Below are 60,948 nucleotides of genomic sequence, written 5' to 3' on the forward strand. Positions count from 1 at the left end.
CAAAATTATTAAGATTGGAAGGGACCTTTGGTCATCTGTTCCAACCTCGCTGCTCAAGTAAGGACACCTACAGCAGGTGCCCAGGACCATCTCCCAATGGCTTTTGAAGAAAGGAAACTCCACAACCTCCCCAGGCAACCAGTGCCAGTGCTCTATCACCTGCACAGTAAAGAAGTGCTTCGTGATGTTTAGATGGATATTAAAGAAACTTGGACAATCAAATGACAACACCTTCCACAGGCTTTCCAAGGAGAAAGGATACGCCCAGGACAAGTGCCAATGTGTCAGTGCAAGATCATTAGGATTTCAATCATATAGTTTTATAACCATACAAAGACATGAGTTCCAACTACTAATTTAAATGCACACACTACTGTGTGAAATATACCTTACCAAAATTTCTGCAGTGATCTACTGCTATTATTTTCTTCAAGAGCAAAAACACTTTGTTTTTGAGACCTCAGGTCTCAAGATCTCCAGTTTATGTCATATATTAAATTCTGGGCAAATCACAGAAGTTTAACTAACAGAACAATCCTTTGGTTATTAACAAGAATCTGGCATAGAACATGATGAAAATTGCATAAAGAAGGAGTGATGCAAGGCAGGGTCTGGACATTGCAGTGGTTAGCAACGCTTCACTTGTGTCGTAGCACCTCATGTGTGTCACAGCTGTGTGAGGCAGCCACCTATAAAAACATGAATCAATACTGGGTGGTCAAACAGATTGTGTTTACAAGAGCAAAGCAAAGATTCACCTCAAAAAAAAAAAAAAAAAAAAAAAAAAAAAAAAAGTATTGTCTTACAAATGGACATAATAACCCAGGAAAAATGCACAGGTAAAGCACCAATATGGTTAAAAATTCCTACAGTTCTTACAGCAAACAATAGTACTGCAGATCTCAGTTACTGATTAAAAAAATGTCATAGAAAATATTTTTCTGATCAAAAGTCTGGCAAATTGTATCTGACAACACTCTCTATTTCACGTCTATTTTTAATCTTAATCTCTCCCTGTTCTTTCAGTTATGCAAGGAGCAGCAGCAGTACTCTCTGCTCCACAGAATGCCAGGCTTTTAGAAGTACACCCAATGCACCATTTTAATTTCTGATACTGGATTTAGCACTGCAGTTGTGCTTTACAGCATGTGAAAAGAAAAAAAGAAAAAAAAAAAAAAACAAGTTTGGTGGTGCTAAAGAACCACATTATGTAGAGAAAATTACTGAAATTATGACATTAGCAAACCCTAGCAGAATTTTTTTGCTTCCCATTTATTTTTCTCTACGAATGTACAGTTTATAGGAAAACACCTTTTTCTTACCAGTTGCAGTATCTGTGGTGGTTTCACCACGATGGACAGATGAAATCCACCACAAGTGCTCCCTCACTTCCACCCCCCGAAAGAGAGAGGAGGGGAAGAAAGTATGATGGGAAAGAAAAAGGCTCATGGGTTGAGATAAGGATAATTTAATGGGGAATGGACAGGGGTAGGGTGAACAACAAGAAAAGGCTGCAAGGAAGAAAAAAAAAAAAAAAGGAGAGAGAGAAAAAACAATTATTCTCTACTTCCCATCAATGAGTGATGTTCAAACATCTTGGGAAGCAGGGCCTCAATACATGTAGTGGATGTTTGGGAGGACAGACGTCTTCATGATGAGAGACCTTCCCTCCTTCTTCTGCGCCTTTCCCACCTCTTTATGCTGAGTGTGACACCATGGGGCATAGAATATAGAAGTTTGGTTGGCTTATGTCAGCTGCTCTGGTGATGTCCCCTACCTACTTCTTGCCTACCCCTGGTCTATTGACTTTGAGTGGCTTTGGAGAGAGCCTTGATGGTGTGCCAGGACAGCTCAGCAATAGACAAAATGTTGGTGTCCTATCAGTGCTGATCTAGCTACAAGTGCAGAGCACAAACTATATGGGATGCTGCAAGGAGAGTTAACTATATCCCAGCCAGATCCAGTATATCATCTCACTGAGTACATTTAGATCACCAGTGAGATGAAAGCAGCAGGAAGGATGGAAAAAAAAAAAAAGAAAAAAAAAAAAAAAGGAATGAAGGAACTGGGAGAAGGAAAATCCAGGCCTACGTCCAGTTCTGAGCTATTTGTGAATCACTTTCACACATATTTCAACACAGAGCTATTACCAGCTTAAGGACAAGTATCAGAATTTCTCCAGCTGGTGTAGCACTTTAATTTTATATCTGTTAGACCACCTCACAGTACTGCGATATGTCTGCAATAAAAGTGAAATGTTTAATATCCTTGTTTGCCTGTAAGAGCAGTATAATTTCCTAGTGCCTTCGCAGGGCTCAAAAAATAAAGCAGTATCCTTTTCCTGCTTGTTAACACAGCTCTAATAAAGAATGGGTACTGTTTAGCAATGTCTCCTGCTGGCTGCCATGCACAAGTGATATTATTTCTCTGCAAGATGTCTGCCACGCACACAAAAACGTTACTTATGTGTAAAATGGCTGACGATGGCAGTGGGCTCAGAAGTCTCATTTTCTGCCTTGGAGCATATTTTACAGAATACGTGTGCTGGGAAATGCTTCCTACATTTCCAACTTCCATAATTCTGGGCTGAGCAGGAGGTTTATCTCTCCTTAAAATGAGAAATGTGTCACTGACTGAGACATTTGCCTTTGTTCCTTTAAACACTGAATTAAGGTCATGATCTTAAAGAAGGTATTAATAAAGTAACTACATAATAGAGACGAGAGCTTAAATAATGCAGCGGCTTTATAGCTAGAAATCACTTTTGCACTCAGCACTAGCAGCCACAGATTCAAAGGAAAAAAAAAAAAAAGGTATGAAAGTTAAAGGAAATCTTCAGAGCATGTAAATTCAATTGCAATATTAAAGGAAGATGGAGCAGGCAACGTTACGGAGAGTGAGAGCTTAGCTCCTTTGTCTCTACCCTCTGCTTGCTTCTGGTGCTAAATAATCCTCAGACTGGTGGATGTAATATATTGCAGTAAAAAAAGGTCAGTTCAGCTTTAAACCCTACAGCAGATATCATGTGAAATGATCTGGTGGGAGTGTGCCACCGTGCATATACATGTGAAAAGGGATCCAGACCATTGTCTACCTTGTGGTAAAAAGTGTAGCTACTTACATAAGAGGCAACTCTTCAGAGCCACTGAAAAAAATCCTGGAATAAATGCGCTGGGGTTCAGACATCTGAGGGAATGACATATAAAATGGAACATGAACAGGAATTTTTAAAGAACAGCATTAATTAATTGGGTAAGAGACATTTTCTAGTCTCAGACCATCAAACGGACTTCATTTTGTGCCCGTGCTTCAAATTACCTGAGAGACTTATCTCCTGAAGACAGACCTAATCGGAACAAATGGCAAAAGCTCTTGGGGCTTCAAAAGCCGACATGCAAAGATGGCTGGTATTCAAACGTTAGCTGCTACTGAGCATACTGCATAAGGCTTTTAAAATACAAATTAACCCATTTACTACATTTTAGATAATCAATGTAGTGTGTTTTGCCTTTCATATTTTTTTTCCATGCTTTCTTAAGTCCTTACTTAAAACTCTACCACAGGATTAATAATGAGTCACTTATGGTGCCAGTAATCTTCCACTTGCTTCTTCACCCCACCTGTATATGTAACTTAGTTATTACCTTTAAATATTTTCCAAGTTGGAAAAAAATCAGGAATAACACACAAGCCCCTTCAGTAGGATTAGATATACATTAGTATCTGCTCCACACAGACTTTTAAACAAGACATACCCAGTCTTCTGTGTGCCTCCACCACACTCTGAAATTTGCTCTTCTACTTTTTGAGGAGAAGCAAATTCAAATGTAAATGTACATAGTTTAGCAAAGAATAGGCAATTAATTACCTATGACTGAAAATTTGATTTCTAAGTACTGCTCTTTCCAGGGCTTGGACCATAAAATTGAGGAGACTCAGTAACCTGTAGGAAGACTTAGTAACTATACTAACAGCATCAAAGCCTCCCAAAGCAAGCAAACAAATGAGCAAGCCTGGGCTTAACAGCCAAAAGTTGTTTAAAGGCAAACTTTGGCAAGCAGTTTTGACTACTTAGTGTCATTCTTTTTTCAGAGCCAGAAGTTCAGATCAAGTCCCAGATTCTGAACAGTTGTTCATGTCTAAAACAGGTACAGCAGTACAGCCCGTGGCAGTGAGCTTAGTGAGAATACAGTGAGGATGTGTGAAGCTCCACCTAGGGAGGCATCATAAACCATTGAGATTGGATTAACTTGAGTTAGTGAGAATACCAGTATGGGCACAATATTACAATAGACCAACTTGAGTTAGTGAGAATACCAGTATGGGCACAATATTACAATAGACCACCTGGCCAGGAAGAAGTAGATGATTTTTTTTCCGGCAACTGGTTGCTTCATCTGACACAGTTGCTTCATCTTCATAGGTGACATGAACAACTGCAATATCTGTAAGATGTGCAATAGAATAATGCACACACGATCCAGGAGATGGTGGAGTTCAGGGTCCTGAGAGAAGAGGGCATGGCGAAAAGTAGGATTTACCCTCAGTGGAGAGGATAAGGTTAGGGAATATTTAAACAAACTGGAAAGACATAAATTCATGGGGCATCACAGAATGCACCCACAAGTGCATTTTGAGGAAACTTTTCATCATCTTTGAAAAGTCATGGTGACTAAGGAGGCTACTGAGGACTGTGAGAAAGCAAATATCCTGTCTTCAGGAAGAACAAGCATGTAGAGGAGCAGGAAACTGAACAACTGTGTTTAGAGGATTGTGAACAGTGGCACTAAGTCTCCAGCTGGTGGTTGGAGTGCTGTAGACTGCACCTACAAGTCTGCAGATGACACAAGACCATTGGAAATGGTTGATAGGCTGCCTGGATGTGCTGCTATCCACAGGGACAAGAACAGGCTGGTGAAATGGGCCAGCAGGAATGTCTTGACAAACAATAAAGAGAAATGCCAAGTCCTGCACCTGAGAAGGAATTACTGTAGGTATAAGAACACACTGGAGCTAACTGGCTGGAAGAAATCTTGGCAGCAAAGGACCTGGGCGTCCTGGTGCACTCCAAGCTGATTGTGAGCCAGCATTGTGCCCTTGCTGCAAAGAAGGCCGATGGTATCCTTGGCTGCTTGCCAAGTGATCCTCCCCTGCCCTGCTCAGTACTGGTGAGGCCACACATATCAACTCCAGCTCTGGGTTTCTCAAGTACAAGAAAGACAAGAAGCTACTAGAGAGAACCCCACAAAGGTCTACAAAGGTGAGTAAGGCACTGGAGTACCTCTCCTGTAAGAAAAGGTTGAGAGAGCTGGGACTGTTCAGACTGGAGAAGAGGAGGCTCAGGGATATTTTAACCATGCATATAACCTGATGGAAGGGAGAAGACAGAGCCAGACTCTTCTCAGTTGTGTCCAGAGACAGGACACAAAATGAGATACAGGAAATTTCATTTAAAAATAAGAAATATTTCTACTGTGAGTGCTCAAACACTAGAAGAGGTTGCTCAGAGAAGCTGTGGAGTCTCCATTCATAGAGATTTAAAGCCCAACTAGACATAGTCTTTAGCAGCCTGCTCTAGGAAACCCTACTTTGAGCAGAGAGTTGGGCTGGACAATATCCAGAAGATGCCTGCTAGCCTCAGCAAATATATGATTCTGTGGCTCTGTGAATATGGACTACCATTTTCCATATTTATGTAATATATGCAAACAAAATTACTCAGAACTTCTCAAAATGTGAAAATAATCTCTTTGTTCTTGTAGATATGTTTTTTCTTAGTTGAAGAGTGACTCAGCAACTATTTCCATCACAGGAAGCACTTCTGTTTATTTAAAAGGTGGTGGAATCAAACTTTTCAAGGATTATAATAAAAACTTCTGAATTTTAAAATTTGACTTTAGTTGCTTTAAAATTTTTCAAATTACCAAATTGCTTATTATCTTCATTAATTTCAAGCATTTGACGTAGTATGAAATGTTGTTGTTTGCACACATTTATGCATTGATTCTCTGATAATTTTTAAAGGTGTCCAATTACACCAGTCTTTTTTACAAATGCAAAAGGATCCTGATATTTAGAAAATGCAAAGCCATGCATATCATGACTGCTCAGAGTTTTGTTCTACACAGCTGAAAGCTGAAAGAAGGCTTGGCAAGTTCTTCTTCGTTTGCAACAAGAATAAGTTTGGCCTTACTTTTGATATCAACATTTCCAGTTACAGACGTGTTATTCCAGAATCTTCTATTGTCTTCTCCTCTTAGGAAACAAAGCATTTAGTCTTGTTCCTATGCTCTATAGAAGAAAGAGGAGAATTCTTCCCCTGTTCTCTGAAAACCACCGTTCTCCCAAAGAAGAGCCCACTCAGGCTCTTCTTCCAAGTTTGTCTATTGAAGAAATGTCAATGAGAACTCATTAGCGTATCTTCCAGAAACATGGTTGAGAACAATTGAAGCAAGGCTGGCTTCTCTGGGGAACTCCTGGAGGAGCACTGCTGTAAATCTGTGAGGTCCCAACACGGGAAAAAATTGAAGTGTTGTTGTAGTGAAGAAAGTGTCATGCACTGCCTTCACAAATGCCTTCATTTCCCCTACCAAGTGACACAGAAAAATCTAACTAGCATGCAGAAAAAAGTGCCCTTATGGTCCTGTCATTGGTAAAGAAAATAACATGGTATGAGTCCCCTTCTCTTGGCATGTTTTCCTCTTTGACCAGGATGAAGCACACCAGTTTGGTACCCAGTGAGTGCTTCATAGTCAGGAGATGAATAAACTTCACAGCAAGAGAGAAGTTCTGCCTGGTTCTGAAAAGCCTAAACCATGTGTACATTATGAGGTTATTGGAGTAAACTAAATCATGTCCTAATTGCTAACGGAGTTTTAAATTACTATTTCTTTGACTTCTGTGATCCCATATAAACCTAAGATTGTGTTAATAATAATTAATAATTACTGACACTTCTTATTTAACAGTTTGCATCTTAAGAGCTACTAATTAACTTATCTGTACTAAATGCAAGACATTTCTGAGTTTATTACTAGTTCCTGGCTTTTCAAATCCCTGGGAACACACTGTTAAATAGTTGTTAAAATTCTTCAGAAAAGTTGTCCTTCATTTTGGGCTCTAATTTATTTCTGTCTTTCAGGCAGACCTATTCTCATTGCCTACATTGTTCATAGACCATATTCATCATATTCATATTTTGAAATAAACAGGTACATTGCTCAGTGACTTTCAATTATCTATATACAGATTCTCCTGGACATCCATGTATACGATGCTCTCATTTTGCCATCTGTTCCTAAAAGACCTTATTTTCCGTAAGACTTATTTTCATCTGGTTGTTTAAAGAAAACTACTAGCCCATAACACCTGGGTAGGAAAAATGTGTATCCCCAGTCAGTCCATGCCAAAGACTGAAGACTAAAGTTTTCCCCTCTTTTCACTTTCAGTCCTCACTGGTATCTGTTTTTTCTCCATGTTTTTCTTACCGTACAAAGCGTATTTTTACTACAGATATGTGCAGAACTGATCAAACAAATCTCCAGCTGGGGCATCCTATTCTATCTCAACTTAGTAAAAAATGGGCATCAAAACAGTATGTTACAGGACTGATAAAAAAAAAAAAAAAAAAAAAGAGATAGAAAAAGAGGCAACAGTTGAGTTTGCATAACACAATCTCTGTCTCAGTGAATACATAAAAGTAAAAGCAACTCAGAGACAGTAATTCACATGATGTTCATATAATTTGATATAAAATGATATAATCTATTACCATGCCCTGCAAGACTGACCTCTCTTTTCCTTTTTATTCTTGTGTTATACAGGCTGTGGTGGCATGATAAGCAAAACGGACAGTTGCGTGACCAACTATGCTACAATGCAGAACAATTAGTAGGCTTGCATAGGGTTGCTTTTGCTTTTGTTAAGAATCAGCAAGAATCAGCTGAGATTTCATTGTAACAACTATTTTCTAACTTGCAGCCTCTGAAGAGCAAAGAATTGCCAGGCGAGTCAATGAGCTGCTGCTCCACATTCCATGCACACGCCCTGGCAAGCAGCCCTTGCTTGGGTTTGCAGGACACAAACACATCAGCTCACTAGGTTTCTGACACCTAGCCACATACCACCTAGGACTGCACATCACTCACACCCCGGTGCAGCATTCAAAAATGCAGAATTCAAGTTTCCATTCTCAAGTAAGCTGTATAACAACCAATCTATAGCTTAGAGAGCTGGCACCGAAAGCCATGGGCTCCTGAGTTTTGAGGACACTGTTTTGATTGTTTTCATTCCTTTTCAGACCAGGATTACAAGAAGATACAAGCAGGAAAAAAAAAGGTTGCTTTTGAAGGCATCTGGCAAACATAGCTGGTGGGTGGTGACAAATGCTAAAACGATGAAGAATTAAGAGAAAGGGATTATATGAGAATCATTAATTCTGATGGTTGGCTCCTTACTTTTATTTTGCTCTAGAGAATGGGATTCTCAGCTGTGGGTAGCTTACTTTCCAGCACAGAAGATACTATTCCTTATAACACTGAATAATTTTTCTGAAAAAAAATCAGGTTGAATCACTTAATTTGACTTGAAATTAATTCTAAAATAGAAAGTACTTATCTTATTATTATAACAGTTTGTCTCACATTTTTTCTGAGGAACCTACTTTCAACCTACTGTTGAGACTCACTTAGGATCCTAATTGGATCACATACCTTCAGACGTTAGGTTTTATTTAAGGTAAATAACTAATTATGGCATTTAGTTATTATTGCAGACTAAAGTAGAAGGTCAAGTTAACAGTTCTATTCAGTTCTGAGATACCATGACATAATCAAATAATTGTGATTAAGGAAGTGTACTATTTGTGGTCTCCAGGATAGGTACATTCTGCTGATTACAGAAATATTGCTTTCTCTCTCTTTTTTTTTTTTTTTTTAATCATAGTATCAAGATAAATCAGGCTTGATATTTGAGATGCTTAAATGTGATTTCAACGCACACAATAGGCTTAATTTAAGCACAGCTGTAAACCTGCTTCCTGAATAATTTAGAAACGTATTTGCTCAAGGTTTTCTGAAACATTGATTGGCCTGAGTGCTGACAGAGAGGTTTTGCTAAAACACGGGTCAGTGGGAAGTCTCGCTGCTGAATATAGACTTCTTCATGAACACCTTACATAAGTAAAAGTTGAAGTGAAAAACAGCTGTCAATACAATGCAAAAGACTGCCTAGGAATTCAACACCAGCCTAATATCATAAGAAGGATGCATGGTGTACCATACTATTTTCAACTTGCAATGCCTTTCTTTGGTTGTTGTACAAAAATGAGAGTCAGAAAACATGCAAGCTTTGTATCAAATGCATATTTTCCTGTCATTGTCTGGTTTCCTGTAGCCATCCATGAACACCTTGCTGGATCAGGCATGCTGGGACTATCTCTTTCTGACAGTAAAGTCTGTACTACTGAACCAGCGCATACTTTCTTCAGAAGATGTGGGACAATTGAAGATGACCTTTGGAGCCTCCTAACTGGAACATTGTGGTTTCTGAGACAACACGCTAACAACAGCCATCACCACAAGCTACTGCAATACTCTTTAACTGTCTTTTAGGAATACTTAGAACATATTTATAATTTAGTATATTCTTTAAACTTACTCATATCTTCTCACAACATTGTGTTAATTGTGTTCTAACACAGATTTTTTTTCCTATGACTTCTTCCCAGAAAGAAATTCCTGGGTTGACATTTGTTTTCATGCTGAACTAGTTTGAAAAGCTGAACTACTGAGTGTAAAATAAAATAAAATAAAATAAAATAAAAGAAAAGAAAAGAACCATTCTGCATGATGGTTGATGAAGAGAGCTTAAAAAAAAATTATGGATGGTAACGAATGGAGGCAGATTGGAAACTGAGCTACAGTCTCTCCAGGTGAAAAAGGGACAAAGTTTTGGTTGCTACTGAGATAATGTTTCATTTAGATTTGCTTCAGGAAATTTTTAAATGAGATCTTTCCTTGCAGGAAACTTCTGACAAAATCAAAGGGAAAGTGCCCTGCTTAATATTTGTACTGTGGCCTCAAGCCACAGTCCATTGTTTACACACATTAAAAAACAAAAAGACACAAGAAGGTTACTGGTGATGAAATACATGAACTTGTTTGGCGTACTACATTACTTGTGTGCACCATTTCTTATTCCCCAAGTATAACTTTTGCTTTACACTATTCTCTCTCTTTCTCCACAATCCCTCCCCAGCGCTGACTGTTCTTCCTTCTCCTTTCCTCCTTTTCCTTCTTCTCTTTCAGCAGATTACTTAACACTTATTCTCCCTGTTTGGATTTATTACAGTGTCAGCATCCAACCCTAAACTAGAAACATGTAGAAAATAAAGTAATTGGTTTTGGTCCAGTCCCTGGCTGGCAGAGCTTTTATTATTTGCCTGATTCGTTACTATAGTTAATTGTATTACTACTTAGGCCTGCTAATACAGCACAAAAGCAAAATGAATTGATAGTAATAAGAAGCTTTTAGAGACAATATTTAAGCAATAATTACCTCTGAGTCAAACATTTCCTAGCAGCTAATGACTGGCTGGAAGAGTAAAAGGTCTGAGATAAACCCGGGGGCTCTTAACCCAACCCACCATTAACTGCCAGGAAACACCTGACCCAGAGATCACTAATGCTATTATACATCATAAAAACATAAAGAAAATCTAATTACCTTTTTGCATGTTAGGAAGCTAAAATCTGAAATGCAACTTGCCATTGATTTGGTGTCCTATTTCCAGCACTAGTGTTTTTCTAGGTGCTAATCACAGAGTAGTTATCGAAACAGAAACTGATAGTAATTCCTTTGGAGTCAACAGTGTTATCTGGTGCTGCTTATTCACCCTTGTGCTTAAGCCCAGATATGTCCCTTTGAACCACACAAAATAAAATTAATCATAAATATTTAAATCATCATAAATATAAAGACTACCCATCAGTTCAGTGGGACCACAAAAGACAGGTTTCACTGTGACGTCGGACATCTTTTAAATATCTTTGGACACCTTTGTGCTGATATAGTAAGAGCAAACATTTGGAAGAGAATACATACAGTGTTTTTAATGCCAGCCTCCACACAATGAGAGTTGGAAATAAACATTTTAACATTTTCCATTGCTGAATAGGATAGGAAAATGGTCTGAGAACCTGCCCAGTTCTGATTCTAGAATAAATACAAAAGGGCTTTTTAATGATTTCATGGCCTAGTGATTAATAGACTTTCTCTGATGTAGTTTCTCTTACATTTCAGATGCCTCAGATTTTTCCTTGAAGTGCTTCCTGTGAGTTTTGTTCCATTTTACATTAACCTTTAGACATGACTCTTCCTTTTCACTCTGCTTCTACCTCATCCATTTACTTCTTGTTCTCTTTGTAAACAAATCTCACCTCTTTTGAAAGCTGTCCTGATATTCTTTGAGACAAAGCTTTGGTTTATTTTTTATGAAGTGGAGTTATTGCAACAAAGGAGTTCACGGAGCATTGTGTTTGGATAGGAACCACTGCGGGGCAAGCAGGGAGATAGAGCTGTCACCCGCAAAATGGAAGGCAGGTTGAATGAAGTAGTCCATTTGGAAAATGCTACTCTTATCCCTGATGAATGACTGTGGGCATGACAGCATTTCTGCTGTGTGCTTTATCCAAAGTACAGACTGCACAGTGCAGCTATTGGCATGTTTTGCTATAAAAGCAAACATCTCTACCTGCTGCAGATCACCTTCAGTGTGAAATTCCACGTGTTCTTTTCTAATTATTTTCCAAAAGTTTTAATTTTTACATATATATTTTACCCAAGTGAGCTTAGTTCAGCGAGTGAGTTCTTGAGTAAACGCTTTTTGTCATTTGTATACCCCCTGCTGATTTAAAATCCTAGAGGAAATAGAAAGTTAATAAATCAGAGCAAACCCAGGAGGAGTTATACAGCTTAAAATAACACATGCTTACTTAGGTAAATATAGCAAGACTGAATGGAAAATTAAGAAGCAACACTGTAAGATACAGGGTCATGGCTACAGAAGACAAAGAAACAGAAGATAAGCTATAGCCTTTTGCTACTTGACTCTCTATCCTCATCAACATATTTAGTGGTGGTTTGCAAACAAAAGATAACAAAAATGTCTTCTGACCAAAAACAGATCAAAAAATCCTGAAATTCTTTGCTACCTGTCGCTTTACAAAATCCAACATGTTTAAATTCAGTGGCCAGCTCTGTTCTCGAGCATCTGGAGATGTATAGATTGATTCATTAGCAATTATCAGCGGTGTAGATGCTGCTGCTCAGCGAATTTGTAGTACAGAGATTTAACCTGTAATTCATTTAAAATGCTCCAACTGTCGTGCAAAGCTACGTGCAGTGCATACTTTTCAACATAATTTATTTGCACTGAAATGAGAGCAGAGCTTTGGCTCTTCTTCCCACCACACAGTGGAAACACTCTCGTATCACCTCTTCGCCCCAACAGATTCAAAAATTTGTCACTGCATGACACAAAAGGCCTTTAACAGAGAAATGTTAACAACTGATGATCTTTACAAACAATCGCCTTTAACACAAATGATTTTTAAGTGCATCTACCACGTGAACCAAAGGAGCAACTGCCCAAACTGTTGCCAGTCACAGGAGTTCAACCCCAAGGGCAAAACCCAGCCCTGAGTCTGCAGCTTCTCTCCCTGCTTCTTTTTTTTTCCACAGCAATCACATGCTCTAAGAGCATTATCAATAATTTCTTAACATGGCTCATTCTTGAGCTGGTAAAACCATAAAGAAACTGTTGTCTGGTGCTGTCTTTATTTTATATTCCAGTTTAATTTACTACCTATTCTGCTAACTCTTTTTATACATGTGGGAAAGTCACTAAACTCAGATCAAAAGGAATATTTTCTGCACACAAATTCGTAAAACTTAAAAGTCAAGTCTCATACAAAAATCATTTCTTTGAACACGGTGTTTTTTGCTTACTTTGGGTTAGTATAAAGGACTGGAACTGAGTCCTGTTGATTAGTGACAGCTACTTTTGATCACTGTTGTTTAAATTGCAATGACATTTTCTCTAGTTCCAGCTCCAAGGACACAAACCCACTTCTTGCTTGGAATGACAGGTTCTGTGTGAAAAGTCACTAACACAAGGTGTCGATGCAAGGTCTTCTTAGTGCAGTGGGTTAATGAAGCAGCTCCGTTCCTCAAGGGAAGACGAACTAACAGCTAGTTTTGATCACAAACTGAATAAGAACTGGTAAATCTGAGCCGGTCTTCTGTGTTTATTTGTGCACTGCAACACCCACACTGTATTTCAGTAGGGACAGCTTGAAATTATTATTATTATTTATTTATTATTCATTCAGTACCAGATTTCAGACAACACCTCAGTAGAGCTGTGGGCTTTAAAAAACAGAACTATAAAACAAAACCTTACCATCTAAAAGGGACCAAGGGGCTCTCATTGGGGATGGAATGGGTACAGGATTTGGCCAGGATATTGTCCAACATAGCAGATTACTTCATGCAAGTGCAGCCTGGCTTTTAGCACATTCACAAGCACCCAGTGTAGGATGGTCATCACGTGGGCCACTTGTCCCCCAAGCTCTGTACCTCCCCTGGGCACAGGATGTGATCCAGGAGGTCCCTGCTGGTACAGGGACCCTGGGAAAGCCAGACCCATTCCCATGGCAGGCAGAAAACGTGAACATGTGGAGGCAGCTTTCTCTCTGCATTTTCAGGTCATTTCCATCTCTTCTCACATTACTGGAGATCCTCTTCCAGAGCTGTTTCATCTCCTGACTAGGAGGTGCTTCCAGACCTCCTCTCTTGTGGCGTGAGACACTTTGCATAGGGCCACAAAGGTGAGCCACCTACCCACACATAGGGCATCAAAACCCACAAAGAGATGACAGGAGGTCTCAAGCTGGTAAGATGCTGACTGCCCAAGAGGAGCAGTGGGCCCACTGCATCTCCTTTTTCATGTTACTGGAGAAGTAGGGCACTGGAGCTGGACCCAACTGAACTGCTGCATTTGCACCTGCCGAAAGAACTTCATTCAGCTTCACTCCTGACCTAAGCTTGCCCAAGCTAGGAAATGAGCCTGAAATGTGCCCTTCCTTTGGAAGAAATAAAAAATAAATAAATAATAATGTTTAGTTAAGCACTGCAATACAGTTAGAAGAAACCGTGATGGTTGGAAAGCCTGGAAATACAGATATCTCTCCAACAACAACAGTATTTGAAACGTCATTCACTGTTAAACAAGTGCACAAAACCTACTTTCACAGACTATATGCCTATTTTGATAGCTGTTGTACAAGCACAAAACAAAACAAGACTACTGATTTATTGCTAGCTTTATAATGCTCAGCCAAAATACTGTCCTGATGGAGAGACTGTCTGGCCCACAGTCTTGTCTCCACGAATACCCCCAGCAGACTTCCCCCAACAGAGATGCTGGGTGTATCCAACATATAGATGACTCCGGTTCTGTCTTGCTCTCACTGCCCTAGATGCCCGAAGACAACTAACAACTTTAAATTTGAATATCATTCTGAAGTCATATTACAGAAGTTAAACCACGTTCCTTGATCTTGTTGTACAATGTGAGATGTGTAGAAGTCCTTAATTTCTGTGAAATGTCATTCTGCACGTGCAGATTAGCCCTTGGTGTCTGGAGAACATACCAGCTGTGCCTCATAAGGTACTGTTGTGTACGAGTGGAAATGTTCAACACCACCATTTACCAAAGAACAACTAAGGACTGGATGTTAAAAGCCTGGCCACAAACACCTTTAAGAGAATCGTAGAGCCGAATTAACTTTCTATTACACTGGAGGCCAGCCTAAATATCCAGTTTTCAGACTGCGCTGGAGAAGTTTTCTTGTTATTGTTGAAAGAATTAAGACTGATCTCTGTTTAATCTCCAAAGTGAGAGGAAATATAACTCTTGAGTTTTGGCATGAATTAATAAATGTTACTACAGTTTAATACAAGTGTTTTTCATTATTTTGTGCTATAAGGACTTAATTTGACTTAAAAGTTGAAAAAATATGAAACAAGGCTCCTTTAAGCATTAGATATTTAACAGGAGCCCTAATCAGGCTCACTACTGTAAACATATATAAAGGAGAAAACTCCCACGTGGTATTTTTGAAATCAGGAGCGAGATGAATTAATAAAATGACCCAAAGTTCATGGTTTTGAAACAAACATTGAAATAGAACAACCTATATACTAATAAAGACTGTGTGTGGGAGGCTGTCCATTGCCCTATATGTTTCTATTATTTAAAGGAATTGGCAATAAAAGCATCAGTTTTTTAACAGTACCGAACACAACTTGAAGATAAATGTACTCACGACTCTTAATTCAGCACCATAAAAGTATATATATATATATATATATATCTTTTTCTATCTTCCCCCCCAACATTTATTTCAAGCAGGATTTTCACTGCAAATATTTCCCTGTTGCTGTTACTATCCTTTCATTTAAATACATCTTTATGTCAGTGCTGAAAACATGCTAATATATATTTCCTCTTATCTTTTTTAGAGGGGGAGTTTGTGAGGAGGTTTTCCTTGTCAAAGTTAATTCTCCATGCCTTATCATTTCTTAATCACATTTACCTGAGTGCAAGACAAATTCAAAGTTCTGGTTCATTCAGGTTCTTCACCCCGAGCACTAGAAGATTAATTTCCTGGGACACGATTGGAGGTCTGCTGAAGAACTGCCTCAGTTATTGGAAGTTGCAGGTAAGCAACATTTCTTAAGGTAAGAGCTTTAAAGGATAAAAAAATAAAATAAAATAAAATGTAGTTGATACTCTGTTAGTATGCAGTTAATACTTTCGATGTCGTTGAAAGATGCCCTTGCCAAATTTTACACATATATAGAAATGTTAGTTACAACTTTTCCCTCCCTTCCTTCCTTCCTTCCTTCCTTCCTTCCTTCCTTCCTTCCTTCCTTCCTTCCTTCCTTCTTTCCTCCCTTCCTCCCTACCTCCCTCCCTTCCTTCCTCCCTTCCTTCCTCCCTTCCTTCCCTTTTCATCTCTTTCTCAATAAAGCAAAATGGGCTTTGGCATCAATGCTTCTTGTAATTGTTCTTTCCTCCTCCTGGTCAGGAGTAATCTATACTAGGCTAACTGTGTCCATGTACAATAAACTAGTTTAATGCCAGCAGTGTTGGATCTTTGTACCCAGTTGGTGCTCCCAGACAAGACTCAAGTCTGTCTTTCAGAAGAGTTTTGTAGACAAAGAAGTTTGAATCTGCCTAACAGTTTTCAAGTGATTTTGTCTTTCAGGTTTTCATTTCAGAAACACTATGACAAAAGTGAATCAAGACTCACTCACTAGGGTGGTTTCTGAAGGTGCTACAGCACTGCACATAATACTGGCTACTGCCTTTTAGGCTGCAGGGTAAGTACAAGTGGTATGTTCATGTTTTATTTTAATAGAGTGCTTAGATAACTCATTATATTTAACTGTTACTTTGGGGTCAGACAGTTTTGTACTTTACGTTGCCCACAGGTTCAGAGGACATTAACTGTGTTCGGCTGGCTTTTGGAAAACTGTTTAAATAGTAAGTCAAGGGGAAATTGAGGCAAGGCACCAAGCACAAACCATAGGAGAGGCTTAAGGCAAATTTTGGAAAGCCCAGATGAATTAACTAAAATTAACTTCACATCAGGCTGGCTAATCCCCTTTTCAAATTACAACATAACATCTGTACATAGGTACTTGCACATATCTCTTGATTGCCATTGAGGTGTGGTGATGCATCACCCACCAGTCATCTGCACATAACATCTTTAAGGTGCAGAACAACCCTCACATGCCTTTTCTCTACACCAGGTAAGTTGGGTCCACCAGTTAGCCAAAGCATTTTGGTGGTAACCATGGCTACTCCGTGAGCAGAGAGTTTCAGCACCCACTCCCCTCTGAGCCTTCCTTAAAGAAATGAAAGGGTCTTTTACAGTGCATGTCGAATTCACTAAGTTCAATACTGAAATCAGAAAGTCTCTCAAAATAAAGAGCTCCCCCTCCCTATCCACCTAATTATCCTCAGAGAACCAGAGAATTCAACAGCTCTGCTAAATAGCACAGAATGTTTGAATATAAGAGGGGAGAAACAGTAAATCAGAACCGAAAACCAAACAACGTATAAAGCTGATAAATTCAGGATTCAAACCAGAAAATAAAGTGACTGATCAAAAAAAACCTCTAGCACCTTCTTCTGCAGATCAGAGTCCTCGCAGGGGCCTATCAACACTTCATGAAAGCAACCCTGTGCTAACAAATCAACTGAATTTCAAAGACACGGGAGAAAAAGTGAATTTTAAAACAGCTGGCAGGAAGAGGACTTTGTTTCATAGTAAGAGCTCCACCAGGAGTGTCGTGTTTTGTAAGTGCACAGCTCCCTGCATCCAAAGAGAGAGGAGTCCAGCTCAAGCATCTCAGGTGGGAGCTGCATGCCACCAAATCCAATAAAACCTGTGCACAGAGGGCAATGCACGACCGCCTGTGATGGACAGCACACTAATGGTGGTACAACCTGGCTGTACGTTGTGCTCTAAAGCACAGGAAATATTGGAAAGTATTTCAAACTGCACAAAATGTTGTTCTTTCCCTTTTTCAGAGGCCAGTTGGAAATGCCTGTTGCTGAAGCTGTGCACTGAAGGAAATGCGGTATAACTTAGAGCTGTGTGTTTCCAACCCAGTAAGAGGAAATTAGACGCTTTAGGGTTTGTTTGTTTGCATGCCAAATACTTTCCTTCCTAATGTTTGCCTTTCAGTTGTAATATTTGTATAGGAATTGTGTGGGGATTGTCATTCACTGTCAATACATATATGGGCTCTAGTTTCCAGATGTCATTTATGTCATCGGGACAAATCTGTACATATTGAGCTGAAGTATGCCTGTTTAGATTCGTATGTCATTACTAGTCTGAGGCTTGGTACTTACCCTGGGGATGGTGTTTGGTCTTTTAGGCCTGGCTGTATTGTATTGCCAGCATGAAAACAATTGTGTGTGTGTCGAGGACCATTAGGTCAATGTAATTTCATCTGCGATCGCAGGGAGCCTCACCCTACAGTATATCTTGTACCTGGAGAAAACTTTTTGCCTGCAAAGTTTTGTCACTGGTGATAAATGCTAATGACAAATAGCTCTGTAAGACAATGAATTTGCCCAGAGATTTTTTAAGTATATCAGTAAGTGTGAACTTCTTTACTGTACATTTAGAGAAACTAGGGCACAGGTGAAACAACTAATTTGCCCAGCAATAAGGCCACGATAACAAAGGAGGCTACGTAACAAACAAACAAACAAACAAAAAAAAAACTGCAGTAAAAGCATGCCTGATAATCTGACGTTCAGATTCACACATCAGTCATTCTGCTCACAGAACTACTTATCCTTTAGATGGGATATTTTATTCCAGATACTCCACGATATTTGTGATTACTGGGTCATGCATGGCCCAGGCTGATGGTCAGTTTTGGGGTCAGGATGCAGCTGGGGACATCTGCTGAGCCTGGTGCATCAGGAAATCTGGTGGTGGAAACCACACCAGCATCCTTGTCTAGCTTTGTTTTATGCAAAATCTTGTGACAGGTATTTGGGGTCTAAAACCATTGTGAAAGTACTACCAGCTGTGTGAAGATGCTCGGAGTCAGTTAGAGGCTGGATGTAGGTAACTTCCAGCAGAATCAGGCTCCAGACCTCCCCACCCTTCACCTACAGAGAGACTGTGCTGTTTCTTTGCTTGCCTTGTGTTTTAACACATTAATTAATATTTGTGGTGCACATTGAAGATGAAAAGTGCTTTGTGAAAAGCTTACCTGTCACAATTAGTGAGGGCAGTAGTGAATTGCTCTGCCAATCGAGTAAAAAAAGACAGTTCTCCAAAAATGAACTGTGTTTTGGTAATTCTGCAGTAAGGTTCCTTGATGAAAGTCAAAGAGAGCCAATACCACTGTTTTGGCTACTGTGATTAAAACACAGGAAGTTTCATGACCAGGTCCCTAATTCAAGACCTTAGGCTTTCCCAGATAATGGCCTTGGCTGAGAGGTTTTATTCTGTAAGGTCTGAAAAGTTGAAAAAAATATCTAGAAAATCAGTTAAAACAGAACTTTAAAGAGAGAACTTGGGAGAGAATACACACAGATAGGCTTTTATTCCTCTTTTCTAAAGTATTCCTCTGAGAGGCTGTTTCCGAAGAGTGGTACAGTGAGAGATTTGTAGTTTCACACCATTTTGATGTGAAACCAGACAAACCCTGGCAGATATAAAAACATGGGCTTGTAGCATTCATATGCAAGTATTTGTTTTGTTTCGTTTTTCTTGGCTTTTTCAGAGTGGCCTAGTTAGATAGTAAAACTGTTTGAAAAATGGAAATATTTCTCATAAAATAAGCAGGGGCAAAGGGTGATATCTTCCCTGAATTTTAGCTATATGTTTTGCTTTATTGAAAAACTTGCTGCAGGTAATATTCCTCAGAGCGGGTAATAACCACTTTTGGAGGCAGGATTATCCTTTTGCTCTATATTTCTACAGGACCTTGTAAAGTTTTTACATATCCTGGTAGATCTCTTCAGCTTGTTGGCAGTAATTAAAAACATGCAGTCTCTCAATCAGAGGAAAGTAGAGCTTGGAAAAGTCTCAGAGTTATTCAAATGCAAGCTGAAATTCTGAAAATACTTGAGGGACAGAGAAAGTATTGCAGCTGTAGGGTAAAAGTTAAATAGGACTGGTTAATCCAGCAGTATAGTAAATTCATTCTTTTCCCTTCATTCTTTAATTCTCTACTGTAGAAATTCTAGTTTAGAAAGTGCTGATAAAAGTACTACTCCTTGTTTGTATTCAGAGAGTTGTTTGTAGATTTATGTGAACAAAATACTTTTATTCTTTTATCATCAGTCCAAGAACATAGCTAGGAGAATGAGTTAGGTACTCTTCTACCTTGCTATCAGCAGGATATTTGGAAAAGTGATGGTCTCAGAATCCTTATTTCTGATTAAATGTAAAGGGCAAACTTTCATTTTAAAGTTCCAAGAAGTTTTCAGAGCCAGCAGCAATAAAATGTTTTAATGTTACTTGTACATGGCCCAAATTAAGAGACAATGAAGAGATGGCAAATATGATGCTCCTGGGATGACACATCCTATTTATTTTTCAGAGTAGAATGGTGCTTTGAATTAATTTCTCTTTCATTGCAATGTAAGTCTGAGACACATCCCAAATTCAGTCTTCTGCTTCCCCAAAACCAAGTAATGTGTGAACAGAAAATAATGAACCTTATGCATGTTGCTTTTTCTGGTGTTTACAGCATAATACACACAAGACAACATTATTGCCTAATGTAGGAAGCTGAGCATTTTCTGTTCTTGTTTATGCTTGTGCAAATATGAAAAGTAACGTAATTAGTTATATCATGTTTCATCACCATTCCCTTCAGTTTGTAATCCAGATTCTTCATCAGCAATTCAAAAGAAGAATATGTCGACTCCTTTTATCCCCTCTTGCTTAACTACAGCTACCATATGCTTATGAGATAGTAAAAAAAACATCTGAAGCATCACATTAGAGATGTATTTTTTTCCACAAACAGGAGTACCAAAGTCACTTGTTTTCTTATGTCCTTTCATTTGTACTTTTCAACAGTTTTTGTGCAAAGAGATGATACCTTGGAAGAAGAAGAGTGAATATATATTTTAGGCAACATTATCTTTTTAACGTCAGATTCTGTGGTTATTCTTGCAGGCATTTCATTCCAGGAGCCACAGAATCTTAAGTACAAATGATTTTTTGTTTTGATAAACTAATATGTACAAACTGTGGTCTGCTTGGTTTGCTTTCACTCCATTGTGTAGCTAAATTGTACTGTAATTTCATGCTTTAGCTACCTTTGACAACATCTGAAAGTCCAAAGTCAGCCTAAAAGCCTGAGAAAGGGAAAGAATATGTATACATACTCATGATTCTTTCTGGTGAACTTTTAAAAAAGGGAACAAACAAACAAAAAGAAACACACTAATAATAATAATAAAAGATCAAAACAACTTACTCCAACTCAGTAAAAGCTGGGCATTTATAGAAATCAATTATTTTTTGAGTCATCCAAACAGCAATGTCAACTTGACACTGCAGTGAGTCAAAAAGCATATCTAACATCTGTAACATAAGCTTTCACTTCAGCAAACAAAATCCTCTCAGACCTTCTATATTTCAAATTATTTTTGAAAACATAAATGTATCTGACAGTCACTTTTGTTCAGTAGGCGGTAAACACTGAAGTATACCAATAAAAGGCAAAGACAGCCTGTACCTTATTTGCATTTGTCAATGTAATACGTAAATGATGCAATATGCATCAGTTAGCTTTTGGACACTCTGAACATGACTTAACTTTTCTTGGCAAAACAGTACAACTCTCAATGTTTTCAGCAGAAGTAAGATCCAAGTCTTAGCAAATGGAAATAAAATGAATTTGAATGGAGCAGGAAGGCCATAAAATGTCATGAAGGAAAAAAACACAAACAGTTATTGTGGTCAAGAAACAGACCTACAGGAAATATAAATCACTCTTCAAAACCTTCAAAGGCTGTAGCAGATACACAGCAACTGAGAATTTGGTCATTAGAGAATTTTGTCATTAGTGAATAGTGAAAAACAAACAAACAAACACTACCACCAACAACAACAATAAGCCAGCACAATAAAAAATCATTTCAGCCAAACAATGCTGGGAACTCCTTTCTCAGTGAAGTCAGATGCACTGATTCTAGGCATACTGTATCTGATCCCAGGCACCACACTTGAAAAAATAAATAAATAAATAAATTTAAAAAAAATATAGTGACAAACTTGAAGGAGTTTGAAACAGGTGTAGATGCTTGATGTGGCCAATGTGGGACCTGTCCTTGCTTTAGCTGAAATCTGTCTGGGTGAATTGTTTGCTCAAACAAATTGTTTGCTAAGGCATTGTATTACCTCTAGTAAATCTGTCACCCTTCATAGGCAGCTGTGATTTACGGGTTGCTCCAAAAGGTTCCCGACCAGCTCCCCATACAATGTAAGCTGGCATTTTCCCTATGTCTGCAGACCGTTGCTTTCTACCACCTACTCTCTACCAACATCTTCAGAAAAAAATCTATTCTTTGTTTTCTCACTGTAAAGTAGCATTCATCTGTATGAATACAGGAGTACACAGTGCCAGGAAATAGTGTTGGAAGAAATTAAAATACTCAGAGAGTGTGCATGTGCAGGCACATGTATGTGTGTGTGTCTGTAGAGAGACACGCATGGTCCAAGCTGCCCCTGTTTTTGACAGAAAATGAAAAAAAAAAAAAGCTCTTGCTTAAGGCTCGGAATTTTCTACCTCAGCTTCCCTACTCCCACGTGCTCTCTTGCCAAGATTAGATTAAATCAGATATGAAAGGAATTGTAGGACTTTTATGATGATGATGGGGACGTGTTTGCATTTCAGTTAGGAATAGGTAAAATCACTGTATTCAATCTGATAACAGTTTCTGTCATGACTGAACAAACTCTTTATTGTATGTGTGGGGCAACTCATTGCTACATAGAATTTCTTGACTTTATTTTTTAATGTTAATTAGAATAAGATTCAGAGTAAGATTAAGCATAATAAAATATTAATTCATGTTCATAATAAATTTTTAATTCCCTAGTATGCATTTGTCACTGCATTTGTAGTGGCTTTCTCCTTTTTTGTCACTTGAGATGTCTTTTCTGCTTACAGTATTTTTCCCAGGCAAAACAGCTTGTAGGTTCTTGCTATTCAGTTAACAGCAGATTTCAAATACCAACATCTCATAGGAATTAACTTGTAAGCACTGCAACTGCATGAATATAATAATATGTATTTGTGATAGAAATCTATACTCAAACACACACACACTTCAGTTAAAAATTATCTCAGATGACTGTAGTAGATCCTGCAGTCAACTTTGGCTTCATCTTAAAAAGGAGAACGGTATATGACCGTACTTAAAATAAAATATATGCTACTCTGGCCACAGAAGAGTGAACCAAAGCTGGAGCTTTCTCCGTGAACTCTGTAATATCGTCATTCTTGTTGCTTTATCAAAACTGTATCTGCTGTTTTCACAGAGATTTCTCTCCATACATCTGTAAGCTTCACAACTCATCACTGCCATCTAGTGGGAAACGCTGTGTAGTCATTAGTTCTTAAAAAAAAAAAAAAAGTGAAGAAAAATGATAAAATATAATTTCTGTTCTGAAGAGATTTCTAGCAGTTAGCTGAAAAAAATATTACTTCATATAGAAAAGAAATGTCATAAGATTCATATATCTACCATAAAATTAAAAAATGAAAATACTCGTTCTGTAAATTTCTAAGTATTCACACCATCAAAACACTGTTCTGAAAAGAGAACATTTTATTACAAACATTTAAAAGTGGAATATTAAGCATATGCTACTATACCTTACTAAATATATATATACACATATAGCACATCAATATACTATATAAATTGAAGTAAACCAAACCATCTGTTATGACATTTTAAATGTTCTGACATAACAAAAACATAAAATAATTGTTAGCATTTATTTATTTTCCTGTATCTGTGGACAAAATTGGACATATTCCTACAAAGCTGCATTTTATTGTGGATTTCTTTTTCCAAAAAGTTTCAGCATGTGCTAAAAATGGAGAAGTACTAACAGAATGTCCTTTGTCAGGTCATCAGTTCAAAATGTACAATATTTCAGATCAACATATGACATCTCTAAAAAGTGATAGTACTTCAAAGATACATCATAATAAAATAAAAATAGTTTTCCTTGTTGTTCCATCTTTCAAAATGTGCATGATCACACATATTTTCCAGGCCACGCAGCAGAAAGACAATTTTCGCCTGTTTATTTCAAGGATAACAGTTCCAGTCTAATGGGTTGGCTGCCCCCTCACCTGATGCAAGAGTTATTTGTTGTACACAAGATATGGCATAGTGTCATTTTGGTTTGTATTATGTGATGCATTTCTGCACTTGATGAGTGTTCCAGATGTACTGATATGTTTTGCACCCTTACACACTGTGTTTTGATGGTGTGCTTGCAGTGATTTTCTTCTGTGACAAAAGTTTACTTTGTTTCAATAACCAGCACCCTTGTTTGTTTGTTTTTCCTTTTTATAATACTATTGCTTTTCCCATCTTATCAGGATGCCACTGAATGCAGGGACATTTTTCCTTCTGGAACCTGAGATAGGAAATCCAAGTCCTTTAAAGAGAAGAGAGAACCCCCTCTGAAGACTGAGCAGGAAATTCACAAATATATTATTTCTCTTCCCTGCTCCTGCAGCCAAGAAAACCAGGATTTTCAAGACCATAAAAGTTAAATAACCTTGAGATGAATTAGCTTGTGGGAGAGAAACTTGTAGGAATGAATGGGTAATCAAGCAGTGCTTGATGCAGCTTAACTGATTGCCAAGATACATGGGGATACATGGGGCACATGCTACCATGTGGATTTCAGAACAATAAACACAATATCCAGAGCACTGTCTTTGAAATGAGTATGACCACACTGAGCAGGGAGAAAAGCCATGAATTAATGCTACTTTAGAGTTACCAGGAAGACCTGCCAACGCATAAATTATTTCCTATAATTTATGGAATTGTAGGAGAAAGAGCCCTTGTCACTCCAGTTGCAATAGTGACCTTCAACAGGATGTTTGAAACCATATTCCAGTCATCTTTCAGTACATATTGTGCTAGCTAAAAAAAATGATGTATTTGGATGACATACCCGAATGACTGTAGTTGTGATGGACAGTCATAACCATGTGGTATTAAGTGTCACCCATTTGGAGGGAGGCCACTCTCATTGTTAACCTGGAATAGTCAGGTCATCTAACCTCCTTTAATATTCACACACGTATTCATTTAAAAAAATAAAATAAAATAAAATAAAATAAAATAAAATAAAATAAAATAAAATAAAATAAAATAAAAATAAAATAAAATAAAATAAAATATAAAATAAAATTTGAAAATCAAAGAAAGGAAAAAGCAACAACAACAACATAAAAAGAGTAATAACCAAACATAAAATGCAACTATACATTTTAGTTAGAAAAAGGTTTTTTTACATTTCTTTGAAGTTTCACCCCGTCTGGAAAGCTGATGTTTTGCTCAGGTTTGTAAGGTTTCACAAATGGTGTGAAAACATTTCCTGCCCAGCTCCATTTTTTTTTTTTCATTTCAGAGCAGCACTAAGGAGACAAGAACAGTCCCAGGCAAGCCACAATATAACTTCAAACTGCTTTGTAAACCATTCAGAACTATAGAGCTGTTCCTCAGCCTGGGTTGCACCCACATGAAAAAATGAGGCCACCTTCAGGCTGTAGGGCCTGCTTCCATATTCCTGGGCTGCTGGCTGGGATATGGCAAGCCAATGTCCAAGGTGGCTTTGCTCCCAAGGAAGACACCAGGACAACATATTGAATCTGGAGGGAGCAAGGGGTGAGACACCTATCCTTAGATAAAAGCTGCTCTCTTGCATGCAGGGAGTTCCCAGGGACAGAGAGCTGAGTCAGCTTACTGAAGACTCTCACAGCAGGAGGTAGGTCTCTACAGCACAGGACAGGTGGATGAGAAAGTCATCATCAAGACCTTCTCTTGGTGTTTATAGCAAGGATTGATCAGCTCAGACATTTTATGCAATTTCACATTTCCAGTCTGGGTTCCAGTTCGCCTGGACTTTGGGAGATATTTGAAAGGTTTCATGCTGTTTGTGAAAGGAAAGATTTTTGGGGAGTTCCACCAGTCTTCTTAAATGCATTCTCCTGATTTAGGTATGCATCAAAAATTGACATAATAGGCAAAGGTTTCTGGTCGTTTGAATACTTTGGCTTCTGCTGCAAGTTGAACTGAAACTGCAGAAATGTTGCAAGCAGTCTGTGGTGTTGCTATATATTTTTCTTTGTCTGTTTGTTTGTTTTTCCTTTTATAGGTCCAGACTCAGCAGTGTTGTCTGGTTGGCTGGCTCTCCTCAAATGTCCTCAACTCAGGTTAACTGATTTGAAAGTCTAGATTTATTGTACCAAAATACCAGGATTTATAGTGTTATTGGATACAGCAGATCCTGTCGTCATGTGATGTAGTCATGCTTAACATGCAACAAGTGGAGAAGTGTTTCCAGTAGATGGATGCACAGAAAGCATTTCATTCCATGGCCCTTTATCCTTGCAATATATTGTGTCTCACTGAAGCCACAGCCTTCCACCACTTGCCTGATGTCCTTCATGAGCAGAAGTGAGTTTTCAGCAGTACATAGAGCATTTTGCTAGCTAGCTCATCCACTTTGCAGACAACAACCTCTCCCCTCGCTGAATCAGAAACTGATTTAAGTCAAAAGATGGCATTCAAAACCTTATGGTTGCAGTGCCTGGTGGCTCCTGAAAGTGAGCTGCATGGAGAGCAGCACTAGAGGTTGTATGATTTCTGAACTCTCTGCCATGAACACACTGGACAAAGCAGCCAAGAAGCTGGTGGATAGAGTATGATTTGAGCAAGCTCAAAGATAAGACAAGATAGTGAACAGGCAATGCAACAGCAGCTTGGGATCCCCCATGTGCTTTCGGGTCTTGAATTACACCATTTAGTACATGGTCCCATTGCTCCTGAGCAGATCTGAGAAGGAATTAGTAGTTCCTCATTGCACAAGATACCTTTAAGATTAAAAATAATAATAATAATAATAACAAAAAATCTTTCTTACTTTGCACTGTGATCAATTAAAAAGTTTTCTGTATGTGTTTAGCAATAGGATCAGAAAAATGAGGAAACAGGCACTAGCATCTGATTGCCTCATCTATCTTCTTTCAAACTCTTCCCAAATGGCCCTTACAGTCATTTTCTTTTTTGTCCCACTGACTATTTATATATACAATGTGGAAAGTCTTCAGGAATGTGCTTCTTGTATAGAGCTTCAGTTTTTGATAAACTGTTGCTTCTTGGGAGAAGGAAAAATAAAATAAAATAAAAATAAATCATCTTTTATTTGGAAAATTGCCCAACCCTTCTTACTGTGTCAGAAATAGAAGTGAGGAGAGAAAGAACAGGATCAGATAATTTCTTTGCATTTTGCAATCCAAACTTTTCTCTGAGCTCTCTAACAATATTCAACATTGGAAAGGAAAAGAGTGTCCCACAACTAAGTCCACATGTCAGGAATTGGGCATTTGGAAAAAAAAAAAAAAAAAAAAAAGTAGGGGGAACTGTAAATATGAGACTTGCAGATCTCAAAATATGAGGTGTCAGTCTAGTCCTGTTAAAACATCTGCTTAGAATAGCTCACAGACTAGCTGTAGCATATCATAGAAAGGAATCATGAATATGCAATCAGAAAACAGTTTCAGAGCCTGATCACCATCTCTGTCAATTACAGCAGTCACTCTCTGTGATGCTGGCTTGTCATTTTGACAGTGATAATACCTTTACATGATGCACTGCAGATATTATGCTTCAGTTGTTTACAAATAGAGCTGTATCTTGCACTTTCACTGGAAGAGTAGGACGTTTGAAGTAAGGAAACACTCGTCATAATAATTCTCCTACCTACATCAGTCATGCATGAATGTGAAAGTTGCAACAAAGAGAATGATACTCTTCCACTGCTAAGTGACATGATAAAACATTTTAACCACTTTTAAAATACAAAAGTTCAGTCATTCTGGACTTTTGCAGCCAGCATCCAAAATCATTGTGGGGGACTTTTCAGTTCCTACTGGTCACAGAAGAACATCTTTCCCAAGCTGAGCAAGGTGCTTTTATAAACACTGCTAAAATTATAAACTAGTAAAATCAAGGGTTTACAAACAGGATAGAAGCTCTGGTTGTCAAAGTGAACATTATAAAGATGTAGAACATTATTGTATTTATAAACAGAAGTGTATATAATACTATACATTAACTATTCAATATTTCACAATAATCTAAAAGTCCACAATGTTTCTACTTTACAGAACACTGAAGAAAATTGCTGAATCATCATAATGAACATTTTTGTAGTGTTTGTTCAATAACTACTTACAAGACTGTCATATGTTTTAATAGAAAATGCATCTGTATGACCCCACTACTTACTCTGTTTGGGGTGGAGGCTGGAAAATATGAAGGCTAAGTATCTCAGCTATCAACAATTATCATGGCATAAATATCCTTCCAAATTCTAATTAAAACATAGTTTCAGAGATAAGATTGTAGCTCCTGTCAGATAATAAAAAGTAAATACAATAAAAGTTTGAGATCCTTTTTCATGTATTTGTTAGAAACTCCTGTATTTTATTTATTTATTTATTTATTTATATGGCATTTGTTGTCTTTTTGGTATTAAATCGTGCATCTTGATTATGGCTTTAGAGAGAGGCTTCCAGGAACCAAATTCATTTACTGTAGATAAAGTGCCAGGTATATTCCAGGTATTATGTTTTGAATCAGGTGCTTCGTATATTGGTCTAGTAACAATGTATTGCAGACAATATGTGTACCTATATTACCTGCATTTCAATGAGAAATGCACATCATTCCAGATATTCAGATATCCAAATATTCAAATATGCAAATATTCGAATATTCAAATATCCCAAATCCAAATATTTTTCCATTCACTTATAGATGTAGTCTCCAAAGTTAACCCCAGCGAAGTTCAGAAAGCAATTAGAACTTCTAAATAATCTTCTAAATAACTAATTTATTAACTAACTGGTAAAAGACACGAGCATTTCCCCTTAGAATTTTTAACCTCTTCTCATTCTTTTTTCATCAGCCCAGCTAAACATCAACAGTGGAGCCCAGGGAGGAAAACAAACTCAGAATGAAACACAAACTTACAAAACCTTCTGGGAGTCTCTATGGACAGTGAAAGAAATCTGCCCATATAGACCCAATGCAGAACAAATCAATTCAGTACTTGTCATCTCTACAAGTTTCTTCCATGTGGCACGAGTTGCCCTGATACCATTTTAACTATCAGCAGTCAGAAGGAAGCACAAAACCACTCTGAATGGTGGACTCCAGAGCACCAATAGTTCATGGAATTTTTCTGCATTTATTGAGGCTAAAATATTCCTGCCCACAAGGAAGCTTCTGCATCACTAGGAAGTTTCATGCTGGTGGTGCTGCCGGTACTCAGGATTCTTTGTGCCGGCACTTTTCTGCACCTGGTAAAGCAATTACTGGAAAGCCTGACACCTGTAATGTTACTGTGCCTCTCCAAAGTATCCCTTGTGCCACGACTAGGTGTGACATACGGATGGGTGGAAAGACTTGCTAGCCTCTTATTGCCCTCTCCTGGGTCAATCTGACCTGGAATTGTTAGCCGTGCGGTCAGAGCACTGCCAGCTTAAAGCACAAAGAGGCCGGTGGTGTCTGTCATGCAGCACGGGCACACAGAGGGAAGGACACCGTGCTCCTTCCAGCCTCTCTTGTCCCGAAGCAAATGAAGCGCAGAATTACGGGGCAGTGTTGCAGAGATTCAGAGGAAGCAGCACAGCGCCGATGTAGTTGTCATAGATGGCAAAATTCTTCCAAGATATGTCAAGAGGAACTTCTTTACCATGGCACTGCTCTATCAGCTGGAATAATTTTTGCATGCACTTTCCGTGGAAAACAACTCTTAAGATTACTTCAGATTCTTAAGAGTTTGTTTACCAAAGGTCATTTTCGGGCAACTTCGCATTTAATTTCTAGAGATGTAGTCATGACAAATTGGCTCAAGGAAATATTTTTTTCCAGAATTTTTCCTCTCTGTGAGGGGCTTATTACTGACCTCTTCTGGGTCAGTTTGTGCAGCTGCTTTAAGCTGTTCACACAAAGGCTTTGCACTTAAGAACTGAGAAGCAAAAAGTGATTATTTAATGCCTCGCCACACATAGAAGGGGGCTAGGATTTAACAGGCTAATAGGGGAGGTGTCAGCTTCCTCAGCACCCCCAGAGGAGCCCCAAAATGTCCTTGCTGGCAGGGAAGACATCAGGCCTGGAGAATATTCCCCAGGGAGCAGCCACATCTCCACCAGCACCAGCAGGCTGGTGAACTGATGTCCTCACCACCTGCAAAAACCCCAGGGAAGGGAAGGGAAGGGAAGGGAAGGGAAGGGAAGGGAAGGGAAGGGAAGGGAAGGGAAGGGAAGGGAAGGGAAGGGAAGGGAAGGGAAGGGAAGGGAAGGGAAGGGAAGGGAAGGGAAGGGAAGGGAAGGGAAGGGAAGGGAAGAGAACAGGAGAAGGGAAGGGAAGGGAAGGGAAGGGAAGGGAAGGGAAGGGAAGGGAAGGGAAGGGAAGGGAAGGGAAGGGAAGGGAAGGGAAGGGAAGGGAAGGGAAGGGAAGGGAAGGGAAGGGAAGGGAAGGGAAGGGAAGGGAAGGGAAGGAGCAGAAATGGAAGGAAGGGAAGGGAAGGGAAGGGAAGGGAAGGGAAGGGAAGGGAAGGGAAGGGAAGGGAAGGGAAGGGAAGGGAAGGGAAGGGAAGGGAAGGGAAGGGAAGGGAAGGGAAGGGAAGGGAAGGGAAGGGAAGGGAAGGGAAGGGAAGGGAAGGGAAGGGAAGGGAAGGGAAGGGAAGGGAAGGGAAGGGAGGGGAAGGGAAGGGAAATGGAAGGGAAGGGAAGGAAGGGAAGGGAAGGGAAGGGAAGGGAAGGGAAGGGAAGGGAAGGGAAGGGAAGGGAAGGGAAGGGAAGGGAAGGGAAGGGAAGAGACAGATAATACATTTTAGACTAATGGATGGAATTGCATTTTGTTACTGCATAATTAACTTGTGAAACTCATTGCCAAGAAATATTGCTGGGATCAGAAGCTCTGTAACACTTAAAGGCAGTCATCTGCTGGGCTGTAAGAGCACTCACCATTTTGAGAATGACAAAGGGAACAATCTGTCATCCTTTTGTCCATATCAAATCAGATCTGATGAAAGAAATAATTTTTGATGCGGTCCTGCATTTCTCCAGGAAGATCGGTTTTTACACTCCTCTGGTGCAGGTGGTAGTGCCCAGGTCTGGAAATGTGTTGCTGAGCCAGAAGGGTCATGGTCTCTACTGTGTGTAGCAGATAAACTATTGGCTCTGAAAACTTTGAGTGAGTTTCAGAAAACAGAGATATATTCTGCAAAAAATCTTAGTTGATTCACAAGGCATATCCAAATACAATTTCTCCTGCCAGTTTAAATTTTAATCTCAAAAAAGTGTAGCCTGGTAGATATTACAAGCAGGTTAACAATGAGGATTTCCAGTAACAGCGATTAGATATTTGTTAAATGTTTTTCTAGTGGTCAAAAGGCACTAGGATTTTCTTAAATAATGAAATATGTTAATTAGAATATGATTTTGTAAATATTAACTGACCATATGACAACACTTAGAGTGTGAAAAATGAAAATATTGTTACTGTTATCACTTCAAAGAGTTTCTCCCACAAACACAATGTTTTGGCCGAAATATTTGTTTCAGATTTGTCTCTGGGATGTGCATTCATCAAGCAAATGCTTCCCCATGTTGCTTAATGGCATCAAACACCTACTCAAAGAGCTTCAAAGAATGCTCTCTTCCCCCTTAGGAAACCGAAATCTCTCTAGGACCCGTCCTCAGCTCAGGTAAATTGTTTAGCTCCAGAACTGAGTGGAATCATGGCAGCTGGTACAAAACATGTCCTTTCTGAATGCTTTTGCTCCCGCCGTGCCTCCTTCACATCTATTCAGGCAAGAAAAGACCATAACTTCGCTCAGTTTGACTTCCACCACAATACAGAGGTACAGTGTGGTTGCAGCCTCAGCTCCAGAACCCGTCTGTAGCACCCTTATACACATGTGATGCTCTCATACATCAAAGCAGTGTAAAAATCCAGCTTAGCAAGGCAACAAGGAAAGCTATAGATGGTTGGAGGTAAAATCTTTGTCCTGTACCTGCTTGTAAAGAAGGGAAAAAAAAAGAAAGTGGGACCCAGGGAAAGTTTAAAGCATAGTAAAGCAAGCAAAACATAGAAGGAGATACCTACTGGCAGCATATACTTACAAAGCAGCATTAATTCAATGTGTTACAATGCCAGATGACTGATATCGAAACATTTGTCTGTACAGTCAAGGCGAAATGGTTCCAGCTGATCCACAACAATATGAAGCATAAAGAAGTATAGAAAAGGGACTTCTAGTGGTCAGAAGGAGAATATAGACCGACAGCTACTGTGGGTGTAAGTAGCCAAGCAACGAGGTCAGCTTTAACGTCCAAACATTCCCCAAGGCTTCCATTTACTCCTGTTGTCAGCAAGGCTCCATCCTGGTGCAGGACATGCAGGGCTGCTGTGGTCCCTGTGTCATTTCCATCACCAGTGCTGTACCACTTGCTAAGGCAAGGAGCACAGCTTCAGCAGAAAGTGCTTCTCAGTGGACATGACTTGAAAAGGCCAAACTTGGCAGAAGCAGAATTCTCTGCAAAACAAACCACACGGAAACTGCTGGGTTGTGCAAAGGGCTTTTTTGACCCCAAGGCTTGATAGAAATGGAGAAAAGTCAGCAAGCACAATGAGGGAGACTCCTGTCAGGGCACAAGCATATGATCTCCACAGAGATCTGAGGGACAGAGTTAACTGTGGGGAATCCAGAAGAGTCTCTCCTGGGTCAGCTTTCACTAGGGATGCACCAAAAGCCAGCAGTTGGTGTGTTTTAGGACCTGCTTTACATCTCCAGTGGTGAAACAAGAGATGACATTGCAGTTGCTAATTCAGACTGTTTACCTCATTTAATCTCCAATAAAATAATTGCTACTTGAATATAACTACAAAGAAAATTTGGCCAGTAGACAAGAGATGCCGTTTATTCCTCCCTGAACAGCTCTCATGAGGCTGATGCTGCACATCTCACATGAAAACACAACATATAAGTCCACACCGGTCCAGACCCAGGCTTTTTGCTGTTACAAGCCTGTTGTAGACCCATTGCTTTTGGGGAACAGCTAGTTCCACTCTCATGCATACAGAACAACCTTGTGCTAGGCAGGTTTAGCCCAAGATAGCAAACGCTCTGGACCAGATCCTTACTGAGACCCAGGGAGGCCTAAAAGTAATGTTAGGTGGAAGGCTAGCTTTGTCGGGGGGACAGCCTTCCTTCCTTTCCCTCAACAACAGAGGCAAGATGAAGCAAAGTCTTCCCCCACAGCTGGCACGCATGCTGACGCACAAAGACAGGTACATGTGAGTCAGAGCAGTGTTACATGAAGATAAGACACCAAATGATCCAGGAGCTGGCACTGGAGAATTATCAGTTATTTTCCTTTGTAATAGTAATTGTAATGGGGGGTGGGGTGGGGTATGAGGGTACGTATTTCCTATATCCATAATAAATCATCTTCCATGTACTACCTACACTTTCTGAAACTTACAAAGGTGTGTTTTCACTTTTCTAATTCAGGTGGAATAAAAATTTATATGTATTTCAGGGCTGCTTTTTAAACCACGTACTGATATCGCAGCAGGATATTTGTTCCCTTATTTAAATAAGAAAACAAAATGCCAGGTGCTGAAAAGAAAAAGCTTTCCACCCCCGAAATGGCATGCAGCCTGGCACCTCTGAAATGTAAGGGCTTCGGGATATGACATAGGATGACCATGTCCTCCAAGAACACTTCTCCAGTTGTATCAGAGTTGCAAACTGTTTGTATCTCTTCTCTCTGTCTAACCTTCAGACTTTACATGGGAGGCATGGGCATCCCACCTGGCAGTGACGGCCCTTCTACCCCTAACCCGGGCTGAGAAGCTGACATTTAGGGGAGCAGTTTAACACCTGGGTGAGCTTTCAGTGACCCTTCTCTCAGAAAATGTTCTGCTATTCTGACAATCTGTATTTTTGTCACTCTCTCGGCTGCAAGTCTTGCCCACGTCCCATTGTAGGTCCACCAGTGTCTGGAAGAGGAGTGAGAACTGAAAGCAAATGAACACCTCTGCTTAGAAAGAACTGCAGGCTGTAAAGAAAGGAGAAAGAGAAACATGACAGGCATGTGTGGAAAATCAGACAGAAGAGGAATACTTAATGAAAACTGTACTAATGTTTAGACTGCACAAGCTTAACTTCAAAAGAGCAGCAATCTACAGTTAAATCTATTGAATAAGCAAATTAAATCTTCACCTTCCTTGTTGACTGGTTTTCAGACCACGATATCCTAACCAATATTTATTTGCTTAGCATTCGCTGCTGAAACCAACGGTGACAATTTGGTCAGCCCAAGAAACCAAAACCAACAAATGGAAAACCATGTTCCATTCAAATTAAACTACTATAGTAATTCTTCCCCCTTTGGGTATATTTTTGCTATATTTTAATTATGCTTCCATACAAAAAATGTACCTAAAACTATTTCATATGAAGGCCACACAAAACAACATCCTAAACTAGGGCTCTTTATGGTGACAGTCTGACACATTTTTGTGACTCTCGTGACATTGGGCAGCAAAAGCTGAACAGCAGAGGCTGGCTGTGAGGCTTTTCATTCCGCATCCTCTTGCTCGCTTACATGTTCAGGAGGGAGAAGAACCAGCAAGACCATTTTCAGGTGAATTAAAACACTGTCATGGCTGCGCCGTAACAGTGCTGCAGGCCTGGGGAAGGCAGCAAAGCCACAGCTCTGCAGCCCAAAGGAAGGCCCTACAGGAGACGAGACATGATCTTCTTTCCTGGTATGGCAGAAACCTGGGGTGAGGATTTCCTCCTGACTCACAGCAGGCTGATCAGGAGCTGGAGTCTGGGCTGAGCTGGAGATGGTGCCACTGGGCTCGGCTAAGAAAACACAGAATCACAGAATCACAGAATCGTCTAGGTTGGAAGAGACCTCCAAGATCATCTAGCCCAACCTCTGTCCTAACACTGACAAGTCCTCCACTAAACCATATCACTAAGGACTACATCTAAACGTCTTTTAAAGACCTCCAGGGATGGTGACTCAACCACTTCCCTGGGCAGCCCATTCCAATACCTAACAACCCGTTCAGTAAAGAAGTTCTTCCTAATATCCAACCTAAACCTCCCCTGGCGCAACTTTAGTCCATTCCCCCTTGTCCTGCCACCAGGCACGGGGGAGAATAGATCAACCCCCACCTCTCTACAGCCTCCTTTAAGGTACCTGTAGAGAGCGATGAGGTTTCCCCTGAGCCTCCTCTTCTCCAGGCTAAACAACCCCAGCTCCCTCAGCCGCTCCTCGTAAGACTTGACACCTTGCCCTCCTTCTTCCTTGTGCTATGAGGTGTGGATTTGGAAGTCCTTATCCGTCTCTGCCGCCACTTCTCTGTTGGGGTTGGGAATGGCCTTGCTGTTTCCTTGCTCTTTCTCCTACCTCAGGAGCACCCAGAAGGCAGCACCTCAGCACCTCTCTCTTGTGGTCCAGGCCAAGCCCTAGCTGCTCGCAGGGGAGGCTTAGATACACCAGAGAGAACTGGTACTAGAGATGCACCCATCTGGGAAAAGAAGAGGTGCTGTCTGCATCAGCTGAAGTGCTCAGGTACACCAAGGCCCTGCAAACATCACTCTCTTGCTTAAACGTACAGCAATGCCAAGGTTGGAAACTTCTTGCTGAGAAATAGAACTACCAGCCTCTGTGTCACCTTCTATCATGGGACTCTCAGGCAGCCCCCACCTGCACACAGAAACACAAGGCAGCAGAAAACAACACAGTTTTCACACAGAAGCCCGAATTAATGCTATATGCTTTTAAGAACACACGGCAGAAGGAAAATTTGGCTCTTGATAAGGCCTCCAAAGACACTGCCATCTGTGTAGAGTTCTCACCGTATCTCCCATGAGCAAATACACCTGTACCTTTTGCTTTTGAAAAGAACAGCAGCAACATGAAAGACTTAATAGGGTGTTATATTAAAGGTGCTGAAAAATGATACCGTGTCAGCTTTGATGAAAATGATTCAGAGTTTCAAAGAAACTTCTAAAGAATCAAAAATGCTCTAATGTCACTAACTCACCTTACCATGAACTCACCACAAGATGGTAGCACAGACAGCATTAATCAGGAGCAGGTAGGAAATGATACCTGCCTAAGGAAAGATGTCTTATAAAGCACTGATTTGGTTTTAGGGTCGACCATGCATTTTTTATCAGTTTGCTGGCTTGACAGGCCTGCCTTTTCCTTTAATTCTTTGGACCTAGAGCAAGAGCTGTGTGATGCTTTCCCAAGATCACCACAACTGTCACTATGTTATGTGTGTAGCTTAAAAGCCAACCAAGTATGTTATTGCAAAGTGCTGGTGGAACTAAAATTACTTCATCAATTCAAAGTATCTGGAATTAGATGGAAGCATCCAAAATATCACTTCTCTCTTATGTCTGTGTCCTGGAAGAGAGGGAAGTAATTCCTTTGGAAAAATAAAATCTGCAACCCCAGGAAAGCTCAACTAAACAGATAGATTCAGAGGAAGCTTGCCAGTCACACTGGAAATTTTAGCAAGTTTCACTCCTGTTCAAAGTACACATTGCAGACATGGTTGCAATGGTGGTCCAAGGTCCCCAAGAGCACTGGAAGAGCAGGACATGTGACAGCATGTGGCAAAAATCTTAATACAAGGTCTTGCAGATTTCCTGAGGAGAAATTACCTTTAAAACTTTGAAAATTTGCCAGATGGAGTATATAGTTCTTCTGACTGGCTATTTATGTAAGGGCAGCCAGTCAATGTAATCTTTTTGGATTTCAGCAAAGCTTTCGATACTTTTCTCACAGTTTGTTCTCAGAAATGTACAGCACATAATAGGATGCAGACCTCATGGCGGCCTGCGGCTCCCTCATGAGGGGAGGAGAGGGAGCAGAGGGGCAGGCGCTGAGCTGTGCTGCCCTGGCTGCACTGGGAGCTGTCCATCATCTACAGGGCGCACTGGTGGCCAGCAATGGTAGCAGAGAGCACAATCCTGCAGACCCCGTGCCATGCTGGGCCAGAAAGGAATGTCCTAGTCCAGCAGCTGCTCAGATGCCTGGGGAACAGGACAGAAGCTTTTGTGAATGGACTGGTCAACACCATCATGTGCCTGTGCAGCGAGGAGGCCCAGAGGCTGCTGGGCCTGGAGGAGCCCCATGTCGACAGGGAGCAGGAGAACAGCCCTGTGGCCATCCTGTGTCCCCCTGGGGAGGAACTCCCACCTCCAGCCCTGGACCTGCCAGCAGTACTGCATGCAGTACATCCCCAGCACATCCCGTGCTGCTCCTCATTGGGGTACCAGCCACCCCACTGCCTCACACGTCCTCAAGGAACAGGAGGAGCCCCAACAGAACTGGGGCACATGGCAGCAACAGGTCCCTCTATTAGTGCTGGTGTCCTCACTTAGTTCCCCTTGAAAGTGACACAAGAGCTTGCAAAAGTCACTGGACGGCTTCTGTGAGATACAAAGAGTTGAGCACAGCAAGGAAGGTGCTGCCATTTCTGAGGTTTCTAAAGTTAGGAGTCCTAGCTCTTTGTTTTAAGGAAAGATATTGCAGAGCACGCAGAGGTGTGGGACATTTCTAACACCAGGTGTGTCAGAAGTACTTGGGGGGGGACTGTAGACTGTGCTGAGCCCTGACATGGACACACCTGGAGATGCACAAGGGGACAGAAATTGCGTCTCTTGCAGGGGTCACCTGGCTCCATTTTGTCGCAGGCTTAGGCAAGACGACTTCCACCAGCAATGATGCTGGATGGAGCAGCCCACACAGAGTTAGCTGGGGCCCTTCGATAGTCCCTGTGTGCTCTGTCCGGAGTCCAGGTGCCTTCTAAGGAAGAAGGCTGTGAGCGTCCCGCAGGTCTCTGCCAGGCTTCGGAGGACCCTTGCAGGACCCAGAAATCTCAAAAGTTTCTGGGCAAAGAAATCTCACTTGAAGGCCGCGTGGTGGCAACTCTGCAGCCGTTTCTTCTCTTAGCAGAGAACCTCTCTTGCCTTACGCACAGCACAGGGCAACAGGACGAATGCAGGAACCTGCCTTAAATGTGGCCCAGGGAACCATGGCTGTCAGAGTTTCAGTGCATTCAGGAGGAGTGATGATGGCCTTGGGTCCAACGCACTGCCATGGCCTATTTCCCCCGTCTGAGGGAGGGCTCACCACCTGCCCGCTGGGCTCTTTGCTGCGATCCCAGGTGGATGCAGGGGATGGAGCAGCGACAGGGGTAACCTGGTGGAGCCATGCCAAGCTGTGAGAGAAAACATCTGCCAGGCACGGACAGGAGAAAATGTCTGCCTGCCTGAAACCTCCGCTGGGTTGGCCTAGGAACAGGGAGGGGGAGAAAGGGCCACCCCTGACGTCTGCAGAGCACCTCACAGCGGTGCAGATGGACGATGGCAGTCATAAAGATGGAGCAGAACACTGGCAAATGGCTTCACCCCGCTTCAGGAAGGGGGAGACAGCTCGAGAAATAAAGCCCTTGCTTTCAGAGAGCAGCAGAAAGCAAGAAACATCCCGTGTGGGCTGTCTCAGGAAGAAGACTGGCATTAACAGCACCCTCTGGTGGCCCCAGTGCCAATGTCCTACACCCCTGGGCATCTCAGTGGTCTCAAAAGGGCCTGATTTTCGCCCGGGATGCAGCTGCTTGCTCTCAGAAACTGCCCATGCTGCACGTCCTCCTGTCTCTCTTCTGTGTCTGTGTTTTTTCTCGCTCCTGAAACAGGATGAAGCTTTGCTGAAACGTCGAGTTACTTAAAAACTATATGATTAATATCTAGATATTCATAAAACTCAAAATGTATTTCTATATTCATAAAATTCACAATTTAGTGAATAAATAGATATATATATATGCTATCCTATAAATAGTACTGGAAAATATGACCTCTTGTAAGTCTGACTACTGTTTGAGTATGGAGGGTTTTTTTGCTTTTCAGACAAACCATCCCGTTTTCAGGTGGGATAGAATTAATTTTATTCCAACTTGCACGTATGGTGTTGTGTTATAGATTTAGGATGAGAACAATGCTGATAGCACACTGAGGTTTAGTTGTTGCAGAGGAGCAACAGGGGTAACCTGGTGGGGCTGGGCCAAGCTGAGAGAAGATGTCTGCCAGACACCAACAGGAGAAAATGTCTGCCTGCCTGAAACCTCCCCTGGGTGCCTGGGCCGTTGGCCTAGTGTAGTGGGTTTACATGGCAAGGTTTCGGTAGCTGGGGGCTGCATGTGCTGGCATGTGAGAAGAATCCAGAAACTGCCCCATGTTAGATTAGAGCCAGTTTCAAACGGCTCCAAAGGGAGCTGGTCAAAGCCAAGCCAATAATTGATGATGTTTGTGCTTCTGTGTGAGTATATTTAAGAAAGGGGAAAAAAAAAAAATAAAACCCTGCTACTCAACAGCAGCTGAGAGAGAGGACTGAGAAATATGAGAGAGCCAGCCCTGCAGCCCCCAAGAGCAGTGCAGCAGGAGGGCAGGAGGTGCTCCAGGCACGCAGCAGCAGTTCCCCTGCGGCCTGTGGAGAGGCCCCTGGTGGAGCAGGCTGTCCCCCTGCAGCCCATGGGTCCCACATGGAGCAGATTTCCACGCTGCAGCCCCTGGTGGAGCAGGCTGTCCCCCTGCAGCCCATGGGTCCCACATGGAGCAGATTTCCACGCTGCAGCCCCCCCGTGGAGGAGCCCCCGGTGGAGCAGGTGGATGTGGCCTGGAGGAGGCTGCGGCCCATGGAGAGGAGCCCATGCAGGAGCAGGGGGTCTGGGGGGAGCTGCCACCCACCCGTGGGGTCCTGTGCTGGAGCAGTTTGCTCCTGGAGGATGGACCCCGTGGTACAGAGCCGTGTGGGAGCAGTTCCTGAAGAGCTGCTACCTGTGGGTGGCCCCCGCAGGCTCAGTTCAGGAAGGACGGCACCCGTGGGAGGGACCCCACGTGGAGCAGGGGCAGAGAGGGACCGTGAAGGAGTGGCGGAGACGAAGCGTCATGGACTGACCGCAGCCCACATTCCCCCTTTCCCCTGCACCAGTCAGGGGGAGGAGGTGGAAGAGGGTGGATGGAGGGAAAGTGTTTGTAGTTTGTTTCCTTTGTTTCTCACTTCTCTAGCTTGCTAGTAATAAGCAATAAATTTTACTAATCTCCCTACTCTGAGTCTGTTTTGCCCATCACAATAATTGTTGAGTGATCCCCCTGCCCTTGTCTCAACCCTTGAGCCCTTTCCATCATATTTTCTCCCCTTTTCCTTTTGAGGAGGGGGAGTGAGAAAGCAGTTGTGGTGGAGCTCGGCTGCCCAGCTGAGTAAAAGCACCACACTGAGGAACATGGAAAGGGAGACAGGGCCACCCCGACATGTGATGAGCGACCCCTGATGTGTGGTAAACCTCCTATGCTGCACGTCCTCCTTTTTCTCTTCTGTGTCTTTACGCTTTTTCTTGCTCATGAAACAGGCTGTAGCTTTGCTGAAATGTCAGGTAATTTTATGTATATATAGATAGATGCATACCCTATCCTAAACATAGGACTGATATGTATGACCTCTCATAAGTCAGATTGCTGTTAGAGCATTGATAATTTTGTAATCCATAAGTATTTGCCATGCCAGAGTATTCTTGACAGTTTTTTGGAATGTACAGTGATCCCAAAACCCTGTCTGCTGCTATCTTGCTGATGTCCTCACTTCAAATTGCCTTTCTACTACCACCAATTGCTACTGCTGTGACTTTTAAACTATTTCCTGTTCCCTGTTTCCTGGTACTGTCTGTAATAGCTCTTAAATATATATAGCTGTATATTTGCCTTATAATGGAAGTATACTTGCTAGTGGTGATTTGTTTTGATTTGCAACAAACAGGAATCTCTAGTGAACAACACCTTTGTGTCCATGTGTATCATGGAATCCTTTGAGCTCTGTTGTGATCTCTGTATGCCTGCAGGACAGGTGGCTCCCTTCCTTTTTGGATGGTGACTGTAGGTGTTTAGGCTGTCAGCCAAGGGGAAGTTACAGTATCTTGGAAGTTCTGGGCTTCTTCATGACAAGAAGTGACTTGCTACAGCCTGGAGTCTCAATTCATCGTTTGGACTTCCAGAGGGTGGAATAAAGAATGCAGACCAGCAGCAGAGTCCCCCACAGATTCTCAGCTGTTTCTCCAACCTAGTTAGAAAAGCAGAGAGGTGTTCCTCTGGTTCTTGCTGACAGTCTTTTACCTTTGTCCAATTTACCATCATTTGCCCTGCTGTGTCTACTGCAGATACTAATCCATTTTAACTGCATCCACCCCTGCCCAAGTCTGGTAATTCTGGTAAACCTGGTTCTTGCTCTAGGCATGCAGTTTTGTCTTACTGGGCTGCAGCCCAGTCCATTTGTCAAAATTAAGTGTTTTTTTCATCCAGAGTAAACAAAGCATCTAACAACTGATAAACATCTGTCCATACTGGATCATATGCCCTAACTATACCTCTAAACATCCACAACACCTTTCCTGGATCTTCCTGTAACTGCAGCGTCTGTTGCTGACACCCCATTCTATCTGCCATGCTACAGGCACATGCACACTATGCCCTGCCTTCACAGCACATGAGGTGGGCGGAGACAGTGTGAGCTCCTCTAACAGACCTGGCAGAGCACGATAAGCAGCCAGGGGTGGAGAAAGGGACGGAGAGGAAGAAACCAAGGCCATAGCAGCACAACAGGAGCACTGTCAGCATTAGCAATTGCTTGAGTTTGCAGAGACAAAACGTTTTTCCTGCCACTATTTGACTTATTTTATTTAAATTGACTATTTTGGTTCTCCATATTGTCCATATTCACCAACAGACCAGCTAGGTCAGGAAACTGGTCCTCTAATAATAATCACAAAAAGTTTAGGTGATGGACATTAAAACTGCCAACTTGTGTCCACCTTTGTTCTGCAGCACCAAATGTGGTTGTAGCAGGCCAAGATGTTTGACACAGTTCCACTGCCTGTCTCTTAGATAACCCCATAGGTGCCACCAGTTTTATTACAGGTTTTTGAAACCTTCACTAGTGGAGTACCCCTCACTATACCTTGTCCCATTTCCAAATTTCAGGATTTATGTGGAATTACAGTAATTTCAATTTGCCACCATGTCATCTCTTTACAGTCAGCCCTGGTGCCCCATGAGAGCCAGAAAACAGGTGAACTCACCCAGCCCCAAAGACTGATCTTCTTCAATAATTAACTTCACAACCTCTGCAAAAATCTCCCATTCTCTGGACAGGACAGGACAGCACCTTTGAAAGTGTGGAAAGCCTTACAAACTGTGGTGTCATCTTGTTAATCCAGAATGGTAATGAAATCTCCGTGCATTGCACATAATGGAGCCTGAAACATATTTTCAGTACCATGCTAAAATGAATCATGTTAGGATTTAGGTACTAAGCTGGAGTTTATCATGCAGTCAGATGCCTCATCGCCATCTTTGCAGACACAACCAACTAGCAATTGACCTGGAGGATCCATATCTGCCAGGCCAAGGCGTACTGGGTGTATGTGTCAAGGTTTTGGTTATGGTGGGGCTGCAGGAGCTGCCCCATGCCAGACAGAGAGTTCTATCTGACTCCAATGCACCTGCTACTGCCCAAAGATGGGTCCAGCAGAAACGATGATGGTACCTCAAGGGAAAACTTTTAAGAAAGGGTAAAAAACACTGTGTAGTAGCTTGGAGATGATTAATAAAAATCAGAGAGAGCCAGCCCTGCAGCCCCCAAGAGCAGTGCAGCAGGAGGGCAGGAGGTGCTCCAGGCACGCAGCAGCAGCTCCCCTGCGGCCTGTGGAGAGGCCCCTAGTGGAGCAGGCTGTCCCCCTGCAGCCCATGGGTCCCACATGGAGCAGATCTCCACGCTGCAGCCCGTGGAGGAGCCCCCGGTGGAGCAGGTGGATGTGGCCTGGAGGAGGCTGCGGCCCATGGAGAGCCCCCGCAGGAGCTGCAGCCCGTGCAGAAGCAGGTTTCCTGGCAGGAGCTGCCGCCCATGGAGAACGCACACTGGATCGCCATGTTCCCAAAGGACTGCACCCTGTGGGAAGGACATATGCTGGAGCAGGTCTTGAAGTGGGTCGTGTTGGAGCAAAGAGAAAGCATGAGGAGGAAGGAGCTGTAAAGACAAAAATCATTACAGACTGACTTCAACCTCCAATCACCATCCCCCTGCACTACTTGGGGGGAAGGAGGTAGAATGATCAGGAATGAAGTTGAGCCTGTGGAGAGTGGGAGTTAGGGAAGGTGGTGGTTTCAGTTTTTTGTTATTCACTATCCTACTCTATTTTTAACTGAGAGTAAATTAAGTTAATCTTCCCCAAGCTGAGGCTGTTTTGCCCATGACAGTAACTGGCAAGTGATCTCCCTGTCTTTATCTCAACCCAGGAACTCTCCCATGCTATTTTCTCACGCTGTCCTATTGAGAAGGGGATGTGAGACAGCAGCTGGTGGGCCTCTGGAAGCCAGCCAAGGCCAAATCCACCACACAGGAAGGCCGTTACAAAGAAGAGACAGAAGGCAACTTCGTATCAGCAGCGGGGAACTACTCCTGTGCCCAGCCCAGAGACCATGACCCCGCCTGGCCCCATGCACTGTACATACACACAGCAGGACACGTATTGTGAAGGGAGCTGGGGGAGATGCTTAATGCAGCAAGCTCAGGAGGAGCTACAGACAGCTATAACCCCAGGCTCTTCTAGGGTTGCACAGCAATAGGATGCAAGGCAGTAGACGCAGGCTGCAACAAGAGAAATACAAAAAGGACATTTGAAACAACAACAGCAACAAATCCCAAGGAAATACTCGGACATTAGAAGAGGTATCACAGAGAGGCTGTGCGATCTCCAGTTTGGGGAACATTCAAAACTGCACAGACCCTGAGCAATCTGACCAAAGGTGTTTCTGCTTTCAGTGAGGGCTAGGATCTGACAACCTCCCAACCTGGAGTACCACCAACAGCACAAATGTTGGATGGTTTGTAAACCCAAAACTGAAAGAGAAATGTTCTGCTGGCAAAGTACACAGTCTATGTATTTAAATTCTTTATAAAAAAAAAAAAAAGTCTTATTGCTTTATTCAGATTTTGACATAACTCAATTTATGTTACTGGAAGTGTTGTTCAAGATCTATGTAGAAATTGCCAACTGCTTTTCAGCAGAGATCAGCTTAAACCCCACAAATCAAAATACAACACATCAAGAAACATTTTTTTATGAACTAAGCAATTTTTCCAAGGTACAAGAAGAGCAATCCCCATAAAATGTATTTTCTGTCTTTTGGTATGCTTTTGTTGTGTGTTTTGTTCTTAAACACAGCTTTGAAATAACTCTGTGGATATATTTTACATACCATGAGAAAATACGATGGCTTTATGAAATTATAGCTTTCGAGCAGTCCTTTGAGAAACCCCAGAAGTTACATACTAACAATGCTCTATCTTCTCCAGTGTAAAAGTGCATACACATTCAAGGGGTTTCCACAGTTCCCAAATGTCTTTTAACACACAAGTCACATCACGTGCTTTGTTCTCAAGGATGAAAAAAAGTTATTAAATTCAAAATTTTAAGAATTATTCAGTGTAAAATATGCTACATGTTTTTTTCCGGGGACTCAGACCAACAGGATCTGTTGACAAGTCTCTTTGGCAGCCGTAGTATCAACGGTGGTCTCTCTGGACACTCTAGTAAGGAAGACCGGGGTAAAGACAGTTGACTGGAAGGTGTTGCTTGTGCTCCTTGACCACGGCTAATTACAGTTTCTGTGTGAGTGGTGTTGCTGCTTGTCGTATCTGCTACCAGACTCTTCCCAGCTGCTTCTTGAGGCTCAGCATCAGCATTTCTCATGTCAATGTCACCATCGAAATCTCTTCTTCCAGTAGGAATACTGTATTTTTTGGCTGCTTCTCCAGTTTCCTCGCTCACTCTGTAAACATCTTCACAACCTGTCGTTCCCGGAAGAGATGATGGAGACTCATTTTCCCTCTCATTTAACCTGGTTGCGCCTGTCCAAGTAACGCTGCTGTCACATTCAGTACTTTCTGGCTCCTTGCCACTGTCACTATCAATTGTAATCACCACTGGAGAGGAATGTACGTGATGTTTCCGGTGTTTCTTCTTATGCTTTTTCTTCTTCTTTTTCGTGTGCTTTGTCGGGTCTGTCACTTTTCCTTCATAGACTATCTCCACACTTGGGCTTCTCATTTTCTTCCTCTTTTTCTTATGCTTTGTCTCACTACTTGCTTGATTGTCTGAAAGGCTATCTTCGTTTTTGTAGCAGTCGCTGAATTTTGAGAAATTTTTCTTGTGGTCGTTTTCTCTCTCTAGACTTGTGCTCTCCTTCACTGCACTCTCCAAGTGCCGAGTTTTGTACTTCCTTTTCCCACCGGGCTTTTCGCTTTTCGTTCTGTCAGCCCCTCCAGACGGGGTCCCTGACCTATTGCTTGATCGACTCCTTGATCTGCGTCGTTCATAATAGTAATAATGTCTCTCATGTAGTCCCTTCTGGCTGTGCGGATCTGTCTTTTCAGTAAAAGACTGTAACCTGTACTCCGGACTAGCAGACTGCCTTGAACAGTGAGCACTGGACTGAGTCCTCCTCCTGCAGGAGGAGCCCTCTCCAAGTGTCTTTCGACTATAGAAAGCATAACCCCGGTGGTATCTACTTTGGTAACTGTCTCTTACATGACATTGGTCACTGTCTCTGCTCCTCGATCTCCTTTTGCCATGGCCTTTGCTACGCGATCGTGATCTGCTTACTTCCCTGGATGTAGTGCTCTCACGACTAAGGGAGCCTCTCTGGCTTTTTTGGGAGACACTAGTGTCAGGAGATCTCGACCTCCTCCTGCTTCTTTTGCTCCTGTGTTTGCTGCTCTCTCTGCTTCTTGATCGCCTCTTTTGAAGCTGGCGTTTGCTGTGATGCTCCCTCCTAGACTGATGGTCATGACTGCCTTGACTGTTCTGTGAACAGGACTGCGGACTCCTGGACTTTCTCCTTCTGGACAATCTGTGATTGCAAGGGGAGCACATCATGTCCCTCTCTGAAGAGGGGCTCCAGATCGAGTCCTGTGGAGACAGAGCTTTTGCTTTACCTTTGTTTTTCTCCTCATCCTTCAACTCTGTTTTCTCGACTGCAGGGGATAAGGAGCTCCTACAGCTTCCTACATTCTCTTTATACACAGGGGAGCGTGGTGATGAGCTCCTGCTTTGTTCGCTGTCACTCCAGCTACGACACTGGACTGACTGCTGTTTTTTCACATCCTCCCTTTTCTCCTCCCTGATGGACTCCTCAGAGTCTGAGGACAGCTCAACCAGTTCTGGTGTCCTCTCAGCTAGTGGCTTAACATACCCAACAATAACACAATTGTCCAAAGAAGAGTCACTGTCATTTGAGTCAGCATTTGCCTGTAACTGAGTCTGTCGTTCGGTTCTCTTTGCAGCGGAGTCTTCATCAGAACTTTCTGATGTCTCCAGAGGAGAAGCCATGTTTGTACGGACCTCATCTGAAATGGAATAGGAAGGCCCTGGAGTTTCATCATCCCAGGGGGCCTGGCCAATACCAGTCATGGATGAACGGTGGTCTGGCCCGTGAGAATCTACCTCATCGGGAGATATAGTAATGATTGACGACTCTGAGTGGCTTCCTTCATCATACGACGGTGCAGGACAGTCATAATTGGCATGGTGATCGTATGCTTCTAAGTTAAATGGACAACGGGCAAAACTGATGAATTCATGGAGGAAGTGTTCGGTCCGATTCAGCAAAAATGGCTTCAAACTATCAGCGAAGGCCTGACTCTCCAGATCGTACCTGGTGATATTCCTGACAATGACATGGTGCACAATGGTAGCCAGAGACCCGTGGGAACCGAACAAGACCAGAAGCTCTCGCCTCAGCCAGGGAACCAACCTGTGAAGGCAAGCGGCGTTGTGGAGGAAAAACTCTGCTGAAATGTCTCGGTAGCGGCCGCCGTCCTGAATGCTACGGACACGCATCCCCGTGCGGTACAGGGCCCTGCGGAAGCTGATCATCTCCTCCTCCGGAATCTGCCCCACATATCTGCCCTCTGCACTGGCCTGTCTCCTCAAGGCCAGCCTCCTTATCATCTGCTGAATCTCCCCATCACTCTGCTGAACCAGCTGGCTTGACAACCCTTCGAACAAAATCCCATTATCCGGAGGGGACACTGTCCTTAGAGATGAGGAACTGCCTTGGTGGTAAGAGGAGGCGTTGTGTTCCCTTGTTAAGGTGGTCCGGTAACGAAACCTCTGGCCATCAGGGCTGGCAAAAGAGCCATTTTCCGTAGGCCTGAGTATGTATTCCTCAAAGTCATCCTCAGCACGAACCGTATGGAAAATGGAAAAGAAGGGCTGTTTGCAGAGAGGGCATTCTGCTTTGTTCTTCGACCACTCCTGGACGCAACGGAAACAGAACCTGTGCAAGCAACGATCTAGATAGGCGACATTGTCAAATCTGTCCAAGCAAATGGGGCACTTGGAGTCAGGGGACGCATCCGTTGGCATGGTCTGGTGCAGCTTGCTGGTGCTGGCTTTTGGCAGGAAATTGCTATCCCCTGGGAACTCCTTGGCGGCGGGGGCTGCGCTCTAGAAAAGGAGGAGACAAAGGGGTCAGCGAGGACAGACGGCGCACCGGGCACGGGAACTGACAACAGGTGCTCGTGAGCCTCGGGCTGCCCGAACAAAGGGGCTCCCGGTGACGGGGGGGCACCGCCACCGGACGGACAGACGGACGGACGGACGGACAGACGGAGGGTCCAGGCCCGCACTCACCGCCGCCGAGGCCTCGCTCCGGGCCCGGCCCGGCTCCGCGGCCGCCTTCCCCCTGTGCCGAGCACGGCAGCGGCCGAAGCCATTCCCGTTCCCGGTCCCGTCCCCAGCGCGTTCCCGGTCCCGGTCTCGGTCCCGGTCGCGGTCCCGGTTCCGGCGCTCCTCCCGCACCGGGCGGCGGCGGCCGCGCTCCGCCAGGCCCCGCCGCGGCTCCGACATCGGCGGCGGAAGTGCCGTTGCCACGGAAACCGGGTTCCAATCCCCCCGCCGCCGCCGCCGCTTCCCCGGCAGCGGGGCAACGGGCCGGTCGCCGCCTCATGGCGTCACTTCCGCTCCCCGCGCCGCCATCTTAGCGTCGGGCAGGCGCCGCCATGACGCGGAGGGACCCGCGGCCGCTGTGCCGCCTTGTGCGTGGGGGGGGGGCGGGGGGGGCCGTGTCCCGATATCCCCGTATCGCAATGTCCCCGCCTCACGCCCTCTTGTCGCTTCCCCCCTTCCCCCCGCAGGTGCTGGCCGCCGTGGTGCTGCTGTCGTGGGGCTACGTGCTGTACGGGGCGCGGGAGGCAGCGAGGAGGCTGCTGCAGGGCGGGACCGCGGTGCCCTGAGGGGAGGAGGAAGAGGAGGAGAGAGGCCGAAGGACGCCGCCCGAGGAGCTCTGAGGGGAGGATAAAGCGCACGGTGCGTCCCAAAGGGAGGGCAACGAGGTGAAGGATCGCCGCGCTGGTTTGTTACAGGGAGCCACGGGAGGGGGGGCGGCGGGGCAGGGCTGGTCCGGCTTGGTGCTCGTTGCTAAGTGGTGTGCACCCACAGACACCCGCGGATCTCCCAAATCGCAGAATAATTAAGGTTGGAAGAGACCTCCAAGGTCATCAGGTCCAACCATCCCCCTACCACCAATGTCACCCACTAAGCCATGTCCCTAAGCACCACGTCCAACCTTTCCTTAAACACCCCCAGGGACGGTGACTCCACCACCTCCCTGGGCAACCCGTTCCAATGCCTGACCACTCTTTCTGAGAAGAAATGTCTCCTCATTTCCAACCTGAACCTCCCCTGGCACAACTTGAGGCCCTTCCCTCTAGTCCTATCACTAGTTACCTGTGAGAAGAGGCTGACCCCCAGCTCCCCACACCTTCCTTTCAGGTAGCTGTAGAGAGCAATGAGGTCTCCCCTGAGCCTCCTCTTCTCCAGACTAAACAACCCCAGTGCCCTCAGCTGCCCCTCACAGGACATAAGCACAGGCCTCTGTGCACCTGATAGCCCTGTCTGTTCCCAGGACAGGCTGGAAGTTTGCTAGCAAATTACATCCACCTGCACACACACACAGTTACCTGTGGGGTTTGGAGGAAGATGCAAACGCTTTTGCTCACCAATACCAGGCACACATACTGTGATCAGCAGTCCTGGTGCTGGCACTCCCTTTGGGTTTACTCGCTCCAGTTATCCCAGTAGCTGCACCAGGGACATGCACCATTCCTGTCCCAGGGACTGGGGCTGAGCCCCTCCCCATCACCCACCTCCATCACTGCCACCAGAACTCTTACCTGCTCCCACGTCTGGCATATCTGAGAGACCGCTGTCCACAAGGGTCCTCTTCAGTCCACTTCCTAAATGCTGCATGCACGTGTCAGCTTTTAGGCAAAGTCGGATCCACCTGGAGAGACCATCTGCAACTCCAGAGTCACCAAAACAGGCAGCTGGAAGCGTCTTTTCCTCACTGTGAGCTGCTTGTTCCTGCTACCTGGTGCTCACTCAAAAATGCTTGTGAAGAGAGAGGCCTGGCTCAGGCGAGGACACCAATCCCCTTCATGGGGGGCGATTCATCTGTGAGCTAGGAAGAAAGTTCTGAAAGTTAGTGAGATCACAATGTGGGGCGTGGCAGCTTGTATCTGTTCGACTGGCAGGAGCAGAAGCCTGGTGGCTCCTCACCCAGAACCAGCCCCGACCTATGCCACCCCCTTAGACCCACAGACCTCCTTGGGCTGGGGAGCAGCCTTCCCCTGCGAGGCTGGGCTCTGCTCCCAGAGCCTCTCGGAGCCTCTGCCAGCGGCAGAGCTTCACCCACCTAGCGGGGGACTTGCTCCCATGTCCTGAGCAGCAGCCGCAGCCCTAGGACTGCCAGCGGGGCTCCTCACAAATACATAAAAATTGCCACAGGCTGCCGCGGTGCCCCTTGCAAAGGCCTCTGTGCAGACAGACAACTCTCTCTGCCTCTCTTTCTCCAGGGAGCCTTGTGCCTTCAGGGTAGCTGAGCGCTGTGACCACCCTGAACCGCTTTACTCGTAAGCGGCCACCAGATGGAGAAGCGCACCGCAGCACCGCTCCCCAGCCCCGGCAGCGCTTCCCTCCCTGCCTGCCCCGCGGGTCTCCAGCAGCCTCCGGAGGCTCTCGGCTGCTCCCTAGAGTGCGAAGCAGAGCCCACAGCTCTGTGGAGCTCCAAGTAACCGGAGAAATCCCAGAAACTTGAGGTTTAGAATCAGCTCAGTTTCTCACGCTGGAGAAAATCTTCACTCTGGCTCTTGTGCCCGACAGCTGTGTGTTGTTTTGATGCTGAGGCTATAGGGATCAGTGTCCAGGATTAAGATCCTGAGACCTGGATTGAAAGTAATTTAAGAAATTACTCAGCAGATACCTAGTCTCAGGAGAAAAGAGAATACGAGCTCAGTATATCAGCAGTAACAGTGTTAAATTCAGTTCTTGTGCAGTTTTGATGCTACTTGTCTCATTTCTTTACATGCTGACCTCTCCCCTCTAAAGAAGCTCCCTCTGAAGCTGCCCACTTTCAGTGCTACCACCTATGTTGTCTGTTCCACCTCCCCTTCCCTTTCAAACTCTGCTTGGCTTGCTCTCCTGTCCTTGCCTGTGGAAATCAAGGAGCAGCACGTGCAAAACCCCTCAGCTTGCACTGGGGGTGTCGCAGAAAGGGCCAGGACTCTCCTCACCCACAAAAATGCAGTGAAGATCAGAAAATGTTTCCTGTCCAAAATGGTATAGCAAATAAAAACCCTACTTTAAGCTTTAAGCAGCATTAACCATTCAGATGCAATCGCCAGGGATGGCTGTTTTGCTAATGCGTATCATCCCTAAAGGAACATATTCATAATGCCAATGAAATCCCCTTCAGATCTTATTATGATTATGTTAAATAAAGCTTAGCCTGTTTATGACAGCAAAGCTTGTTTGTTAGTCACAAAGTGTTTTGTTTGTTGGTTTAGGTTTCAGGGGGTTGTTTGGGAAAATTGTGATCAGCGTGCTTTTGATTAGCATCGCTAAGAGGCACTTTAGCTTAATGAAATGATTAATTGATTCATCCAGGTATGCAGCCACAATAACAGCTGCTTCAACCGATACAAAAGATTCCCCTTCAAATACGACCTTGCTTCACTAATGTGAGGCAGTACCCATGGATACATGTTAATTATAAGGTTGACAGGAATATGTAGGGATAGCTAGTGCTGTAGCTGAATTATTGAATGAAGGCTAATGGAAGAAAGTCAAGAAATGGAAACAAAATAATCAGCCAAACAGGAAACTGTGGGCTGAATTCTACCTCAAATCACCTTAATCTACCAATGATAATCAGTTTCTCTCGAATTACAGCAGCAAGGAAGCTGGAACGTAATGGCTTAATTCCTGCATTATAGATTGCTTGAAAATGGAGGAATTACACAAGTTCAAGCCACAGTGTAACAGATCCCTGTTGTCTTAATAATAAGTATTTGCTTTCTATTTTCTTGCCTACTTTTTATGCAACACTACCTGTAGCCTAAAAACTGTATAAATACGGATTTTGGTAAATATACACAAGCTTATAGCATGGTAAATGGAAGCCTAAAAACCTTTTAAAATCCCAGTGGTGACTATATATAAAATGCCCGTAGTCCTAAAGACAGAACTTCAGATTTTTGTGGTGAAAGAGAAAAAAATAATTGTATGCATGGTATACCGTGAGACACAGATTAAGGACAGGAGAGAGGAACAGCAAATGGAAGACAACACTGAGACCAGCGGAGGGTGGCATGTCAGAGGACCCTGTCTGAGAACAGAAGCCCATGTTATGATGCCCCAGCCACTACAGGTGGCTCTCTGTAACACTGCCTCGCACGTGAATGTAATCAGCTAGAATGAAGCAAAAGCATGCAACAACCTCTGCAGAAGCTAGACGGCAGTGTTGGCATATGCTCCGAGACACAGGCAAGCTACTGCCTGTATTTTACACAGTGGGCTCCAATTGTGAGTCCTCCATTTAGAGGAATCAGGTTCGGACCTCCTCTTTTGTCATCTGAAATAAAAGTTGTTTAGGATCGGTGAAACTTGAGACTGAAGACCAGCAAACACTCAGCTAAAGAGTGAAAGCAACAGCCAAAAGGTCATAACCAGTGTTCCCCAAGCATAAAGAATTTATCATTCACGCTAACAGTATAAAGTTATTTTTTTTTGTGTGCATGTTTTTTTGTTTGTTTTTTTGCCGTTCACATTTCTGTATGTCGGCAGATTGCCTGATTTACCAGTGACACACTGCCAAATGAGCTTGTCAATAAAGGAAATGTGCATTATTGGAAATGAGTATTTACATTCAAATGAAATAAAAAGAGAGGCGGAGGGCTTTGCCACAGACGCTGGAAGAGAAGTTAAAAAGATAAAGACCTTCAAAGACCGTATGTTGCCCAAAGCGAGCTCTAATGAATTTTGTTGTGGTTCAGTGAACCTGGTTTTCTTTTAATGGTTCATTTGGCAAGTCGTTGCTGCAGCTATTTCTAATAATAATGTCACAATAATCTTTTAACTGAGTACAGTTTTGTGACCGTACAGGACTGCTCTGAAAGGGATTTCTGCACTTGGTAGGACAGGAGAACACATGCAGTGAGTTCCTTCAGCTTCTTCCTCTGTGATAGGCATCACATGGAAGAACAAGCGGACAGCATCCATGCTGAGGTGCAGCACAAGGAATTCTCTTCCACTCAGATGAGGATTATTTTGAAATGATAACAGCAGCTGAAAGCAGAATATTGCCAGCAGACAGGGACAGTGTTTACTTCTTCTTTTGGTGTGACTTCAGTCTTAAAATCTTTGGGTGTTACTGATTGCAATCAATATGACCACATGTTTTTGGCCAGCATGCTAATTTTTTGGTAGAATTATTTTCCTAGTCCTCTGTTCCAAATGATACTTTGACTCCATACTTATGCTGATTCAAGTAGCATCATAAAAAACAAAAACAAAAAAACAGTATTTAAGAAGTGATTACATGTAGTTAAGCCTAAATATATGTTAGTTTTCATCATAAAGCATGAGTTCAGTGGCAGCAATATAACCCAAATGCAAGCAAATATATATATATATATTATATATATATAAACCCATACCATTTAAATAATTTGTTAGTTAGGCAGCTTCATAACCATACCAGTTTCAGTCATCCTGCTGTAGCTCCACATTTCTATAAAGGCTCTCAAGCACAGGATAAGCACTATGATTTTTCAGCTGTGACTGTGAGTGCACAACACATTTTGCAGCAGGTTTGAGTACACCTAATGCAAGAAGGTGAAATCTGTAGTACAGGGATAGGGGGAGGAATGGGAACAGAGGCATCTGCTAGCAGATTAAAGCCCAGACCCACACATAATGGCCCACCATGCACTAAATTGGGGCAAATAATCCTATCAAAGTCAACAAAAGCATGCAATCTGAAAAACCAAGCTCTAGGCAAACATCTGCAGTAGGCTTCAGATCAGTGGCAGATGCAAATGTTGCTTTGACCTTGGTAGTTGATCCCAGTGATTTCAACGGGACTGTTCACATACAAAAAAAACACTTCGTGAACTTCCAGATTGGGACTAAAACCCCGTTAATTCTGTCTCCTTAGAAGCAAGTGATCCTTGCAGGGGTGCTATTTATTAAGTAGCACTTATATTTAGCTTTCAGGTGCCTTGTATTTGGGTCGAGTCTGCATGCTGTACCTGTTTGCAGAATCAGACCCCAGGGATACGAGCACCCAAGACCAGTATCTATCTCAAAAGAGAGGCTGCACTCCGTCACACACAGTTGCAGGCAGCAGCGGTCCTGATGGGTTCAGCTGGTCTCGCTGCTTCCAGCAAGCCCCCTTCTGGTGGGATTTATACAGAATGTGTGTTCCAGAGGCTTGCATTAGCAGACTTGTGTGAAATTTGTGAGTGAACACATTTGTCCTCAGTCATCCCATCACTGATTAAAAGTAAGTCCATAAGGTCAAACCAACACCTCCCACCTTGGTAGATGCTGAGTTCTTTGCCAGGCAGAGGAGCTGCTTGGTTATTTCACCTGGACAGAAATACACAAAGCAACACAAACACGTCAGTTCTGGTTTCCATTTTTATGCTGATTGGTGGCACCTGTTAGGAGTTAAGCACCAACCCAAAAGGTTAAACCATTAAAGCACTATGCTTTGCCTCACACAGGCTGCACGGGGCCACAGCCTGCAGATTTTATTAATTGCGGCCAGGAGGGTTCTGCCTCTGTAAAGAACCAAGGGTCTAGTGATTAAGGTGTCGGCTCCAAAAGGAAACCCTCCTCAAATAATTGCAGTTCACTAGGCCTCGATCCAAAGCACCGTGCAGGTAATGACTTCGGGGACGTCTGCCAGCACCCTTGTACTGGGGGCATATATAATCATAACGGTGAGGTAAACCAAATTTTTGTGGGAGAGTGAAAGGCAGCATGTGGCCCTGTACAGCCTGATGCAGAAAACAGGTGGAAGGAAATACGTGCCTGTTTCCCTGCATGTGGGCCGAGAGGAGAGGAGCTGGTCAGAAAGCTGGCTGGGCTCACAGAGACAACACAGGTGGTGCCTGTGCCCCTCCTGGGGGCCCCAGCACACTCAGGGCTTTAAAAAGGTGTTAAAAAAAAAAAAAAAGGTATACCTTGCTAAGTCCTGCCAGAACAGTTTGGGCCGTGGCTGTGATGGGACTGCTCACATTAATTTCACTCCTGAACCAGCTGTCACAGCAGGGACGCTGCCCCAGGACCAGCCTGTGCATCTTTTCAGACCCTTCTGTTTTCCTCAGAAACTTCTGATTTCCCTTACAACAGGCAGCTAAACTGACAAACAGTGAAAAGAGCAAATTTAATCTGCTGCAGATAGTTGTTCCTCACTGATTTTAAGTAATAACCACCCCAGGTGGTTATTTCTGCCAGGGACATTTCTGTCAGTCCCTGCTCTCTCCAGATACTCTGTGCCCAGCCAGAATTCTCCTTACTATCTTCCTTGTCTTTCTTCCTGGGCATGGAATATGCTGGAGAAGGTGGGCAGAGGGACAATCCTGGTCTGAGGTGTGGGACAGGAGAGAGGATGAGGCCTTACAGGCCTCAGAGGTCTTAAAAGACCGTAGAGGTCTTTTCCAGCCTGAATGCTTCTGTGACTGTACCCAGCAGAGAATAGCAAATCACCTTCCTCAGGATGAAGCAGCTCTGTCCAAGGCAAACCAGCGAGGGGTCCTCTTCCACCCTCTCGGTACCCATCACAAGGGGCTGTGCAGGGACAGCAGCCCCCCACAGGGGATGGATCTGTCTCTTTCCTCACTGAGTGCCTTTCTGTTTGAATGGTCCATTAATTCTTCCTTCCAGCGGCGAAAAAAGTGAAAAGACAGCTGCACAGGTAATGTTGGTTTGGGATAAAAGGAAAGGTTTCACAACAAACGTTAGCACAGAGTTGAGAATTCAGAAACAACTGTTTTGTTACTTTTCTGGAAACGATAGGGTATGTTAATATGTATTAGCACGAAGTCCACGTACAAATATTTAGCTTAGTGTGCTTCATAAAGTGGTTGTATATTAGATCGCTAATTTTTCATTTGAATGAATAATAACCATAATTTTCAATATTCTCAAAATAGTAAAAAGTTCAGAAAACTGCAATTTCTTAGCAGGGATTTCAGCAGACTTAGTTTCCTGACTGTGCTGTCTGCACAAGATCCACCCACAGCTAATTTATGAATAAGTGAGTTGAATATTTTGTCATTTTTTTCCTTAGATAAACTGAAATTAGGAAGTCTTTATCCAACAGGAAGAAAGACACATAACTACATCTCAACACGACTTTGATCATAGTGCAGTGTGTCATTGGCCAGCATACCTCTCACAGGCACATTAATGCATTAATGTTGACAATAAATACTAAGTAGTTTGTTCTAGGGAAAGACTGCCCAATATATATTTGAGGAATGCACACTCCCAGTTTGGCAAGCAATTTTACAAATAGCCTAGTAGGATTCTTCTGTTACTGCTTAATGGGCATATGTTCTCTTATTACTGCTTTAGAGTTAAATGGTAGCTCACCTATGCTGTTTTTTTGTTTGGTTGGTTGTTTTATTTGCTTGTTTGGTTGTTTTTGCTACTGAAGGCAGACAATGAAAGTGTAAGAAACCTTTAGAAACCTTTCTAAAACTTCCGTGCTGAATTAAATGGACAATGTCAAGTGCTAAATAAAAGTGAGCTACAATTAATGTTAGGGGAGAGTAAGCTATGCCTGCAGCCTGCAGATAATTTACATTTCCACAGTCACATTTTTCTCTAAAATAAATGCTTCTTTCCCTACTGGTGGTATGTGAAAGGCCCAAATGAACAAACAATAAGACTGGTGATATGCATATGAATGTAGAGAGCTGCCAGCATTAAATCAGGCACGTCTCTACCTCTCTGCTAGGGGACAAAGTACACCAGCAGAGACTTGTGAAACCACCTGCCCCCAACAAAATGAGGCCACCTCCAGCAGCTGAAGGTTGGCTCCATTTGCTGACATGATCAGGCCAGCACACACACAGTCACCCCTTTGAAAAGAACTAAAAAAATAAAAAAGTTCCGTACGTTGCTGCATTTATACTAAGTTTAAGCATATGTTGCCACAAATTTAAATCAAAATTTCAAGCTGAATTTGGGGTTTTGGTATTATTAGTATTTGGTATTATTCTCCTCCCACATGAATTGCTGTGGCATTAAGTTGATTTTGCCAACAAAGACAGAATGAATGCCTCATAATATACACCATGCAAAATTTAGGTATCTAGCCTAAATTAGTCAGGTTTCTCACCATACCCTGGGCCATCTAATTTTTACTGGATGATTGTGTGTCCTGTCATTCACTCAAATGTCAGTATCAGCTGGCTTATGGAAGACAGATCAATGAATTATAGTCTTCTTCTCTAAATTCCTGAGAGCACCTTCAAAGTGTGTATCAGTCATGACTCTTAACTGCATTGATGCCTGTACTCTCATTGAGGCAAGGACATCTCTCATCCAAGGACATATAAGGGGATTCTGCTATGCCAGAACAACGCTAACTCCAAAATCTATTGGTGATTTCAGCTTAAGCAGCGGAAGCAGTGGAGGGGAGGAGGAGGGGAATATGTTTTAACCTGTATGGGAGATCATCTCTACTTTTACTCTCAGAAAACTGCCCGGCGTTGTATATACAGAAGCTGTAACGCGAGAGGGTTGTACTGTGACAAAGGCCAGAGATTTCTCTATACACATGCTCAACGCCGAGGCTTTTATGTCTTCTGAGGCAACAGTTCTGCCAAAAGAAAAATAAAAAAAAATCTGAATTAAAGTATTTTTCAAGAGGATCATAGGGCAGAGAGATGCCACTGACTGAGATGGAGCAACCACACTGACAGAAATAGAAGGTGGGGATCTCCTGAGCACCTCATCTGTTTGCTGCTCTTCATCGTAATCTATTCATTGATGAAAATAACCTTAAACGATGGCATTTGTTAAACTGAATGTGTGAAGAGGATGAAAGCGACACAGAAGTTAACCTGTGCATAGTGTGAGAGTACAGAGATTTTTCCTGTTCGTGACTAATAGCTCTCTGAAAAAGGTCAATCATGAGAAATTGGACAGGAGTTCACCTCCTCATTCTGTGTGGATAAGGAAAATAAAATGTAATTTCCAGGAAGAACCTAGACAAGTTTTCCCTCTGTTTTGGAGAGGCATTAGAAGATTAAGAAAGCAAGCAAATGTAAGTGTCTCTCTATATTTGCGAAGACCTACATGGATACAGACTGCCTCCACTCTGTATGTGCCAAACTTCCGTATACTGCCAACTTTCCTAAATTTCTTGCAGTATATATATATATATATATATATATATATATATATATATATATATAACCTTGCTAATAGTTGTTTTTTGTTTGGTTGGTTTTGTTTCTTTTGTTTCTTTTTTCTTTTTTTTTTTCTTTTTTTCTCCTGGTAATCTGAAAACTGCTACATGGTTTTCCTTACACTCCACATCAAAAATCATAACATGCTCTTTCCATGTCCAACTGTTGCCTGGATTGCCTTTAGTTTTTGAGAACACTTAACACATGGAAAAAAATCAGCAATTTAGATCTCCAGTTTGCCTTCTTGACTTGCCTCACCCTGAGTTATATATCAGTCGATGTACCTTTTATCCTTCTATTGAGCTTGAAAAAAAGACAACCATCAAGAAAGCCACCTAAATGCTGCAAAATGATAGATGAGCTTCATTGTTCAAATACAAACTCTTCAATTACTTTGTAATGAGAACAAAGGTAACAGAGAATCAAAAGGGTATTTTTTAGCACAAAGCAAACCTAACATACTCCAACACGTTTAAGTACCTACACAGGCATATATTATAAAATAACCAACACTGAAGAACAAATAAAGCCAAAAGCAACATGTGGCATTGTCCAGCAAACCAAGCACGCTGAAAAGCAAAAATCTCCGAGTTTTTCTATAAATTCATGCAGCGATATTCTGGCTTTAGAGTTATGGCAATGATGAATTAGCAAGATATAAGCAGTCACAGACAAAAAGAAACTGGTCTACCTCTGCATTCCACCTATCAATGAACCTGCAGTGCTGGCAGGGAAGGAAAATATCTATTTTATAGATGGCAATCTCAGACAGAGCTAGGATTAGCTTCAGAGGGGTCATCTAAAGCAACAGAAAACACTCATCATACCCTTCATGCCAGACATTTCCAATGTCTTAGCACACTCCCACATCTAAATCCATTTCAGAAAAATCCAGTCAAGTCCGGCAGATGGCATCTGGTCTTAACAGGACCACCCTGAACTCCTGCCCCAGCCCACCGCATGTTGCGATGCAGCTGACACAGTGCACCACCAGACATTTGTTCCCAGGTTCATGGGGATGCTTCCATTTTAGATGCTTCAAAAGGAAATAAAAATTAAATAACTTCACTTCTCTCTGGGCCACAAATGCAGCATGTGTGCCATATAAATGTCTGTTCTTGCTCTGGTAGTGAGATGGAGCTGGTTAGAAAAGAGACACTGATTCTCAGTGTGCACAGCACAAAGCCTGTGCCATACATAGAATGGGATGGTGACCCAACATGCCTTTACTCTTATTGATACAGACACAGCTGTCACAGCTTCTTGACCTCTCTTCCACCCAAGCCAATCCACTGCCCTAGCCTTGAGCATCAGCTCCTGCTCTCACAGGCCATAAAATGGAACCTGGTGATCTATGAGCAAGACTTTCTGAAGGCCGTCCTACCTGGGGTGCGAGCAAGAATCACATACATCTCATGTTAATCATTAACACCACCTGCCTCTAAGGGAGTTTCCTGCCCAAGGTCTGGACTGACAGTGTCTGGACTGACAGTGCAAACATTGGAACTTGCTTGAAAGGATAACCTCATTGGAACTTGATGAAAGGGTAAGGAACTTGTTTTCCTTACCCTTTCATCAGGGTCTGCTGATAGTACAGCAGAACAGTGAGTCGAGCACAATCAGACGTCCTTGGCTTCATCGCCCTGCCCCACACCTCTCCTTCCCAACACTGACTGTGGATCCCTCCACTCCCACATCCTCCTGTGCAGCTCAGGCAGGAGGCGTGCCAAGTTCAGATCTTCCTGTGTGAGGACAGGGCTCACATAAGAAGGAAATATCAGGAGTGCTTATCTGGGGTGAGCTGCATTTGCCACTCACCATTCACAGGGGACAGCTGGCATGTGAATTGTGTATCTCTAAATAAAACTTGTGAGGACATAGCGGTGAGGAGATGGGCAAATGCCATGTGAGCTGGGTTTTTCTGCTCTGTTTTTTCACCCAGAGCAGATTGACACTGTGGCAAACTCTGAGTTTGTTTGCCTCTGAAAGCTAGGCAGCATCCCCTAATACCCTCATGCGTTGGAGAGGGAATGAGTAGAGTGGTGTTTACATAGCCGGCAGAATCACATCTTTGCCTAAGAAAAGATGCAGCGTGCTCCAGTCATGCCACAAAGATGTTAACTAACATCAGTTACAACACCTGTGTAAGCAGCTCATTAAATTGGCCCAGGTTGTGCCATCCAGCACACCTGATGGGCTTAACCTGGTGTCTTGCCCTGGCCCTTGGGTTATCACTGGGCAGAGAGGCTGTAAGTGACAGAGAAGGCATTTTCCCAGAGGAGCTTCTGTTTCCTGGAGCTCAGGCATTGCTGATTATTTTCCCTGTGTTGCCCATTCCAGTCCTTCCTTTCCAATCTTCTAACCCCCTAGAGGGCCTGTGTAGCTTTTTAGTAACTTTAAATCAAAGCACGAAATCAGCAATAGTCTGATTACGGACCAGCCCTGAGGACAACATGTGGCCTTATAATAGCACAGTATCAAGCCACAGACGTGGCGGTGCCCCTGCAAATGAGGGAGCTGATTTATCTAAGAGGCCAGATTTTGTTTCCTTATTGCTGCAAAGCCTCAAAATGCGTTACGTGGGGAGGCCATGAGGAGTTTCAGTAATGTGATTGGAATTGCATGTATTTTTACAGAAATTACAGAACTTAATTAACTGTCTTTTCAAAGAAAAGTGAGCCAGCAGGTACACACCCCTCAGGTAACAGAAAGCAGTCAGCACATACCACATCTCCAGATCGCCATTTTGCTAGTCAGGTCACAGCTGATGAGATGCACCTTGCAACGTGGGTCACATCCTGAGCTGAGAAGGAAGGTGAGTTTGCTCACTGAGGTAAGGGTGCCTTCCAGGCAGAGGGCATCATCTGTACACCTCCCATCTCCGTTCCTGGCACTCCACGAGGGGTGCTCACACAGTCCCAACCTGTGGGAGAAATTAGATTTATTATTATTATTTTTTTAATTCTTTTTGGTTTCCCTTAAGCCTGAAGCACTGGACTCAAACCACCATCTCATTCTGAAGTGAGCTGCAGGCAGCTGTCAGATGGCAACACTGCGCTCTAGCACGTGAGT

General features: G+C 42.9%; 1 protein-coding gene and 2 long non-coding RNA genes across 3 annotated transcripts; 1 reads left to right on the forward strand and 2 right to left on the reverse strand.

Annotated features, from left to right (window-relative positions):
• Nucleotides 1–44,029: 44,029 nt before the first annotated feature.
• On the reverse strand, nt 44,030–47,971 carry LOC121061876 (E3 ubiquitin-protein ligase Topors-like). The gene is made up of 2 exons (XM_040541305.1): nt 47,741–47,971; nt 44,030–47,554 (listed from the first exon to the last, which is right to left on the reverse strand). The coding sequence occupies exons 1-2, from the start codon at nt 47,954–47,956 to the stop codon at nt 44,543–44,545; spliced, it is 3,228 nt and encodes a 1,075-aa protein (XP_040397239.1). The 5' UTR covers nt 47,957–47,971; the 3' UTR covers nt 44,030–44,542.
• Nucleotides 47,972–48,029: 58 nt separating this feature from the next.
• LOC121061877 lies at nt 48,030–52,300 on the forward strand. Its single transcript, XR_005815310.1, has 3 exons — nt 48,030–48,144; nt 48,244–48,415; nt 49,963–52,300. It is a non-coding gene; the product is annotated as an uncharacterized LOC121061877 (long non-coding RNA).
• Nucleotides 50,554–54,829, reverse strand: LOC121061878. Its single transcript, XR_005815311.1, has 2 exons — nt 54,637–54,829; nt 50,554–54,037 (listed from the first exon to the last, which is right to left on the reverse strand). It is a non-coding gene; the product is annotated as an uncharacterized LOC121061878 (long non-coding RNA).
• Nucleotides 54,830–60,948: the final 6,119 nt, after the last annotated feature.

This window comes from Cygnus olor, chromosome Z, assembly GCF_009769625.2.
Source record: "Cygnus olor isolate bCygOlo1 chromosome Z, bCygOlo1.pri.v2, whole genome shotgun sequence".
Lineage (NCBI taxonomy): Eukaryota > Metazoa > Chordata > Aves > Anseriformes > Anatidae > Cygnus > Cygnus olor.

Bases quoted from the DNA above. Each gene is read 5' to 3' on its own strand.
- LOC121061876 (XM_040541305.1), bottom strand. From the start codon at position 47,956: ATGTCGGAGCCGCGGCGGGGCCTGGCGGAGCGCGGCCGCCGCCGCCCG. The intron at 47,555-47,740 runs GTGAGTGCGGGC...CTCCTTTTCTAG, and splicing joins GGAGCGAGGCCTCGGCGGCG to AGCGCAGCCCCCGCCGCCAA.